This window comes from Neoarius graeffei, chromosome 15 (genome assembly GCF_027579695.1).
Source record: "Neoarius graeffei isolate fNeoGra1 chromosome 15, fNeoGra1.pri, whole genome shotgun sequence".
NCBI classification, from domain to species: Eukaryota; Metazoa; Chordata; class Actinopteri; order Siluriformes; family Ariidae; genus Neoarius; species Neoarius graeffei.
Window position 1 is genome coordinate 76,333,177 of NC_083583.1, and position 72,089 is coordinate 76,405,265.

The 72,089-nt window shown below is 42.1% G+C and overlaps 1 protein-coding gene across 1 annotated transcript; it reads right to left on the reverse strand.

Annotated features, from left to right (window-relative positions):
- Positions 1-20,242: 20,242 nt before the first annotated feature.
- On the reverse strand, positions 20,243-53,396 carry LOC132899073 (mucin-5AC-like; the record flags this gene model as incomplete). The annotated part of the gene is made up of 31 exons (XM_060940711.1): positions 53,309-53,396; positions 51,188-51,449; positions 50,933-51,047; positions 48,791-48,881; positions 47,774-47,880; positions 47,158-47,374; positions 46,876-47,004; positions 46,680-46,797; positions 39,867-40,005; positions 35,348-35,458; positions 34,997-35,066; positions 34,741-34,878; positions 34,338-34,502; positions 33,166-33,260; positions 32,960-33,086; positions 32,610-32,865; positions 32,457-32,509; positions 30,299-30,399; positions 29,951-30,102; positions 29,580-29,718; positions 28,190-28,300; positions 27,760-27,939; positions 27,419-27,658; positions 27,168-27,324; positions 26,928-27,056; positions 25,978-26,125; positions 25,860-25,903; positions 25,514-25,699; positions 23,392-23,581; positions 21,580-21,583; positions 20,243-20,818 (listed from the first exon to the last, which is right to left on the reverse strand). Coding segments are annotated over exons 1-31 (4,638 nt in total), but the record flags the coding sequence as incomplete, so codon positions are not given.
- Between the last annotated feature and the right edge of the window lie 18,693 nt (positions 53,397-72,089).

The following is a 72,089-nucleotide window of genomic DNA, read 5'->3' on the forward strand; positions in this document are numbered from 1 at the left end:
TACAATTACTATCTAAGCCAATACTCTCTATTTAACTAGATACACAGTAGATCTACAGACAGATGACAAATTAAAGGAAAAGCCAACATAATGTATCTTCATAAATTGTTGAGCCCCTATGCCATGAACCACCAGAACAGCTTCAATGCACCTTGGCATAGATTGTACAATTCAGGAACTGTGCTGAGTGGATGAACCCCACGCTTTCAAAAATGTTTCCCTCTATTGGTGTTTTGTTGATGCTAGTGAAGAGTGCTGTCTAACATTCAGATCTGGTGACCGTGATGGCCACAGTATCTGAATTGTGTTATTTTCATATTCATCAAATTATTCAGTGAGCCTTTATTTTATGTGGATGGGGCGGGGTTATCCCAGTAGAGACCACTCCCATCAGGATAGAAATTACAGTCATATAACAGAGAAAACAATACAATAGAACCAATTTTAACTTTAATGTATCACCTGTCTGGAGCTTCAACTTTAGTCATAAAATTGAAGACTTACCGATATGACATTTGTTAACACACACATTTGAATCTGGACTCAACTCTATCATGCCTTCTGGACAGTAGCAGCCTTCCCACAGCATACTTTCCAAAGCACTAAATGCACTGGGTGTACTGATAAATTTGGTATTAAATCTGTAAAGGCAAACAATAAAATATCACTGTCATATAATTTTTGTAATAATTAAAAAAAAACAATAATAAAGCATTGTTTTGTTCCTGTGTGTTAGATGGCACTTTACCTTAAATCACAAGTTGGTGGAATCTGAGGTCCACAAGCTTTGTACACTTTGGGCTTATTACACTTGAAATCTACACACAGAGGATACAAATATTTGTAACTGCTATTAGCAGATACCATATGTCATTAATTGTTATGTCACTTTAATTCCACTTACCACACACGCCATTCGTGGCTGGCCTCCAGTCGATGCAGCTTCCTGCCAGAGCACACTGTTCAGCATACGCCTGCAAACTGGAACAACCGATGGTCTGGTTGTTCATGTGGCACACATCATAGTTGCAGGCTTCCTCATAATACTTGTATGGGACAAGCTCATGGCATTCCTTAAAGAGCCTTTTAAAAAGATCCAGGTTAGAATAAAGCATGTAAATTCAGGCAATCATGTCTTTTTGTTATTAAACACTTAGGGTAGTTAGATAATGTTGAAAAGAGGCAAAATGTACTTACTTGCTAATATTTTGACAGATTGGAGCATGGGTGCATGGAACTGGTGGTGGTACAGTGTGTGGACAGACACTGTCATTACTACTGACATTCCAATATGGAGCCATTGCTTCACAGGAGGAAATAATGGTGCCATTTGGTAGGCGACAATCCTCTGTCTGGTTATTACTGCATGTTCCTAAAGATGGATAAAAAGCAGCTTTATTAGAAAAAATTACATGAATAATTCACAACAGCGCTTAACACTCTCACTTTATTTGATATCAATTTCATAACAAAGTTATCATTAGTTTTAGTTGTTACTTACTGACTTACTATTTTAACCTGTTCTTCTCTTGATCTCAGTAGTATTCCTCTGCAGCTTGAATTCTTAATTCTTAATTTGAATGCCCTTTGTGGGGATTTTATTTTTAAACACCTATTTATCCCTACATATTTGCTTGTTGCATTTTATATATATGATTATACAGTACATCTACTGTATATACCAACATATATATCAATTTAGTCTATCCACATTCACTGGATATGAGCAATTGTGCACTCTGATAGGCTAGTAGTAGAGTAGCCAATCAGCTCACCATGAGTAGAGAAAAACAAAATGGTGGAGCATGTTGCTGAACCAACTGAGGATGAAATAAAAACTCTACATGAAAACAAAACTGCAAAAATTGTTGTCAAGTATTTTAAAGAAACAGAAATAGCTAAAAGAATATAGTCCTGTCCCCCCCAATATCTCCTGTTCCACTCTCCAGCCCAGTCGGTGGCGGTAATACACCTTTAAGTTGGTTTGCCAACCACTAAAAAAACCCTAAAGAAGAAGAAAACCCCAAAAAATACAAAAAAAGCAACAAAATATGGAATTAAATGTTCTTACCATCGAATACTATCTTTTTTTATTTTTCAAGAATTATTATGATAACATTTTTTCACAAATTACTATTGTTGTTTCACCGGTTTGTTTACATTCTAAGTGGAAATGATTTTGTCAGACATTTTGTATAAAGATTTTATTTATTGAATTTGCAAAAATTAAAAATGCTCTGCTTCTCAAAATCCAGTGAATGTGGATAGAATAAAACAGTTATTCCACTCAATCTTGTCGTACATGGCTTAGAGACAACTCAGTGCTATGCGCCTCGTCGCATATCAGCTCATGTATGACTCAATTTTGTGGAATAATAGTCATCTACAGTGGTGCTTGAAAGTTTGTGAACCCTTTAGAATTTTCTATTTTTCTGCATAAATATGACCGAAAACTGTTGATCAGTCCTGCACACCGGCTTGGAGGAATTTTAGCCCATTACTCCTTACAGAACAGCTTCAACTCTGGGATGTTGGTGGGTTTCCTCACATGAACTGCTCGCTTCAGGTCCTTCCACAACATTTCCATTGGATTAAGGTCAGGACTTTGACTCGGCCATTCCAAAACATTAACTTTATTCTTCTTTAACCATTCTTTGGTAGAACGACTTGTGTGCTTAGGGTCATTGTCTTGCTGCATGACCCACCTTCTCTTGAGATGCAGTTCATGGACAGATGTCCTGACATTTTCCTTTAGAATTCGCTGGTATAATTCAGAATCAATGATGGCAAGCCATACTGGCCCAGATGCAGCAAAACAGGCCCAAACCATGAAACTACCACCACCATGTTTCACAGATGAAATAAGGTTCTTATGCTGGAATGCAGTGTTTTCCTTTCTCCAAACATAATGCTTCTCATTTAAACCAAAAAATTCTATTTTGGTCTCATCCGTCCACAAAACATTTTTCCAATAGCCTTCTGGCTTGTCCACGTGATCTTTAGCAAACTGCAGATGAGCAGCAGTGTTCTTTTTGGAGAGCAGAGGCTTTCTCCTTGCAACCCTGCCATGCACACCATTGTTGTTCAGTGTTCTCCTGATGGTGGACTCATGAACATTAACATTAGCCAATGTGAGAGAGGCCTTCAGTTGCTTAGAAGTTACCCTGGGGTCCTTTGTGACCTCGCTGACTATTACACGCCTTACTTTTGGAATGATCTTTGTTGGTCAACCACTCCTGGGGAGGGTAACAATGGTCTTGAATTTCCTCCATTTGTACACAATCTGTCTGACTGTGGATTGGTGGAATCCAAACTCTTTAGAGATGGTTTTGTAACCTTTTCCAGCCTGAGGAGCATCAAAAATGCTTTTTCTGAGGTCCTCAGAAATCTCCTTTGTTCATGCCATGATACACTTCCACAAACATGTGTTGTGAAGACCAGACTTTGATAGATCCCTGTTCATTAAATAAAACAGGGTGCCCACTCACACCTGATTGTCATCCCATTGATTGAAAATACCTGACTCTAATTTCACCTTCAAATTAACTGCTAATCCTAGAGGCTCACATACTTTTGCCACTCACAGATATGTAATATTGGATCATTTTCCTCAATAAATAAATGAGCAAGTATAATATTTTTGTCTCATTTGTTTAACTGGGTTCTCTTTATGTACTTTTAGGACTTGTGTGAAAATCTGATGATGTTTTAGGTCATATTTATGCAGAAATATAGAAAATTCTAAAGGGTTCACAAACTTTCAAGCACCACTGTATCTATCTATCATTACGTTCACTAATACATTAGTTTGACTTGTCTACTAGTACTAGAGGTTTTCCATTACTTAAATGAATTTTAAAATATAGAATATACTGTAGTTAAAGACTTTAAAATGGTTTATTCTCAAATAAAATCATAATTGTCATTTATGAATGGTCACAATGTGTGCAGAATGTTTGCTCAGAAAAGTTTCCATGTCGGACTGTATGGAAACAAAAGATCAGGCACAATTAATCTGCATATTTCACCTTTAAGCATTATATTTAGCAATTAGAATATGAACTTACCACACTGTCCTTCAGTGTTTCCATGGAACTTTTGCCATGGGAGGTTGATGAAAAACATCATGCCAGTGAAGGTGACCTGTGCATCAATTGCTGGTATAACCACAAGCGATTCAATACCATTGTCTGTAACTCGGAAGTACTCGTTCTCATATGGTAGAGAGACTCGTTTGTGGTTGATGTCAATCTGTTCAAAAATAAGATCTGTTTTTCCCAGGTTTAGCCATAGCACATTTCCATTACTAAAGACCTCTAAGCATAGCTATAATCATTAGTTTGGCATGCTGGTCCCCCACGCCACCCCCCAGTACTGTTGAGGTGCAAAGCGTGACATATTTGACAAACACAGGTACTGATGGAACTAAAGTTAGGAAAATACTGTCTGAACTGAGCTTTGCCTAGTGTTTGATTACACAGCATTAAGACGGTCTCTCCAAAATGGTCATATTGGTTGTTTCATTGTGCAATTTCTGAATATGCTTGTGGCAGCGGGGGCGTGGTCAAGCGCCGGTCTGTGACAGGAGGGCGGAGTCAGGGAAGGTAAGTGGCAGAATCGCTTCACCTGAGGGTAATTAACCTGTGTTTGTGTGTGTTTTCCCCAGTAAACCGCCCTCTACTTAAGGAGGGAGAGGGAGAGCGGAAGGGAGCTCTCTCCCCAGCCAGACGACTTGTGTGTGTGTGTGTGCGTGCGCGCGCGTGGCTGAGAGAGTGGTGCATGCGTCTGAAAAGAGCAAATAAAGTCATTGAATTTTACTCTGTCCTGCCGTCCTCTGTGCTCCACCCACACGCGATTTTCGCTACAGTGGTGCTGAAACCCGGGATAAGGTGGAGCATCAGTCCTGCAGCCCCATGGAATCCTCCCCGTTCGCGGACTTGGTCCACGCCCTCGCCACGGCTCAGCAGAGCCAGCACCAGGCACTCGTCACGCTCCGGAAGGAGCAGGAGCGCCACTTCGAAGCCCTGGTGCTGGCTCAGAAGGAAGATCGAGAGGCGTTCCGGCGTCTCCTCGCGTCGGCGGGGTCCACCAGCGCCCCGGCCGCGGGCCCGTCTCCCCTCATCTTAACCAAGATGGGCCCGCAGGACGACCCCGAGGCTTTCATCACGTTGTTTGAGCAGGTCGCCGAAGCCTCGGGGTGGCCGATGGAGCAGCGCGCGGCGCGCCTCCTCCCCCTCCTGACGGGAGAGGCGCAGCTAGCCGCACTACAGCTCCCCGCCGATCGCCGGCTGGCCTACGCCGACCTTCGCCGGGCGGTCCTCCAGCGCGTGGGGCGCACGCCGGAGCAGCAGCGCCAGCGCTTCCGCGCGCTGCGGATGGAGGAAGTCAGCAGCCCGTTCGCGTTTGGCCAGCAGCTCCGGGACGCCTGCTGGCGGTGGCTGAGGGCTGAAGATCGCGACGCCGAGGGAATCATCGACCAGGTGGCGCTGGAACAGTTCATCGCCCGCTTGCCAGCCGGAACCGCGGAGTGGGTCCAGTGCCACCGCCCGGCGTCGCTGGATCAGGCCGTAGGACTGGCGGAGGATCATCTGGCGGCTGTTCCGGCGGCAGGACAACCAACGACATCGTCTTCTCTCTCCTCTTCTCTCTCTCTTTCTCCTCCCCCTCCTCCCGTGTCCCGTCCTCGCCCCATTCCCCCACCACGGAGGCGGGAGCCGGCTCCACCCCAGCCGGCCCGCCGCACCCGTGGTGCCCTCCCGTTTCTCCCTTCTGTGTCTGTCTCTCCCCCCCCCAGGTGAGTGAGCCTCAGAACACAGCTGCAGAGGGAAGGCCCGGGCCGGTTTGCTGGCGCTGCGGGGAACCGGGCTACCTGCAGCAACAGTGTGCAGCGATGGAGGTGGGGGCGGTGGTGCGGATCCCCGACGTGCCAGAGGCTGCCCTCGATCGGGCCGGAGCGTATCGCATACCGGTAAGTGTACAAGGGGCTACATATCAGGCGTTGGTGGATTCAGGCTGCAATCAGACCTCAATCCGCCAAAGCCTGGTGCAAGACGAGGCATTGGGGGGAGCACAAGGGGTGAAGGTGTTGTGTGTGCACGGGGATATTCACAGCTACCCGTTGGTGTCGGTCCACATACATTTCAGAGGGGAAAAATCAATAGTGAAGGCGGCGGTTAATCCTCGCCTTACCCACTCTTTGATCTTGGGGACTGATTGGCCGGGATTTCGGGGTTTGATGGCACGCCTAGTGAAGAGTGGGTCCTGCCGGTTGATAGGGGAGGGTCCCGGTGTCGCTTTGGCTGGAGCTGCGGTCGCAGAGCCGTCTACGTCACCTCCGCGACAGAGTGAGGAGCCCCCGGCCCCTCCTCTTTCTATTGGGGAATCCCTCGCGGATTTCCCACTGGAACAATCGCGAGACGAGACTCTGCGACACGCGTTTGACCAAGTGAGAGTAATCGATGGCCAAACGCTCCAGCCGAACGCCACCCCGTCCTTCCCCTATTTTTCCATTTTGAAGGATAGGTTATACCGAGTGACGCAGGACACTCAGACGAAAGAGCGAGTCACCCAGTTGTTAATTCCAAAGAGCCGCCGGGAATTGGTATTCCAGGCGGCTCACTTTAATCCCATGGCTGGACACCTCGGGCAGGATAAGACACTAGCCCGGATAATGGCCCGATTCTATTGGCCGGGGATTCGCGGCGACGTCCGTAAGTGGTGTACGGCGTGCCGCGAATGCCAGTTAGTAAATCCAGCGGCCATTCCAAAAGCGCCCTTGCGCCCCCTACCATTAATCGAGACCCCGTTCGAAAGAATTGGGATGGATCTCGTCGGGCCATTAGATCGGTCAACACGAGGGTACCGCTTTATATTGGTTCTGGTGGACTATGCAACGCGATACCCGGAAGCGGTGCCTCTTCGCAATATCTCAGCACGCAGTATTGCAGAGGCCCTCTTCCACGTCATCTCCCGGGTTGGAATCCCGAAAGAGATTCTGACTGACCAAGGCACCTCGTTTATGTCACGAACACTGAGCGAACTGTATGGGCTACTGGGTATTAAGCCGATCCGCACCAGCGTTTATCACCCACAAACGGACGGTTTAGTTGAATGGTTCAATCGCACCCTCAAGAATATTATCAAAAAATTCGTAAGTGAGGACGCACGTAACTGGGATAAATGGCTCGAACCCTTGCTGTTTGCAGTGCGAGAGGTCCCCCAAGCCTCCATGGGGTTCTCCCCGTTTGAATTATTATATGGGCGTAAGCCGCGCGGCATCTTAGATGTACTGCGGGAAAATTGGGAGGAGGGACCTTCACAGAGCAAAAACGAGATTCAGTACGTTATGGATCTGCGCGCAAAACTCCACACACTCACCCACCTAACTCAGGAGAATTTGCGGCAGGCCCAGGAACGGCAAACCCGCCTGTACAACAAGGGCACGCGCCTTAGAGAGTTCACTCCGGGAGATAAGGTACTCGTCCTGTTGCCCACGTCGAGCTCCAAATTAATCGCCAAGTGGCAAGGACCCTTTGAGGTCACACGGCGAGTCGGGGACGTCGACTATGAGGTTAGGCGAACGGACAGGGAGGGGGCGCTACAGATCTACCACCTCAATCTGCTAAAACTCTGGAACGAGGAGGTCCCCGTGGCGTTGGTGTCGGTAGTTCCGGAGAAGGCGGAGCTGGGGCCGGAGGTCCAAATAGGGACATTGGCATCTCGTACCTCTCCGGTCCCCTGTGGAGACCACCTCTCCCCGACCCAACTCACGGAGGTCGCCCAGTTGCAGGCCGAGTTTTCGGATGTGTTCTCGCCCCTGCCCGGTCGCACTAACCTCATAGAACACCACATAGAGACGCCCCCGGGGGTGGTAGTGCGTAGCCGTCCTTATAGATTACCCGAACACAAAAAAAAGGTGGTTCGGGAAGAACTTCAGGCCATGCTCGAAATGGGCATCGTCGAGGAGTCCCACAGTGACTGGAGCAGCCCGGTGGTCTTGGTTCCTAAGGCCGACGGCTCGGTCCGGTTCTGTGTGGACTATAGAAAAGTCAACGCGGTGTCTAAATTCGATGCGTACCCAATGCCTCGTATTGATGAGCTGCTTGATCGACTAGGCACGGCTCGCTTTTACTCGACACTGGATTTGACGAAGGGATATTGGCAGATCCCCTTGACTCCATTATCCCGGGAAAAAACGGCCTTTTCCACACCGTTCGGTTTACACCAGTTCATCACACTTCCGTTTGGGCTGTTTGGGGCGCCCGCTACGTTTCAGCGGCTGATGGACCGGGTCCTCCGGCCCCACGCCACCTACGCGGCCGCTTACCTTGACGACATCATTATTTATAGTAATGACTGGCAGCGGCACCTGCAACACCTGAGGGCCGTCCTTAGGTCGCTGAGGCGGGCGGGGCTCACTGCCAACCCGAAGAAGTGTGCGATTGGGCGGGTGGAAGTACGGTATCTGGGCTTCCACTTGGGTAACGGGCAGGTGCGTCCCCAAATTAATAAGACAGCAGCGATTGCGGCCTGCCCGAGGCCCAAGACCAAAAAGGGGGTGAGACAGTTCCTGGGGCTGGCTGGCTACTATCGTAGGTTTATACCTAATTATTCGGATGTCACCAGCCCGCTGACTGACCTCACTAAAAAGGGGGCGCCAGATCCGGTCCAGTGGACGGAGCAGTGCCAGCGGGCTTTCTCTGAGGTAAAGGCTGCACTGTGTGGGGGGCCACTTTTACACTCCCCTGACTTCTCTCTCCCTTTTATGTTGCAGACGGATGCGTCGGACAGAGGGCTGGGGGCCGTTTTGTCCCAGCAGGTGGAGGGGGAGGATCGCCCCATCCTGTACATTAGTCGGAAGCTGTCAGTGCGTGAGGGGCGCTACAGCACCATCGAGAAAGAGTGCCTGGCGATCAAGTGGGCGGTCCTCGCCCTCCGTTACTACCTGCTGGGGCGCTCTTTCACCCTCTGTTCGGACCACGCGCCCCTCCAGTGGCTCCACCGCATGAAGGATGCCAACGCGCGGATCACCCGTTGGTATCTGGCACTCCAACCCTTCAACTTCAAGGTGGTCCACAGGCCGGGGGCGCAGATGGTCGTGGCGGACTTCCTCTCCCGTCAAGGGGGGGGGGGAGTCGGCTACGGGCCGGACGGGCGCCCGGCCTGAGTCGGGCGGTGGGGGTATGTGGCAGCGGGGGCGTGGTCAAGCGCCGGTCTGTGACAGGAGGGCGGAGTCAGGGAAGGTAAGTGGCAGAATCGCTTCACCTGAGGGTAATTAACCTGTGTTTGTGTGTGTTTTCCCCAGTAAACCGCCCTCTACTTAAGGAGGGAGAGGGAGAGCGGAAGGGAGCTCTCTCCCCAGCCAGACGACTTGTGTGTGTGTGTGTGTGTGTGCGTGCGCGTGGCTGAGAGAGTGGTGCATGCGTCTGAAAAGAGCAAATAAAGTCATTGAATTTTACTCTGTCCTGCCGTCCTCTGTGCTCCACCCACACGCGATTTTCGCTACAATGCTTTTAATCCTAAATCTACAGTGGGGCAAAAAAAATTATTTAGTCAGCCACCAATTGTGCAAGTTCTACTTAAAAAGATGAGAGAGGCCTGTAATTTTCATCATAGGTACACTTCAACTATGAGAGACAGAATGGGGGGAAGAATCCAGGAAATCACATTGTAGGATTTTTAATGAAGTAATTGGTAAATTCCTCTGTAAATTAAGTATTTGGTCACCTACAAACAAGCAAGATTTCTGGCTCTCACAGACCTGTAACAACTTCTTTAAGAGGCTCCTCTGTCCTCCACTTGTTACCTGTATTAATGGCACCTGTTTGAACTCGTTATCAGTATAAAAGACACCTGTCCACAACCTCAAACAGTCACACTCCAAACTCCACTATGGCCAAGACCAAAGAGCTGTCAGAGGACACCAGAAACAAAATTGTAGACCTGCACCAGGCTGGGAAGACTGAATCCGCAATAGGTAAGCAGCTTGGTGTGAAGAAATCAACTGTGGGAGCAATTATTAGAAAATGGAAGACATACAAGACCACTGATAATCTCCCTCGATCTGGGGCTCCATGCAAGAGCTCACCCCGTGGGGTCAAAATGATAACAAGAACGGTGAGCAAAAATCCCAGAACCACATGGGGGGACCTAGTGAATGACCTGCAGAGAACTGGGACCAAAGTAACAAAGGCTACCATCAGTAACACACTACGCTGCCAGGGACTCAAATCCTGCAGTGCCAGACGTGTCCCCCTGCTTAAGCCAGTACATGTCCAGGCCCGTCTGAAGTTTGCTAGAGAGCATTTGGATGATCCAGAAGAGGATTGGGAGAATGTCATATGGTCAGATGAAACCAAAATAGAACTTTTGGGTAAAAACTCAACTTGTCGTGTTTGGAGGAGAAAGAATGCTGAGTTGCATCCAAAGAACACCATACCTACTGTGAAGCATGGGGGTGGAAACATCATGCTTTGGGGCTGTTTTTCTGCAAAGGGACCAGGACAACTGATCTGTGTAAAGGAAAGAATGAACGGGGCCATGTATCATGAGATTTTGAGTGAAAACCTCCTTCCATTAGCAAGGGCATTGAAGATAAAACGTGGCTGGGTCTTTCAGCATGACAATGATCCCAAACACATAGCCTGGGCCCACCCATCCTAAGCGTGACGCAACACGAGGGCCTATTGCGAGCTTAGTCTGGCCAGGCAAGCTATCTACAGCTCTTCCAAGCTCCCGAAAAATCGGGAACCAATCAACTTTGAGCATCTCCAACGGCCCTGGGTAGAGGCGTGTTCAAGGCACTGACATAGTAGAACTGCAACCGGAAGCCATAGATTGTTTACAGAATCTATGCCGGAAGCGCTTCATTCACGAATGCTGTATTGAAAGCATTCAACGGGAAGTTCTCATTGAAAACGGAGCAAAGAGCAGCCCTGGAGGTATTTATTGAGAGGAAGGACGTTTTCGCCTTGCTCCCGACCGGCTTCAGTAAGAGTTTAATAATAGGATGTCTATGGTTTAATCTACCAGTTAGCCCCGTCGCGTCGCATACATCAGAGGAAAGAGTGATGTGATTGGTTTAAGCTTCGTCACAGCCTTTTCTGGCTTCGACCAGTAGCAAACTGAGGCATTTCAGGGAGGCGGGTCAACCACGCGCTTTAGGAAACGGTTGGGCTTAATATCTTGGCCAGACCAATAGCTCGTAGAGCTTTGCAGTCGCGTTAGCCAGACTACCAAACACACTGCCCAGGTAACGAAGGAGTGGCTTCGTAAGAAGCATTTCAAGGCCCTGGAGTGGCCTAGCCAGTCTCCAGATCTCAACCCCATAGAAAATCTTTGGAGGGAGTTGAAAGTCCGTGTTGCCCAGCGACAGCCCCAAAACATCACTGCTCTAGAGGAGATCTGCATGGAGGAATGGGCCAAAATACTAGCAACAGTGTGTGAAAACCTTGTGAAGACTTACAGAAAACGTTTGACCTCTGTCATTGCCAACAAAGGGTATATAACAAAGTACTGAGATGAACTTTTGTTATTGACCAAATACTTATTTTCCACCATAATTTGCAAATAAATTCTTTAAAAATCAGACAATGTGATTTTCTGGATTTTTTTTTCTCATTTTGTCTCTCATAGTTGAGGTATACCTATGATGAAAATTACAGGCCTCTCTCATCTTTTTAAGTGGGAGAACTTGCACAATTGGTGACTGACTAAATACTTTATTGCCCCACTGTATGTTTTATTTAGATGCATGTTTAGAGTTGATTTATTTAGTAAATCAATGCTATAGAACTAAAGAAATTATTATATTAGTTACCAGATTTATGACAGTTCCATTAGCAATCTTCTGTGTCATGAAAATTTCAAAGGATTTGTAGTACACTGTTAGTGATTTAGGACAGGAGAGACCATCTTCAGAGTCACAGTAGACATTGTCAATAATGACACTGAAGTTGTATTTTGGATTTATCTCTTTGACAAGGACATAGGAGCAATTTCCTTGAAATGGGTAGTATGTTCCATCAAAAGTGATGTAATGTGGGTCTCCAAAGCCACTGCATATACCTGAAGAAGGTACAACATAACTAATATATTATTAATGCTGTTGAGAAGAGTTATGATATAAAATGACGTGCAGTAAATGAAAAAGGTAAACAGCACAGTTTACTCACACTGGCATTCATATTTGGAACAACACCCAGACTCATCAGTGACTTTCCGTGGTGGGAGTTTGTTTACACAAACAGGCACAGGTGTATCCTCACATTTCATATGCTCATGTATGATTATTCCATTGTTGCATGTAATATTGGAGCATTTTCCATCTGGTATGGTCTCTCCATGCTGAAAATAAATGATGATTAGACTTGCAAATATGTTAAAGCTTGGAGACAATAAGAAGACATAAATCATAATGTTCTGAATTCATTGTCTATCCAAAGAGAAGAAATAAATTTGAGCAGAAATAGCAGGTGATGCTTGACCAATTTCACATTTTAAATACTAAATTTGCACCAATAATAATAATAATAATAATACAAAACCTATTTGGATAATTTATAAGGAAAATTAAGAGCAGTAAATAAGAATGTTTCATTATAAAATGTGTTTAAAGTGCATCATGAGAGTAGATTATTACAAGTTAGTCTTAAACGCTTTTGTGGATTACATAGTGTTAATATGACTTGAACCATTAACAATATGAAACATATGTTTTACATAGTGAAAATTGTGAGTCAAATATTTAATATAATAATGATTTAATGTTTAATATAATCTAAAAATAAATATTGGAGAAATAAGGCATTAGAAGCAAAGTTAAAGCTCTATTAGAACATTGTAAAAAGTAATTAAATGATTAGTTGAAATAAAAATGGAAAGGGAGGGAAGGAGGATAATTTCTCTGAATTACCTTGAGAGGTGGCTTGTCACAGGGTCGTATGTGGTTTGTGGTTGGTGCTTGTGTAGTTGAATGACAGGAATAATTATGTTTATGAACTTCACATTTATTGTTCTCTGTCTGATTGCAAGTTGCAACAAAGCACCATCCATCAAGGTCACTGACATTGTAAATCTGCACACCTGGATGTAGCAGGTATATGAAAAAGGTTTATGGCAAAATACAAATGAGGAAATTGAAACAGACTTTTTTTTATAATGTAGGTGAAAAATAAAATTAAAGGTTTAATGAGATACCTGGTGGGATTGGAGTTCCATTAAGAATGCAATGACACTGATGGGCTGTAACAGGTTTTGATGTGGAGGCAGTTATGACAGGAAATGTTGGAGATGCTGTTGTTGCAGTTTTAGGCGTTGTTGCTGTAGTTAGTGGTGTAGTTGATTTTGGAGTCGTTATTGGTGATGTTGCAGGTGGTGTTGAAGGTGTTGGACACCCTTTTGGAAATCCACAACAATACAGCCTAATTTCATAGTCAAAGCACTGCTGTTGAAGACCCTGATTTTGGTTGAGACAAATTAGTCCATCTTGGTGATTACATGTCACTACCTGACCCAACTGTGAAAGCAAAAGACCAGGGTAGAGCTTTGCTCTGCATTCAGCTTTTGTTGGGGTGGAACAGACATTAGGATAATTTTCACTTATCCTCTTCACTGGAACAATTTCACCACCATTAGGACCAGTTGTAGGAGGGCCAAAGTCCATCCAGTCAGACCAAGAGCACTCAAACGTGCAATGTTTGATTGTTGTTGGTGTTGCTGGTGATATTGTAGTTGGTGTTGTTGTTGGTGGTGTTGTAGTTGTTGTAGTAGTTGTCATTGGTGGTGTTGTAGTTGGTATTGTAGTTTTAGTCATTATTGTTGTTGATGTTGTCGTCAGCGTTGTTGTTGGTGTAGTTGGTGTTGTAGTTGGTGTGGTTGTTGGTGGTGGTGATGTTGGACACCCTTTTGGAAATCCACAACAATACACTCTAATTTCATAGTCAAAGCACTGCTGTTGAGGACCCTGATTTTGGTTGAGGCAAATTAGTCCATCTTGGGCATTACATGTCACTACCTGACCCAACTGTGAAAGCAAAAGACCAGGGTAGAGCTTTGCTCTGCATTCAGCTTTTGTTGGGGTGGAACAGACATTAGGATAATTTTCACTAATCCTCTTCACTGGAACAATTTCACCACCATTAGGACCAGTTGTAGGAGGGCCAAAGTCCATCCAGTCAGACCAAGAGCACTCAAACGTGCAATGTTTGATTGTTGTTGGTGTTGCTGGTGATATTGTAGTTGGTGTTGTTGTTGGTGGTGTTGTAGTTGTTGTAGTAGTTGTCATTGGTGGTGTTGTAGTTGGTATTGTAGTTTTAGTCATTATTGTTGTTGATGTTGTCGTCAGCGTTGTTGTTGGTGTAGTTGGTGTTGTAGTTGGTGATGTTGCAGGTGGTGTTGTAGGTGTTGGACACCCTTTTGGAAATCCACAACAATACAGCCTAATTTCATAGTCAAAGCACTGCTGTTGAAGACCCTGATTTTGGTTGAGGCAAATTAGTCCATCATGGGCATTACATGTCACTACCTGACCCAACTGTGAAAGCAAAAGACCAGGGTAGAGCTTTGCTCTGCATTCAGCTTTTGTTGGGGTGGAACAGACATTAGGATAATTTTCACTTATCCTCTTCACTGGAACAATTTCACCACCATTAGGACCAGTTGTAGGAGGGCCAAAGTCCATCCAGTCAGACCAAGAGCACTCAAACGTGCAATGTTTGATTGTTGTTGGTGTTGCTGGTAATATTGTAGTTGGTGTTGTTGTTGGTGGTGTTGTAGTTGTTGTAGTAGTTGTCATTGGTGGTGTTGTAGTTGGTGTGGTTGTTGGTGGTGGTGATGTTGGACACCCTTTTGGAAATCCACAACAATACACTCTAATTTCATAGTCAAAGCACTGCTGTTGAGGACCCTGATTTTGGTTGAGGCAAATTAGTCCATCTTGGGCATTACATGTCACTACCTGACCCAACTGTGAAAGCAAAAGACCAGGGTAGAGCTTTGCTCTGCATTCAGCTTTTGTTGGGGTGGAACAGACATTAGGATAATTTTCACTTATCCTCTTCACTGGAACAATTTCACCACCATTAGGACCAGTTGTAGGAGGGCCAAAGTCCATCCAGTCAGACCAAGAGCACTCAAACGTGCAATGTTTGATTGTTGTTGGTGTTGCTGGTGATATTGTAGTTGTTGTTGTTGTTGGTGGTGTTGTAGTTGTTGTAGTAGTTGTCATTGGTGGTGTTGTAGTTGGTATTGTAGTTTTAGTCATTATTGTTGTTGATGTTGTCGTCAGCGTTGTTGTTGGTGTAGTTGGTGTTGTAGTTGGTGTGGTTGTTGGTGGTGGTGATGTTGGACACCCTTTTGGAAATCCACAACAATACACTCTAATTTCATAGTCAAAGCACTGCTGTTGAGTACCCTGATTTTGGTTGAGGCAAATTAGTCCATCATGGGCATTACATGTCACTACCTGACCCAATTGTGACAGCAAAAGACCAGGGTAGAGCTTTGCTCTGCATTCAGCTTTTGTTGGGGTGGAACAGACATTAGGATAATTTTCACTTATCCTCTTCACTGGAACAATTTCACCACCATTAGGACCAGTTGTAGGAGGGCCAAAGTCCATCCAGTCAGACCAAGAGCACTCAAACGTGCAATGTTTGATTGTTGTTGGTGTTGCTGGTGATATTGTAGTTGGTGTTGTTGTTGTTGGTGGTGTTGTAGTTGTTGTAGTAGTTGTCATTGGTGGTGTTGTAGTTGGTATTGTAGTTTTAGTCTTTATTGTTGTTGATGTTGTCGTCAGCGTTGTTGTTGGTGTAGTTAGTGTTGTAGTTGGTGTGGTTGTTGGTGGTGGTGATGTTGGACACCCTTTTGGAAATCCACAACAATACACTCTAATTTCATAGTCAAAGCACTGCTGTTGAAGACCCTGATTTTGGTTGAGACAAATTAGTCCATCTTGGCGATTACATGTCACTACCTGACCCAACTGTGAAAGGGAAAGACCAGGGTAGAGCTTTGCTCTGCATTCAACTTTTGTTGGGGTGGAACAGACATTAGGATAATTTTCACTTATCCTCTTCACTGGAACAATTTCACCACCATTAGGACCAGTTGTAGGAGGGCCAAAGTCCATCCAGTCAGACCAAGAGCACTCAAACGTGCAATGTTTGATCGTTGTTGGTGTTGCTGGTGATATTGTAGTTGTTGTTGTTGTTGGTGGTGGTGTTGTAGTTGTTGTAGTAGTTGTCATTGGTCGTGTTGTAGTTGGTATTGTAGTTTTAGTTATTATTGTTGTTGATGTTGTCGTCAGCGTTGTTGTTGGTGTAGTTGGTGTTGTAGTTGGTGTGGTTGTTGGTGGTGGTGATGTTGGACACCCTTTTGGAAATCCACAACAATACACTCTAATTTCATAGTCAAAGCACTGCTGTTGAGGACCCTGATTTTGGTTGAGGCAAATTAGTCCATCTTGGGCATTACATGTCACTACCTGACCCAACTGTGAAAGCAGAAGACCAGGGTAGAGCTTTGCTCTGCATTCAGCTTTTGTTGGGGTGGAACACACATTAGGATAATTTTCACTTATCCTCTTCACTGGAACAATTTCACCACCATTAGGACCAGTTGTAGGAGGGCCAAAGTCCATCCAGTCAGACCAAGAGCACTCAAACGTGCAATGTTTGATTGTTGTTGGTGTTGCTGGTAATATTGTAGTTGGTGTTGTTCTTGGTGGTGTTGTAGTTGTTGTAGTAGTTGTCATTGGTGGTGTTGTAGTTGGTATTGTAGTTTTAGTCATTATTGTTGTTGATGTTGTCGTCAGCGTTGTTGTTGGTGTAGTTGGTGTTGTAGTTGGTGTGGTTGTTGGTGGTGGTGATGTTGGACACCCTTTTGGAAATCCACAACAATACACTCTAATTTCATAGTCAAAGCACTGCTGTTGAGGACCCTGATTTTGGTTGAGGCAAATTAGTCCATCTTGGGCATTACATGTCACTACCTGACCCAACTGTGAAAGCAACAGACCAGGGTAGAGCTTTGCTCTGCATTCAGCTTTTGTTGGGGTGGAACAGACGTTAGGATAATTTTCACTTATCCTCTTCACTGGAACAATTTCACCACCATTAGGACCAGTTGTAGGAGGGCCAAAGTCCATCCAGTCAGACCAAGAGCACTCAAACGTGCAATGTTTGATTGTTGTTGGTGTTGCTGGTGATATTGTAGTTGTTGTTGTTGTTGTTGGTGTTGTAGTTGTTGTAGTAGTTGTCATTGGTGGTGTTGTAGTTGGTATTGTAGTTTTAGTCATTATTGTTGTTGATGTTGTCGTCAGCGTTGTTGTTGGTGTAGTTGGTGTTGTAGTTGGTGTGGTTGTTGGTGGTGGTGATGTTGGACACCCTTTTGGAAACCCACAACAATACACTCTAATTTCATAGTCAAAGCACTGCTGTTGAGGACCCTGATTTTGGTTGAGGCAAATTAGTCCATCATGGGCATTACATGTCACTACCTGACCCAACTGTGAAAGGGAAAGACCAGGGTAGAGCTTTGCTCTGCATTCAACTTTTGTTGGGGTGGAACAGACATTAGGATAATTTTCACTTATCTTCTTCACTGGAACAATTTCACCACCATTAGGACCAGTTGTAGGAGGGCCAAAGTCCATCCAGTCAGACCAAGAGCACTCAAACGTGCAATGTTTGATTGTTGTTGGTGTTGCTGGTGATATTATAGTTGGTGTTGTTGTTGTTGTTGGTGGTGTTGTAGTTGTTGTAGTAGTTGTCATTGGTGGTCTTGTAGTTGGTATTGTAGTTTTAGTCATTATTGTTGTTGATGTTGTCGTTAGCGTTGTTGTTGGTGTAGTTAGTGTTGTAGTTGGTGTGGTTGTTGGTGGTGGTGATGTTGGACACCGTTTTGGAAATCCACAACAATACACTCTAATTTCATAGTCAAAGCACTGCTGTTGAAGACCCTGATTTTGGTTGAGACAAATTAGTCCATCTTGGCGATTACATGTCACTACCTGACCCAACTGTGAAAGGGAAAGACCAGGGTAGAGCTTTGCTCTGCATTCAACTTTTGTTGGGGTGGAACAGACATTAGGATAATTTTCACTTATCCTCTTCACTGGAACAATTTCACCACCATTAGGACCAGTTGTAGGAGGGCCAAAGTCCATCCAGTCAGACCAAGAGCACTCAAACGTGCAATGTTTGATTGTTGTTGGTGTTGCTGGTGATATTGTAGTTGTTGTTGTTGTTGGTGGTGTTGTAGTTGTTGTAGTAGTTGTCATTGGTGGTGTTGTAGTTGGTATTGTAGTTTTAGTCATTATTGTTGTTGATGTTGTCGTCAGCGTTGTTGTTGGTGTAGTTGGTGTTGTAGTTGGTGTGGTTGTTGGTGGTGGTGATGTTGGACACCCTTTTGGAAATCCACAACAATACACTCTAATTTCATAGTCAAAGCACTGCTGTTGAGTACCCTGATTTTGGTTGAGGCAAATTAGTCCATCATGGGCATTACATGTCACTACCTGACCCAATTGTGACAGCAAAAGACCAGGGTAGAGCTTTGCTCTGCATTCAGCTTTTGTTGGGGTGGAACAGACATTAGGATAATTTTCACTTATCCTCTTCACTGGAACAATTTCACCACCATTAGGACCAGTTGTAGGAGGGCCAAAGTCCATCCAGTCAGACCAAGAGCACTCAAACGTGCAATGTTTGATTGTTGTTGGTGTTGCTGGTGATATTGTAGTTGGTGTTGTTGTTGTTGGTGGTGTTGTAGTTGTTGTAGTAGTCGTCATTGGTGGTGTTGTAGTTGGTATTGTAGTTTTAGTCTTTATTGTTGTTGATGTTGTCGTCAGCGTTGTTGTTGGTGTAGTTAGTGTTGTAGTTGGTGTGGTTGTTGGTGGTGGTGATGTTGGACACCCTTTTGGAAATCCACAACAATACACTCTAATTTCATAGTCAAAGCACTGCTGTTGAAGACCCTGATTTTGGTTGAGACAAATTAGTCCATCTTGGCGATTACATGTCACTACCTGACCCAACTGTGAAAGGGAAAGACCAGGGTAGAGCTTTGCTCTGCATTCAACTTTTGTTGGGGTGGAACAGACATTAGGATAATTTTCACTTATCCTCTTCACTGGAACAATTTCACCACCATTAGGACCAGTTGTAGGAGGGCCAAAGTCCATCCAGTCAGACCAAGAGCACTCAAACGTGCAATGTTTGATCGTTGTTGGTGTTGCTGGTGATATTGTAGTTGTTGTTGTTGTTGGTGGTGGTGTTGTAGTTGTTGTAGTAGTTGTCATTGGTCGTGTTGTAGTTGGTATTGTAGTTTTAGTTATTATTGTTGTTGATGTTGTCGTCAGCGTTGTTGTTGGTGTAGTTGGTGTTGTAGTTGGTGTGGTTGTTGGTGGTGGTGATGTTGGACACCCTTTTGGAAATCCACAACAATACACTCTAATTTCATAGTCAAAGCACTGCTGTTGAGGACCCTGATTTTGGTTGAGGCATATTAGTCCATCTTGGGCATTACATGTCACTACCTGACCCAACTGTGAAAGCAGAAGACCAGGGTAGAGCTTTGCTCTGCATTCAGCTTTTGTTGGGGTGGAACACACATTAGGATAATTTTCACTTATCCTCTTCACTGGAACAATTTCACCACCATTAGGACCAGTTGTAGGAGGGCCAAAGTCCATCCAGTCAGACCAAGAGCACTCAAACGTGCAATGTTTGATTGTTGTTGGTGTTGCTGGTAATATTGTAGTTGGTGTTGTTGTTGGTGGTGTTGTAGTTGTTGTAGTAGTTGTCATTGGTGGTGTAGTAGTTGGTATTGTAGTTTTAGTCATTATTGTTGTTGATGTTGTCGTCAGCGTTGTTGTTGGTGTAGTTGGTGTTGTAGTTGGTGTGGTTGTTGGTGGTGGTGATGTTGGACACCCTTTTGGAAATCCACAACAATACACTCTAATTTCATAGTCAAAGCACTGCTGTTGAGGACCCTGATTTTGGTTGAGGCAAATTAGTCCATCTTGGGCATTACATGTCACTACCTGACCCAACTGTGAAAGCAACAGACCAGGGTAGAGCTTTGCTCTGCATTCAGCTTTTGTTGGGGTGGAACAGACGTTAGGATAATTTTCACTTATCCTCTTCACTGGAACAATTTCACCACCATTAGGACCAGTTGTAGGAGGGCCAAAGTCCATCCAGTCAGACCAAGAGCACTCAAACGTGCAATGTTTGATTGTTGTTGGTGTTGCTGGTGATATTGTAGTTGTTGTTGTTGTTGTTGTTGGTGTTGTAGTTGTTGTAGTAGTTGTCATTGGTGGTGTTGTAGTTGGTATTGTAGTTTTAGTCATTATTGTTGTTGATGTTGTCGTCAGCGTTGTTGTTGGTGTAGTTGGTGTTGTAGTTGGTGTGGTTGTTGGTGGTGGTGATGTTGGACACCGTTTTGGAAATCCACAACAATACACTCTAATTTCATAGTCAAAGCACTGCTGTTGAGGACCCTGATTTTGGTTGAGGCAAATTAGTCCATCATGGGCATTACATGTCACTACCTGACCCAACTGTGAAAGGGAAAGACCAGGGTAGAGCTTTGCTCTGCATTCAACTTTTGTTGGGGTGGAACAGACATTAGGATAATTTTCACTTATCCTCTTCACTGGAACAATTTCACCACCATTAGGACCAGTTGTAGGAGGGCCAAAGTCCATCCAGTCAGACCAAGAGCACTCAAACGTGCAATGTTTGATTGTTGTTGGTGTTGCTGGTGATATTGTAGTTGTTGTTGTTGTTGTTGGTGGTGTTGTAGTTGTTGTAGTAGTTGTCATTGGTGGTGTTGTAGTTGGTATTGTAGTTTTAGTCATTATTGTTGTTGATGTTGTCGTCAGCGTTGTTGTTGTTGTAGTTGGTGTTGTAGTTGGTGTGGTTGTTGGTGGTGGTGATGTTGGACACCCTTTTGGAAACCCACAACAATACACTCTAATTTCATAGTCAAAGCACTGCTGTTGAGGACCCTGATTTTGGTTGAGGCAAATTAGTCCATCATGGGCATTACATGTCACTACCTGTCCCAATTGTGACAGCAAAAGACCAGGGTAGAGCTTTGCTCTGCATTCAGCTTTTGTTGGGGTGTAACAGACATTAGGATAATTTTCACTTATCCTCTTCACTGGAACAATTTCACCACCATTAGGACCAGTTGTAGGAGGGCCAAAGTCCATCCAGTCAGACCAAGAGCACTCAAACGTGCAATGTTTGATTGTTGTTGGTGTTGCTGGTGATATTGTAGTTGGTGTTGTTGTTGTTGGTGGTGTTGTAGTTGTTGTAGTAGTTGTCATTGGTGGTGTTGTAGTTGGTATTGTAGTTTTAGTCATTATTGTTGTTGATGTTGTCGTCAGCGTTGTTGTTGGTGTAGTTAGTGTTGTAGTTGGTGTGGTTGTTGGTGGTGGTGATGTTGGACACCCTTTTGGAAATCCACAACAATACACTCTAATTTCATAGTCAAAGCACTGCTGTTGAAGACCCTGATTTTGGTTGAGACAAATTAGTCCATCTTGGCGATTACATGTCACTACCTGACCCAACTGTGAAAGGGAAAGACCAGGGTAGAGCTTTGCTCTGCATTCAACTTTTGTTGGGGTGGAACAGACATTAGGATAATTTTCACTTATCCTCTTCACTGGAACAATTTCACCACCATTAGGACCAGTTGTAGGAGGGCCAAAGTCCATCCAGTCAGACCAAGAGCACTCAAACGTGCAATGTTTGATTGTTGTTGGTGTTGCTGGTGATATTGTAGTTGTTGTTGTTGTTGTTGGTGGTGTTGTAGTTGTTGTAGTAGTTGTCATTGGTGGTGTTGTAGTTGGTATTGTTTTTTTAGTTATTATTGTTGTTGATGTTGTCGTCAGCGTTGTTGTTGGGGTAGTTGGTGTTGTAGTTGGTGTGGTTGTTGGTGGTGGTGATGTTGGACACCCTTTTGGAAATCCACAACAATACACTCTAATTTCATAGTCAAAGCACTGCTGTTGAGGACCCTGATTTTGGTTGAGGCAAATTAGTCCATCTTGGGCATTACATGTCACTACCTGACCCAATTGTGAAAGCAAAAGACCAGGGTAGAGCTTTGCTCTGCATTCAGCTTTTGTTGGGGTGGAACAGACATTAGGATAATTTTCACTTATCCTCTTCACTGGAACAATTTCACCACCATTAGGACCAGTTGTAGGAGGGCCAAAGTCCATCCAGTCAGACCAAGAGCACTCAAACGTGCAATGTTTGATTGTTGTTGGTGTTGCTGGTAATATTGTAGTTGGTGTTGTTGTTGGTGGTGTTGTAGTTGTTGTAGTAGTTGTCATTGGTGGTGTTGTAGTTGGTGTGGTTGTTGGTGGTGGTGATGTTGGACACCCTTTTGGAAATCCACAACAATACACTCTAATTTCATAGTCAAAGCACTGCTGTTGAGGACCCTGATTTTGGTTGAGGCAAATTAGTCCATCTTGGGCATTACATGTCACTACCTGACCCAACTGTGAAAGCGAAAGACCAGGGTAGAGCTTTGCTCTGCATTCAAATTTTGTTGGGGTGGAACAGACATTAGGATAATTTTCACTTATCCTCTTCACTGGAACAATTTCACCACCATTAGGACCAGTTGTAGGAGGGCCAAAGTCCATCCAGTCAGACCAAGAGCACTCAACCGTGCAATGTTTGATTGTTGTTGGTGTTGCTGTTGATATTGTAGTTGGTGTGGTTGTTGTTGTTGGTGGTGGTGGTGTTGGACACCATTTTGGAAATCCACAACAATACACTCTAATTTCATAGTCAAAGCACTGCTGTTGAGGACCCTGATTTTGGTTGAGGCAAATTAGTCCATCTTGGGCATTACATGTCACTACCTGACCCAACTGTGAAAGCGAAAGACCAGGGTAGAGCTTTGCTCTGCATTCAAATTTTGTTGGGGTGGAACAGACATTAGGATAATTTTCACTTATCCTCTTCACTGGAACAATTTCACCACCATTAGGACCAGTTGTAGGAGGGCCAAAGTCCATCCAGTCAGACCAAGAGCACTCAAACGTGCAAGGTATGGGCATTGTTGTTGTTGGTTGTGTTGTATTTGTTTTTGGTGTTGTTGTTATAGTTGGTGTGTTCGTTGTTGTTGGTGTTGTAGTTGGTGTGGTAGTTGTTGTTGAAGTTGGTGTGGTAGTTGTTTGGGGTGTTGTAGTTGCAGTAGTAGTTGTTGTGCTTGGTTTTGTAGTTGGTGTTGTAGTTGGTATTGTTGTTGGTTGTGTTGTAGTTGGTGTTGGTGTTGTTGTAGTTGGTGTGGTAGTTGTTGGAAGTGTGGTAGTTGTTGTTGTTATAGTTGGTGTGTTAGTTGTTATTGGTGTTGTACTTGGTGTGGTAGTTGTTTGGGGTGTTGTAGTTGTAGTCGTAGTTGTTGTGCTTGGTTTTGTAACTGTTGTTGTTGTAGTTGGTGTGGTAGTTGTTGTTGGTGTTGTAGTTGGTGATGTTGCAGTGGGGGTTGCCGTTGTAGCTGTTGATGGCATTGTACATTCTGTTGGCTGGCAACATTTTGCCTTTATCTCATAATCAAGACATATTAGGATTTGATATTTGTTTTCACAAAGTAGACCTGAGTTAGTGCATGTAACATTTTGGTGTAACTCTGCTAATGGCACACCTGGATAACGCACAGCTTGACACTCTACTTCAGTTGGTTTATCACATACTTTATAGCGCCCTGATGCAATAATATTTTTGATAGTTTCATTGTCTCCTCCCTTGGGTCCATATTCAGGATAATCAACATTCATCCATGGTGTCCAGGAACAGACTTCACAATGTGGTCTTGTTTGAGTGGTTTCCTTTGTTGTTTTTGGTACTGATGATGATGTAGATGTAGTTGTAGTTGGTGGTTTTGTACTTGTCTTTGGTGTTGTAGTTGTTGTTGGTGTTGTAGTTTTTGGAGTTGTTTGTGGTGTTGATGGTGTTGTAGCAGTTGTCATTGGTGGTGTAGATTCCGTTGGCGTGGTCATTGGTGGTCGTGTTGTACACCATATTGGTAATTCACAACAATACACTCTAATTTCATAGTCAAAGCACTGCTGTTGAAGACCCTGATTTTGGTTGAGACAAATTAGTCCATCTTGGGCATTACATGTCACTACCTGACCCAACTGTGAAAGCAAAATATCAGGGTAGAGCTTTGCTCTGCATTCTGCTTTTGTTGGGGTGGAACAGATCTTAGGATAAGTTTCACTTATCCTCTTCATTGGTACAATTTCACCACCATTAGGACCAGTTGTAGGAGGGCCAAAGTCCATCCAGTCAGACCAAGAGCATTCAGCCATGCAAGGTATGGTTGGTGTTGTAGCTGGCGTTGTTGTTTTTGGTTGTGTTGTTGTTGGTGTTGTCGTTGGTGTGGTAGTTGTTGTTGGTGTTGTAGTTGGTGTGATAGTTGTTGGTGGTGTTGTATTTGGTTTGGTAGTTGTTGGTGGTGTTGTATTTGTTGTTCTAGTTGTTGATGGTGTTGTAATTGTTGTTTTAGTCACTGGTATGCTGGCTGTTGTACACCCTTTTGGTAATTCACAACAATAAACCCGGATTTGGTAGTTCAAACATAATCGAAATGCACCCGATTGTTCTTCATTTTTGCATAGCAAACCTATGTTAATGTTACATTCCACATTCTGTCCAAGTTCACTTATGCTTTTATTTGGATACTTTTCTGCACGGCACTGAATTTGGGATGGATGCTCACAGATCCTGTAACCAGCAGCTCTAATATTTTTGTATGTTTCAGAGTCACCTCCGCTGGGACCAGGGGTTGGGAATGTTGTGTCAAACCATTCTGACCATTCACATGATTGCTGGCATGTAGTTGATGTTGGTCCGTTTGTAGTTGTTGGTTGTGATGACACTGGAGTAATAGATTGCATAGTTGACAATGAAATACAAATAAAGTTCATAAATTCAAAGAACAATTTTCATGACTTCAAAATGTATATTAAGGATATTGTTTCACACATCAACAAGAAATTTTGTTTTCGGTTCCTGATTTCATCCCAATTTCTTGTTTATGTTTCATGATTTAGCCATAAACATAGCCGTTTTATATTTTAATTTTGCTCTGTACTGTTTCGCACATTTATTTTGAATTCTTTCCTTCTTTGTTTTGGCTTGATTTGTTTTAAATGTGTTTTTCTGTAACATACATACCGATCACATACCATTTAAGTGAAAAGTGAAAATTATCCACTTTCTGTGAATTAAAAGTAAATCCCTTTCCAATCACTTTTACCAGTATTTAATTACTGTCTTTCAGATGAGTCACTGAATACTCTGTTTCAGAATCTCATCTCTGACCAGGCTGAAAATGTCTTGGGAATTAAATATGGTGATTAACTGTAATTTGTACAGTATTTAGTTAGAATGTAAGTAGCTCTGAACTACAAGACAAATTTCTGTATACTGACTACAGAATTAGGTATTTCACAGGTTGAACCAATACTAACCTGTTGTTGAGCTGAAGTCAAAGACACTTATTGTTGGTGGTAGGGTTGTAGAGCAACCATATGATGTCCTTTCTATTTTTCCATCCTTTCCACACTTAGCTGTGATGCAGTAGCCATATCCATCAGTAGTATTATAGATTGTGTCACCATAATGATATATTTTTCCATCATATAGGCAGGTACAAGCTGCAGAGTTCGAATTTGTAAAGTTATTCATTTCACTCAACCTTTAGTTTCATTTGATAATAGATATTTCCATCCATCCATTATCCATAACCGCTTATCCTGTGCAGGGTCGCGGTAATAGATATTTGGAGTATGCTAAATTGTAAGCATTAACTCTTACCATCATCATCTGTTTCACAGTTGATTTCTGATGAACTGCAATAGCTTTAAAAAAAGGCATATTATTTTTAATTAAAGTGAATTGGTGAAAAAATTTGCATTTATAAAGTTAAATTTACCATTTCTGACAGTTTTCTGTGCTTGGGACCTCATCTCCATTGCTGTAATGTTTTGCTTTGTAATAGCAGCCACAACTTTCCTTCTCCACGCATTTCATTGTGTCCTCATCAAAATATGGCTGATCATCAGGACATTCTGGGTAACAACCTGAAGAAGCATGTGTTAGACTCAAGTCAACAAAGTTAACTTTATAGGCCTGTAGGTATATGGTGTATTCCTGAAATATTAAACTGCCAATGGCCATTGCACACAGAATTTCAGATAAATATTGGAAAAGATTTCTTTTAACTGTTCTTTTTGACAATGATTTTTTTTTTATTAATTTGGGTTTTCTGAAATTGGCACAGGGTCAAAATTATAGAGTAAAAAAATATATATTATGTACAGCCCAATTGGATGATTAATTTAGTGGTCCTGAAAGTTTCAAAAGGTCTTTTAACCTGCCAACCCCAAGGCCTCCTAACTTCCTGTTAGTGATCATGATTGACTACAGCTAATACATCAAATCAAAGTCCTTCCCATGCCATGTGGTGCATAGGGCAGCGCCAATCTCCGTTTCTGTAGCCCTCAGCGTCTCACCTATTACATAGCTAGGGTTACAGTGGGGAGCTAGTCCTCTGGTAACTGTGAGAGTTTGACTCCCCACTCACATCTGCATTGTAGTGTGCCTTGCCAGACAGCAGTAGGTATCATTTTTATGATGGTCTTTGGTATGACCCGACCGTGAGTAGAACTCACGATCTCCTGATCGAGAGGCGGACATACTAACCACTAGGCCAACTCATGGTACAGCTGATACGTAGCTTCCCAAAATTACCCATATTCAATTAAAACTTGTGCATAAGATTCTTGCATTTTTTTCTATTAAAAATGTTGCACAATCATTCTTCTCCAGAAAAAGAACAGTTCAAACTCAAAGGGACATTTCATCTAAAACTTTTTTCTATACCTTCCAGTGGTGGGATCTGACTGGAACACTCTCCATCAGGATTCCTGCAAGTCTTCATACACGGCGCTCCACAAGGTTTGTAGTGCCACTCACACTCATCAGGAGGGTTGTAGTAATCACAGAACAGTGCTGCATGAGCATAAATTTAAACCCAAGGGTTCAGCAATTCAGTTCTGTAATAATCAATTTCTTGATTAAAGTTTGGAAAGCTTTTAGATCGTGAAATTTAGAGCAACTCACGGCAGATTTTTGGTGTCCTCCAAGCAACACACACTCCATCCTCGTTACAGGCCTCAGCGTAAGCAGCTACAGCTGTACAGAAACACTCACAATCTCCTCCAGTATCACAAGCACATGCATCACTCACGCATGCAGAATAGTATGGTGTAGGGTCAACCTTCACAGGAAAAATACATCCAGTTAACAATAGCAGTGCTCTCTCAAAATTAAGAAGTACCAATGTTATTGGACTCATTGGCAAGAAAACATACATGAGTGTGACAGGCCGCAAAGACTTCATTCATGATGATGCTGCACTGTTTCTGAGCCCAGGCTTGCCGATAGGGATTAAGGGTACATGGATTTTTGATCTGACTAGCATCAGGGCAGCTGGAAGACTCTTTCCAACTGTTTCCAAAATCCAGTGCATTGTTTACCACACCTTGATTTCTCAAGGTAAAGTCAGTGTTTGTGTTGCCGTCATAATTTCCGCACAGACCACAGACCTCACCCTGTCATGAGAGTGCAACATAGTTGTGTTCATTCTGTAACTTCATTCTGTTTAATTATTCATGACTGAATTATTCACTAATTTATATGCATTTATACTTACCTTGAAATTAGGACTAAGCTTAATGAATATACTTGTCTTCTGGTCCCACATCAGAATTAGCCCATTATTAGCTTCAATGACCATGTAAATGCCCATAATACTGAACTGGTAGGGAATTTCATCTCCTGTACCTTGTTGAATAACTTCATATCTTCCATCTGTTAGTAAGAGCTCATTACTCTGAAAAAGAAAATGAGTTTGCATTATGGATAGCTGTTGATTCTATAGCTCTATATGGGGTAGAACTAGAGTTTTATAGAAGTAATGCAAGGTGTGGTGGTTAATTAAAAAAAACCCCTTAAGTTATTGGTGAAGCTGGAGAATTGTTGATTGTGTTGTAAGATTACAACAATTCTCCTGAGACACTATTATCAGCCATTTAAAAAGGACAAAAAATACAACATCAAAAAGAGATAAGAGAAACCCTCACCCCCAGAAAGAGTTTAATGGCTTTGGAGCAGGTGGTGCCAGTTGTTCCACAGGGAATGTTTTCCGTGATGACTCTGAAAGTGCCACTGGTATTACTGTGGCCACAGTGATCCTAAAGCAATCACAAAAATATCTAAATGTCAGTGTTTGTTCATGAATTTCTCTGGCACACTTTCTGCCTTCAATCAATTTGGGTCCAAACACATTTACATTTCCACTTCAGCTTTTGGTTTTCCATTTGTCTTAAATATTCTCTTTTGTGTTGCTTGGTGAAAGTAGAAGACACTATAAACAAAAGTATAATATATTTTACCAGGCATTAACATGGCCTTTAATATATCAGCAGGGAAATGTAGTCAGACTTTGAAATCTTGTTCTAACAATGAGCATGGCCTCGAAGAAGTCATTGTGTTGACCTGTGATAATATACACAAGTTAACTGTGGGATTTTAGTACATGAATTGATAGGCTTAAATAAGCCAATTAGACATTTTAAAGCTTTCAGTTGTTATTCTTTGCAATTATTTAAGTTAACTTATTCAGTCACATTGTGTATTATTAGCTAATATAATATTAGGTTGTCTTTTTATTTACAATCCAAAATTATTTACAGTAAGCTTTTTACAATGTATTAATTCAAAAGAAGATGGTGGAAGACAAAGCTCACTCAGAATAACTCGATATAGACATAGAGAACAGATAACTGTATATTACACTGAAATATGAGGACAAAATATTAAGAAAATCTCACGAGCTGAAATTCAACCTTTGTTGTAAAAATTGTACATTTTCATTAACATTGTGAGTCAGTTAAGCTTACCTCATACTATAAGACTGAAACAGATGCTGTGCATAAATATTCTTACAGCATGACTGACAACAGTTCTGACTAAAATAAATAAATCAATAAATACACTAATACTACTTTATCATTCTTTTTGTGCACAGCTCATATACAGTGATGTGTATAGATGATGCGCTACATTACCTATGGCTAATTATAATCATGTTCAAAACTATTGCTGTTTAACAAAGAAAAATGTACTCTATCTTTTATGTGATGAAACACATCTTCTGTTTGAGATGTTTATATAACATTTATGGATGGAGTCTTCAGTGTCAGCACCTTGTAACAGAGGTGAGAGGACTTCAAGGTGCATTTTTATTTTTAGGTCTCATTAACTTAGAGGTTCCAAAGAACAGCTGTGGAATAATAAGACACTTTGGACCATGGAATCATACAGAAATGATCCATTTTGTGTGATGAGACTCTGCTAGGTGTCAGGCCATATATCATGTAATACTTTTGTTTAACAGCAGGGTCTGTTGTTCTGTTATTCCTTACTTATCATACATGAATTCTTATAATCATATCAGGGAGATGTACTTACTCTGACAAGAGTGTATTCACAGTCTCCATCAAAAGTGTATCTTTTTCCATCAAATGTGTTATAATGTCCATCGCCATACACTGTACAGGTCCCATGGCATAAATCTGTGCTGCACTGCCATTTCCTGTCCTTGCATGTGCTGTGTTCAAAGAAGATAAGAAATACAGAATTTTATCCACTTTCCCACAGTAGCTGGTCCATTTTTACATTCATGTGAAGTCACTAAAAACCTTAAACAGTACTACAGACTACTACCAAGTACATGGCTATAACACTGCAGGCAAAAGAGAAAAAAAATCAATATTCTCCACATCATTTCATGTTAAAAAAAAAAAACCTACAATGACAACTAAGTTTGTTTGTTTACTTACCAGGTATTACAATCAACTTTGATGGATTCTCCAGGTTGGTAAGTTTTACTGTTATGAACGCAAGGACAAAAAGCCTCTTCAGTGCAGCCTCCTTTCCCATCAGACACAAGTCCCGCAGGACACACACAGCCTGACACACACTCTGTGCTGATCTGTTGGATCAAATATTGAATACAAATATTAACTATTCAATAATTGTGACCTGTGGAAATTTCTATAATATGTAGCTTGATGTGATTTCATGAGAAATAAGGATATGCCTTTATGTAAACAAGTGCTTATGTGTATACGTGGTGAGATTTAATACTTTGCCAATATTTAATACTTATAATATCTTCATAAACTCACACAGGCCAAGTCTAGTGTGCTACAGCTTTTTTGACACTCTGAGCCTGTAGATCCTGCAGCATTATCAGAGCAATTGAAGAACACCATCGGTGAGGAACAAGCTGAAAGGACATGAGAAAGAAGAAAAAACTATTACCACAATACTTGTAAATGAAGTTAAAGTAATTAGCCAGTAACATCGCTAGTAACGATACTGCCTCACTGTTCATTAGCTGAAACACTTTTTTTTTTTATTTACTAAGATCCCAAGTAATGAGTACTAACTGGTGCCTGCAGTGGTGAAAAAGAATACATCACACTGTCTAGTATCTAGTTGTTAGGGTTCACCCAGTCGGAAACGGTCAATCGGTCAACTTACTTCTCGGGACCCCCGCCCTCGTACCACCCAGACGTCTGGGACGGAACACCGCAAAAAAACAGAGAACCAGAGATCGGTTTCACTGCTGTTTAATCGCAGTATTCTCGCCAAAGATGAAAGATTACAAACACCTTTTATAACAAATTATAATCTCTCTAAACGGCTATTGTGTCTGTCGAATGTGTGTGTGTGTGTGTGTGTGTGTGTGTATGTGACCTCAGAGAGGGGTGTGTGTGTGTGTGTGTCTCTATGGGAGGGTGTGAGTAAGTGACATAATTTTGATATCTGTGTCTATGTGTGTGTGAGCAGGTCACATTTTAATTACATCACTGTTCTGATGGAATGTTCAGATGTATGTGTGTGTGGTTGACTTGCGAGCAAGTGAGCAGCTTGATCTTGGGGCAGATCAAATAGATTTTAAAGGTCATTGCTTACGTACATATGGAATTTTTCAACAAAGATATGTTATAAGTAAATAAGAACAAACCTAAACAAAGAAAGTCATATGAAACATAAACAAAGAATATGTCTGGCAAAACAAAGAAATGCTACTTCACCAGAGAAAGGTCAAACAGGATTCAGGATTAAACTCATGAAGTCTTAACATTAGAATCATAAGGTCTTAACAACCCTAAATTATATTCTGTAATTATAAAACTAACTTAAAACTATAAAACTAACTTAAATCATTGAATGCATCTTAGATCTAACTTTTAATTCCCAATACACGTTGGCTATGGTTGTGTGTGATATCAAAGGCCATTGTGAGTGTGTGTGATATCATCGCAGACCCTGTCGCCATTCAGACACATCTCATATCAAAAATACACATTTCATATCAAAATAAACAAAATGTTCCCAAACAATGTCCAGCCGAGACATAAGGTCATTTTAACTGACAGAAATTAATCCTTAATTTTGTCACAAATATATTACTGCCTTCTTGGTCAAGAATAATACTTATATAAACCTAACACTAGTGTAGTGTATTTGACAGAACATTTATTTAATTGGCTATTTTCTTTATTTAATTCCAGGAAAATTGCAATAAATTGTAAAAAAACAAAACTGTGTTCAGAATTTGACTGGCAGTGTATGAGTGAATGAAAACATTTTCATGTCTCTATTTTAAATGTTGTGCAAATGTGTGGTGAATATCTAATATGAAAAAACTAAACACTGCCTTCTGCAAATGTAATATGTGCCTTTTGATTGTGAACACATTATATTCATTTGAGGCTTCACTTTTAAACAGATGTGTCCCAAACTCCATATTCTTTGGGGCAAATGTGCAAAAATGTACCATTTTGCTCATTTGAAAGAGAATCCTTCATACACTATTTTTGTTGTTTTGTTTTTTCAGATGAACATCGTAGAGGAATTTCACATACCGGTTTGTAAGCGTTAATGAATCTCTCACAGACGTTTATACTGTGTGTATATATGATGCATATATCTCAAGTCAAGTTTATTTGTATAGCACTTTTAACAATAGACATTGTCACAAAGCAGCTTTACAGAATTTTAATGACTTGAAACATGAGCTAATTTTATCCCTAATCTATCCCCAATGAGCAAGCGTGTGGCGACAGTGGCAAGGAAAAACTCCCTCATACGACATGAGGAAGAAACCTCGAGAGGAACCAGACTCAAAAGGGAACCCATCCTCATTTGCGTGACATATATCAGTATTTGTTCCAAACCAAGTTTGGATAATCTAGCTGAAATGTTTATTTATATTAGAATGAGTAAGAAATTAAGATGTGTCTATAACTAAATGATAATATGAACAGCACTTACATGGCTTACTGGTGATAGAGCCAATGCAGCTGAGTTTGCCGTTCTTACAGGTGCTGAAACAGATGTTTATTATTTAAAATCTACTTTCTATTGACATTCAGACACGATGAACATAAAAGCATGTTGTTTTGAGTCTCTGTGAATAAGGCGTACCACATGGCACCATCCTTGCTGATGACTTCTGCAGGAGGAATCACAGACCCTTTGTAGTAGCAGGAACATTTATCCAGCAGAACACATTCGCCGTTATCATTGAGATACGTTCCTTCAGCACAAACGCACCCATCCACTGGGTCAAAGGTCACAGCACAGGTGAAATCTGGGTCACTGTGACAGCGGCATGACTGCATGCTTGTGCGGATGCCATAGGTATAAACCATGGTTCTGGGGCAGCTGGTGGCGTATTTCACTGTGAACAGGTCACAACAGCATATTTATGGGACATTATAACACATTATTATATTAAGTGGGAAAATATTGAAACATTGGTCATTCCTACTCACTGCACACTTCGCTCCTCCAGCCAGTGAGAAGGATTCCTTTTGCAGCACACATGTGTACGTACGATGACAGAGCCGCACACATGCAGTTCTCACTGTTCTCACAGTTGCAGGTGTCATACATGCAGTTCTTTAGGGGGGAAAAGCAACACAGTTAAATGTTTAAATATTAAAATGTTGTGGTTAATTAACCAATGAACCACTGGTACCTTTTGGTAGATATCTGGGTTGATCTCAGAGTGACATGGAGCAAAGACGCCATTAGGGTCTGACAGCAGGGAGCACCATTTCTGAGCATATTTTTCTGGAATAACAAGAAAAAGCAAAGTGAGAACAAATATGGATTATGCATCAAAAGCTCAGACAAAGGATCCTTCTTTTGTCAGTTAATTATGGAAGGTAAATGCATTTAATCTGGCTCTTAGTTAGCAGTCACAAAAAGCAGTCAAAGATTTGTAACTGCAAAACCGTTCACAATGCTGTATACTAAATATTAATGATTGTGTCCATTTCAGGTTCTGTTTCAATAAAGTAACTGTAGTTATAAAGAGTACTAATAGGCAGTGCTTAATAGGTGGCACGGTGGTATAGTGGTTAGCACTGTCTCCACACAGCAGGAAGGTTGTGGGTTCGAGCCCAGTGGCCGATAGGGGCCTTTCTGTGTGGAGTTTGAATGTTTTCCCCGTGTCTGTGTGGGTTTCCTCTAGGTGCTCTGGTTTCCCCCACAGTCCAAAGACATGCAGGTTAAGTTAACATGGGGCAGCCCCCCAACTGCTCCCTGGATGTTGTAGTATAGCTGCCCACTGATCTGAATATGTGTGTGCTCATTGCTCATGTGTGTGTGTGTGTTCACTGCTTCAGATTGGTTAAATGCAGAGGAGGAATTTCACTGTGCTTAAGTGTACGTGTGATAAATAAATTCTTCTTGTCCTGAGTTGAGTTAGTATGGATTTTTTTGGATATTAAATGCAGATTTGTGAGGAGTACTTGGAAAGTGGGAATGAAAATGGTGGAAGTAAAAAAAAGAGTTTGTTCATGGCAATGTAATTGAGTACATTTATAACACTGAGGAAAAGTATTACTTTTCCCTAGTAATGTATTTGCATACTATTGGGTTGAACACACTTTAACAAATCCGGTTTAATCTCATGAAGGAAGTGTTTTTTCCGAGGTGTGTTTGATTACACAATACTAACGTGTGCAGAAAAATAAACCCACACCTCTAATATAAAACCAGCACTAATCCCTCTTCTGATTGTATATTGTAGAAAAGCTCATTCTCAAGTTGGTGCATGAACTTCTGAATAATTAAGTTTAGAGTCCCACCTTTCCTTTTTTAAATTTAGTTTTAAATCAGATTGTGTTTAAAATGAAGAAGTACCATTTTCCACACTGAGACTGCAGGGGTTCTCAAAAGTGTTCTTTACTTCAGGACAGTTAGCTCTTGTCTTCCAGCTGTTTGCAAAACCAACACCAGTTCCTTCGCAAGCTCCACTCATGGTCATGAAATCATCTTTTTGTATGTCATTAAAGTTTCCACACAGACCTAACCATGAGAGACCAAAAAAAATCAGGTTTTATCCACTTTCCATTCCACACGTACTAGTAGATTAACATCAATGTATTTAATTATATATAAAAAATAATATGAATCAGTTTAAAGTATTCACCATCTGCCTAATACTTTTATAATGTATGGTATACCATCATACAATACTACTGTCATAAAACGTTCATAGAACAGTTTAATAAACAGTTGTGTGCACAGTAAGGGTTTAACACACCAAGTAAATTTTGCTTGTGAGTCACATCCACGGTGATATAAACCTGCATGATGGGTACAAGCTGGATCTCCATCTGAAGCCCAAAAGATGTCTGGACAATGATGTAAAATGTGGTGGGACGAAAAATATTCACACCAGCTGCAATTGAGTAAAGCGATTGAACATAATATTAACATGACATAACATGTATTAACTGTAAATGGGAGGCATCCATCTTTTTCTCAAATAATTATACAGTTCATGCATATTTACTCACCTGTAGAAAGAGGAAGCTGAGAATAGATTCGGTTGAGGAAGACCTTTCCGTCAGGCTGGATGTTAAACACCTGAAGGGAAATATACACAATATGCATTAGCATATGTTTGTGCATCTTTTGTATGCTCGTGAGTAATCAAAGCAACTGGATTACAAGTACATTGGTGGCTAAATCCAAAGTCTCAAAATGCACCACACTCTTACATTATACACTTTGGATTTTGGTAGTACTCAGGAACTAATAGCAGACCACTAGTCACAACTTTGTCCAATGTGAACATGCTACTCACAGTAGAAGTGGACCAAAGATCATTAAAAAGTAAATAATTAAAATGTGTAAATGTTGCTCACGGTGCTTCCGCCAAACAGAGCCAGGGTCACGGCCTTCAGACATGTTTCAGTGGTCGTCAAACCACAAAGCACCAGATCGCCTACAACCACAAACTCAGCACCGTTGGTTTGCTGAGGAAAAAACAAACAAACAAAAAAAAAATCATAATGATGATGTAACTGATTTCCTTATTTTAATTGCAAATTGTAATTAAGCTTAATTTTGGTTAATTTTTAATTAAATAAGGCCTTAACATCATCATTAACAACAACAACAACAACAATAATAATGTCTGAAGGGCCCAGTAGTGGCATTCCTTAAATTATACTCACAATTTTTTAGCCTTTAGCATGAAGAATGTCAGACAGTATAAAGCTCAAGCATTACACAAATTCAGACAAATTGTTGTTATGGATTAGTGGAAGTCCAAGTCAACACAAATTAGAGGATGTTATGAGAGATGTGGGATTCTGCATACTGGTGTTTGGTACATCAACAGCACTAGACACCATCAGGATTGTCAAAGAAAAGATGGAACAGAGATATGAACGCGTCTACACTCACCAGCCACTTTATTAAGAACACCCATCCACCTGCTGTTTTATGCAGTTATCTAATCAGCCAATCCCTTGACAGCAGCACAATGCATAAAATCATGCAGATACAAATCAAGAACTTCAGTTGATTCATGTTCATTTCAAACATCAGAATGGGAGAAATTATGATCTCAAAGTGTGACTTTCACTGTGGTATGGGTCTTGGTTTGAGCCAAATGGACTGGTTTGAGTATTTCAGAAACCGCTGATCTCCTGGGGTTTTCACACACAACAGTCTCTAGAGTTTACACAGAATGGTGCGAAAGAAAAAAAAACCCATTGAGTTAGCGACAGTTCTGTGGGTGGAAACAAATGCCTTGTTGATAAGAGAGGGTCAGAGGAAAATGGCCAGAGTGGTTCAAGCTGCCAGGAAGGCTATAACACCTCATAGCAACTCTTTACAACTGTGGTGAGCAGAAAAGCATCTCAGCCTGCAACAGCAGAAGAACACATTGGGTTCCACTCCTGCAGCCAAGAACAGGAATCTTAGAATGAAGAATCAGTTCCTATTAAAGTGTCCAGTGAGTGTATGTAGATATGATACTTTTAAAACACAAGATATGACACTGAACATATCTATTAAAAAAAAGCAAAAGGTCTTGTTCTATGTTTAAAAAAATGTGAAAATTGTACACACTATCGACTTTCATAAGGATGGTAGAACTGAGGATGAGTTCACAGCAAGAGCTTAAAGAAAGAGTTTGTGGTGTAAATGGTCTTTTTAGGATATTGTAAAATATGTAAAGAAAACGGAAGTGAATGACATTAATGCAAATTTCCAAGAACAGCAAAAAGTCAATGACGAGAAAAAAAATCTGGATGACAAGGATGGTGTCGAACTGAATCCAAAACAGAGAGGAAGGTAAGCGTCCAATCAACTTACTACAAATGGTTTAAAAAAAGACTTAATAAAGGCAATTAAGGAAACAGGAAATGGTACATGAAATAGTAAAAGATGATGAAATTATTTTATAGGTCCAACACCAAAAAACACAAAAAGGGTCTTCAATGCTGGCAAAGCTCATTAAGAACAACAATTTATGTATTGCTGAGCTAAAAGCATTTTAGATATGATCTGGGAGAATTTGCAAACAGTCATAACAGTTAAAAGAAGGTGAAAATGAATTTGCAAGAGGTCAAAGAAACTGAAAAAAATCTTTGATATAAAATACATTATGGATGAGAAAAAGAAGGACCATTTCAGAAAAGAAAAGCGGTGGTGTAGTTATTTAAGGTTTTGCCCTGTCATGTCGTAGAAGATTGTGAGAAGATTGATTGTGATTGTGAGATTGTGGAAAGTCCAAGGAGAATAATTGGCTCTGAATTTATTACCATTCCAAATTGGTAGCTGATGTGCAAGTGAGAAGACCTGAATAATGCAATGACTCAATTAGGATAAAATTGAGTTAAAGAAAAAAACAGGAGAAAGTATTTAGTCATTGCTTTATGAGAAAGAAAATATGAATGTACAGTACTTTTGTGTAATGAAGAAAGAAGCATGGGATAGAGACTGGCCATGAGCATGGTGTCAAGGATTAAGCTAAACAATATGTGGAAAAAAATAAGTCAATTACCACCATCACCAAACTGTGGCTGACGAAAATCCATAGCGCAATACGGAGACATTGCCTGGACATTGAAAAAAGACGACGGTAAGCACATCCAGACTTTTGAAAGCAAGTCCTTCGGAAAGTTGATGAGAATACCGTGGACAAAGCTTATGACCAATGAGTGAGTCTACAAGCTGGATGACAAACTGCTCAGTCATATCCAATCCTGCAAGTTACGATACTTTGGTCAAGTAGTAAGACAACCACAAAACACCACTGAATGCAGTTTGATGACAGGTCTTGTGGAAGGAGACACAAGGTGTGGTAGACCAACAATATGCTGGTTTGAAAACATTGCAGCATGGACTGGATTGCCAGGAACTAGTCTACTACATACTACATGAGACAGAAGGCGTTGGCAATTACTTGCCCACTCATGCAGCCGACCACTGTGACATTACATTCAGTGTTACATGTCAAAATTTCATGGTTTTGACATGAACTTAATTTTTGATCATCTTGAAACAGTCCTGTTTCTAGGATCAAAGAAAGAGCAGTGTAAATTATTTTGAAAATTTTCAACCAGGAAGGTAGGGCTGATGACACGAACATGACTCTATGCAATTTCTTAAATAAACTATACAACATGGCAAACATGTTAGATTTCTGTTATAATTACGTAAAAAGAAGCTGTTGTTACGCGAATATCCAACTTTTAATTGCACAGTGCAAGAAAACTGGGTCCGTGGCTCGCGGCCATGCTGTGACGTCAGCGGAAGAACACGCTGCGGTTCACTGGCTGTTCTACTCTGGTTCTACTCAATGGAAATGGAGCATGAAAATGCCGGTGAACTCTCTAGTGCTAGCTCTTCCTCTTCTGGGAGTCTAGAATTGTGTTGTGAGTGGGATAGATCGGAAGAATCAAGTGATGACGAACACAGGTGCATCCAACTGTACAGGTTTGAACCTGTTACTGTGCACCAATCTGAGAGCGACTCCAACCCCGAGATGGACAGCGGACAGGCAGACAGCCCAGCATTGACGAACACCACAAGGTTGGATAACAAGGATTGGTAGGTCAACCCATATTTGTTCAAAATGTTACGGAATCAATATTTTAATATTGTGTATTGTTGTCTTGCATGTGTAAACACTGCTTATATCATGTAAGCCGTATGCTACACTGAATACATAGTTCCTAATGGAGCATGCAAACGGCTAACATAATAAGACATACAGTTCTATATAACACACAAGTGTCACGATAATCACAAAACGGATGCAAATTGTTAAAATACCTAATTTTTTAAGCAATCATGTGTTGATCTCTTCTGAATAGAATCTATGATAGCCTACCCTCTTTACCCTTTGCCTCGCGTTGCTAGGCGGCAGTTACATGAAAGCTGCAAGCTTTCACAAGCAAATACATGACTGATATCACGCCGACTTTATGATTACATTTATGATTATCATGAATGTGTACTCTATGATGTGTACTCTATGAGCACTCTGGAGCGAGTGGCTTCCAAGATGGCCGCGCAGACCACATGGTTACTATTTTTAGCATCATGTCGGAGCACTCTATAGCTCTACGTACCTCTATCTTATGTCGTTTCTCAACACATGTTCTGACAGGAGGACTGTCTTTGGAGGAGTCGCCTTGTCCCAGGTGACTGCTGGATCCGGCATAGCTACTAGTAGACCCCCTCCGGAATACTGTAGGCACTGCTGATGGTAGCAACACACGTTTGTGCTGAACACCGAAAAGATTCTTTTAAGCTGGGAAGGGTGTCAAAACAATCCAAATCGAAGTGTTCAGAGCACAGGACGGATGTTGGTGAGGGCTCCCACTTGTCACGAGTGCGCCTGACTTGCTTCACCCACTTCGCATGCAGCTCGGGATCTCTGGGAAACTTGAATAAACTTGCCCCAATCCTTGTGGGTTTTGGAGCAAAAGCCGGCAACACAACGCGAAGGCATAATAACTATATATATATATATATATATATATATATATATATATATATATATATATATATAATGTATAATAATAATACTAATAATGATAAACTGAACACCTGCCGCATCAACAACAAACTGGTAAGTTAGGAGGAGGATTCTTTCGCTGACGTCATATAGCCCCTCCTCCTCATTCGTCTCCTGGGTGCTGCAGCCCCGTCAAATTTGCCCAAATAGCCGTGTTTTTATCATAACTTGTAAAATAGGTGCCTTCGTGAATTAATATATGGATCATCGGGAATTACTTTTTATGTTATAAAACATCGCCAAAGATGTCAAAAACGTGTCATCAGCCCTTTAAAGCAAAAGTCTTTCCTGAGAGTTAGGAAGGAATAAATAATCTAAAATAATAAATATCTTGCTGTCATACTGACCTCAGCCAGAATGTATGTACAGTCACCATGGAAGTTGTAAGTTGTTCCATCAAATGTGGTGATGTGAGATCCACCCTCTACAGAGCATGTACCAGGGCAATCTTTCTCTATGCAGCTCCACTGGTTAGCGGTACATGTGCTAAACACAGAGAAAATATGAGGTAAAATGATCAAAATGTGTGAAACAAGCAAAATGTGGAAACACTTATGCTGTTCCATTACTCAAGGTCATATGTAGATTTTCTAGATATGCAATAGTAACAGTGATTTTCAAATCCTCTCAAATCCTCAATTTTATCAGTATAACTGGGGGTCTTATTCCACTGTTATTTATTATTTTGAACTCATAGTAGAATTAGGATTTTTTTTAGAAATAGGAAGGATGAAGGCTAACACATGTTTTGCTTCCTCCAAGACACGTGAAGCCAGCCAAACACATCTTTTTGAACTGCTGTTCATGCTTTGCCCTAGGGCAGTGTAACACACTTGGAGGAAAGTTCTATCTGCCCTCTTTCACATACAGAGCCTCATAATTGGCGTAATTGTCACTCATCGATAGAGACTATGTGTTAGGATGTTAGTAGTAGTTGCACTTTAGACACTACACTTTCATGAATACATCCTATCCACTAGGGGGCACTGGCTTGTCGTGACTGCGGGTTTCGGCTGGCTAGGCCTAGATAAGCCTGTGAACAGGTGTTAAGAGAGAAGGATTTTGTTTGGACTGGGTAGGCCTCTCGGTGAGAGGCTACTGAAGCAGCTACCTGTCATTTTTGCATGAATTGTGGATTAACGCCCTGCCTCTGGAATTTCGTATTATTTTTGGACTGCACGTTTTCTTTTGTTTATTTTATTTTTCAGGGTTTTTCCCCAAATGAATGTGGAGGGGAGTTGGAGAGGAGTGACTCCGAGCGCGAACTCTCCGTCCACGTGAGGCAATGTTTGGGCTGGCGGCCTGGCGCAGGTACCGGTAAGTCTGTGCCCCTTTTGGACAATCCACTTAGTATCGTACACGCTGACTATCACGTTATCGCACACATTTAGGTTAGGGGGCTTAGGTGGGTATCTAGCTTCCTAACAGTGTGGGGGCTTGTCTGGGAGCTGAATGTGTTGTGGTTAGTTGATGTTGAACTCGGTAGCTTTTGTGTGGTGTTGTAACATTAGCTGCATTCGTTTTGTGTAGCGTAACGTGAAAAGTAAGGTAGCGTTTGTGGAAACGAATCCGTTGCGTTTTGGAAGCTGCAGTGGGTAGGCTGGCACTTTGTGGCGGTGAGCAAGGCTGGGTAACTTTTGTGCAGTGTTTGCTGGTGTGTAGCACCTGATTTGTTTGGAACATTTTGTAACGCGATTATCGCGTCTGGTTGTTTTGTTGGCGCAGTTTGACTGGATTTGTTATTTGCGAAGATGTCTGACTTTAATGCAGAGGAATTCATGGGAGAGGAGGTACCTCGTGTGCGTTTAGTTCGGCTTACAAAGCCAAATCTTTTTAAGTTGGTTGAGTTCTGTGAAGTAGAGGTTTCTCATGACGCTAAGAAAAATGAAATCATAAATGCGTTGTTGTTATGTTTGGGTGTCGCTGATGTGGAGGCTGAATCCGCCAGAAAAGAACGGCTTAGTGAAAAGGAGTTGGAAATGAAAGTTAAGGAAATGGAACTGTTTAAAAAGAACAGAGAGGAGGCTAAGGAGTTAGCGCAACTTGAGCTTGAACGGGTTAAAGTCAGACAGCAAGATAATCAGCGTCAGTGTACACACGAGGCTAGATTTGATCTGAGTAAATGTTTTGCTTTAATGCCGAAATTCTCTGCAGATCAAGTGGATGTATATTTTGATACATTTGAGCACATTGCGCGAGAACGGCAGTGGCCTAGAGAAGAATGGGTGACGTTGGTACGTAGGGAGTTCACTGGGAAGGCCCAGGATGCCTATGCCGCGCTCAGTTCTGAGTATGATACAGATTATGAGGCTGTGAAGAAGTCTGTACTCAGAGCGTTTGAGCTTGTTCCAGAAGCATATCGTCAGCAATTTCGAACTGAGAAATTAAAGTCTGGGCGGAGACTTTAAAGTTACGGAGATTTGTTTAGGCAACAGGAGTTGCTTTTTGATAAGTGGCTCAGAGCTAGTGAAGTTTACACCTTTCAGGAGCTTAGACAATTGATGCTTCTCGAACAGTTTAAGTCCAGTGTTCCTCGCCAGCTTGAAGTACACCTTAATGAGCAGCTGGTGCAGTCTGCAGCTAAAGCTGCTGAATTGTCAGATAACTATGTGTTGATACATCGAAGTGTGTGGCCAAACAAGGCAGGTTGTTTCTTCACGTCATGAGGGTGAGGAAAAGAGAAGTGATAGTCGCAGCAGACTTGATTTCCAGGCACCTGCTAGAGGTCTGCCTAGTGCTGGGCAGCCCATTGCTGGCCGATCTACTGTAAGTACTGTTAGGAGGCCCTCTGATGACATTAGGTGTCATTATTGCAAAAAACTTGGACATATTAAATCATGTTGTCCCGTTCTGCAAAAGAAGGGATGGTCTGGTAACGGGAAGGATGATGTCAGAGAAGTGGCATTTGTCCTGCCTGGTGCAACGCAGGGGTTGCAACAGGGTGGGAGTAGCATAGTGACGCCAACTACAACTGACCCACTTTTTAAGGGTTTTGTCTCTGAGGGTTCTGTGTCAGTTTCTGAAGGTGGGCCTGAAGTCACTGTTACCATTTTGAGAGACACTGGGGCAGCTCAGTCATTGCTGTTAGCTGGGGTGTTAGAGTTCCCAGAGAGTTGTTCTTTGAAGAGATCTGTGCTGGTTGAAGGTGTAGGTGGGGAGTATGGGTCTGTTCCACTCTACAATGTGTGTTTGAAGTCTAATGTGGTTAATGGCTATGTTCCTATTGGGGTGATGTCATCGCTGCCTATTAAGGGTGTTAGCCTTTTATTGGGTAATGACCTGGCAGGAAATCAGGTGCACATATCACCTGTGGTTAGTACCATTCCTTGTGTGAGTCCTGAATTGGAGGCATTAGAGGCACAGTTTCCTGCAGCTTTTCCGGCTTGTGTGGTTACTCGCTCTATGTCAAAGCAAACATCCTCTGACATGGCCTCTGGTGGGCGCACTGTTAAGTCAACCATGCCATCTTTGGAAGCATTGGGAATGGTGCCCTGTAGTGGTGAATTCAGTCCCGCTGCCCTTATTGATGCACAGAAACAGGATTGTGAACTTGTAAAGCTTAGAGAATCTGCAGCTGAGTTTGAGGAAAGCCAAATGATTGCTGAGGGATTTTATCTCCAAAATGATGTCTTGATGCGCAAATGGAGGCCACCAGAGCGACCAGCCACTGAGGACTGGGCAGTGGTAGAGCAGGTGGTGCTTCCCCCCTGTTTTCGGCAGGAAGTGTTGCGTTTAGCTCATGAAGCAGCAATGGCTGGACACCTAGGAATTCGGAAAACGCAAGCTAAAGTAATGAGGCATTTTTATTGGCCATGCTTGCATAAAGATGTGGTTAATTTTGTTCGCTCATGTCATGCATGTCAGGTTTCTGGGAAACCGAACCAGAAAATTCCGTTGGCGCCTTTGAGTCTTCCACCTATTGTAACTGAACCTTTTTCTCGTGTCCTAATTGATTGTGTAGGTCCATTACCTAAGACCAAGAAGGGCCATGAGTATTTGTTTACCATTATGGATGTGACCACTCGCTTTCCAGAGGCAGTGCCTCTGCGTGATATTAAAACTCGGCCTGCAGTGGACGCTTTACTTCAGTTCTTTTCTCACTTTGGGTTGCCCAGAGAGGTTTAGTCAGATCGTGGCACCAATTTTACATCTGGTGTTTTTCAGCAAGCAATGGTTGAGTTGGGGATAAAACAGGTGTTGTCTTCTGTCTACCACCCTCAGTCACAGGGTGCTATTGAACGACATCATCAGACCTTAAAATCTATGATGCGTGCTTACTGTGTTCAGTTCCCCAGTGATTGGGATTGTGCAATGCCATTTTTACTCTTTGCCATTCGAGATTCTGTAAATGACTCAACAGGGTTTACTCCCTTTGAATTGGTCTATGGCCATGAGGTCCGGGGTCCCTTGAAGATGGTGAAGGAACAGTTTCTAAACAGCCAGGAGGAGGGCAGTTTATTGCAGTATGTTTCTCATTTCAAGGAGCGCTTAGTGGCTGCGTGTGAGGCATCACGGGACAATTTAGAGGTTGCTCGTGATCAGATGAAGCGTCAATATGACAAGAAAGCAGCGGCTCGATCTTTTTCAGTGGGAGATATGGTCTTGGTATTGAAGCCAATGCGAGGCAGCTTGAGTGCAGCATTTGCTGGGCCATACAGGGTTGCAAAGAAGGTAGGAGATCACAACTATGTGAGTAACACTCCTGAGGGTAGGAGGAAGACGAGGCTCTGTCATGTTAACCTCTTGAAGCCGTATCATGGCCGGGCAGCTCCGGTTATGATAACGTGTCTCTAGTCTTGAGGGGGAGGGGGAGGATGATATGGCAGGTGTGGAGCCTGTGACTGCTCACCTCTGTAATGTGGCGGCATTGAGTGAGTTAGAAGAAAATCTTGGTCATTTGTCTTCTGAGCAGAGGGCAGATGTGTGTAAACTGTTTAGTGAATTTGGTGCAGTTTTTAGGGATCATCCTGGTCTTACCACATTGGCTGTGCATGATGTTGAGGTCAGTGAGGCAGACCCAATAAAGCAACATCCTTATAGGTTGTCTCCTTTGAAACTGTCTCATGTTAAGGAAGAACTGGCTTATATGGAAGAGATTGGGGCAGTGGAACCAGGGCAGAGCGATTGGAGTTCGCCAGTGGTGTTAGTGCCAAAACCGGATAAGTCATGGCGACTGTGTATAGACTATCGGAAAGTGAATCAGGTGACAAGAACTGATGCCTTTCCAATCCCTCGACTTGAGGATTGCATTGACCGTATAGGCCAAGCACAGTTTGTATCTAAACTAGATTTACTTAAGGGATACTGGCAGGTCCCATTGTCTGCCCGAGCAAAAGAGATCTCTGCCTTTGCCACGCCTGATGGGTTGTATGTCTGTAATGTCCTCCCTTTTGGGATGAAGAACGTGCCCGCAACCTTCCAAAGGTTGATGGGTAAGGTGACAGCTGGCCTGAGTAATGTAGTTGTGTACATAGATGATGCGGTGGTACATAGCAATACATGGGCCAAACATCTGAAGCATTTACGACAGCTATTGCGACACTTACAACAGGCAGGGCTGGTAGCCAACCTTGTGAAATGTGAGATTGGGAAGGGTCAGGCGACCTATCTGGGCCATTTGGTGGGACGGGGGAAGGTTCTGCCAAGGCAGGCTAAGATTCAGGTCATCCTAGATCTGCCCGTACCTAAGACACGACGTGAGGTCATGCAGGTTTTGGGAATGTGTGGCTTTTATAGGCGTTTCGTTCCCAATTTTGCGACAGTGGCTGAACCTCTGACCAATCTCCTGAGGAAAGGGGTGAAGTTTCTTTGGAACAGTGGGTGTGACAGGGCGTTTAATCAGATTAAGGCCATCCTCTCTTGTGAACCCGTGTTGATAGCCCCAGATTTCGGTAAACCATTCAAGCTAGCAGTGGATGCATGTGATGTTGGCATAGGGGCAGTGCTGATACAGGCAGACGCAGCAGGCCTGGATAAGCCGGTAGCTTATTATTCAAAGAAGTTAAGTAGGCACCAAAAAACATATTCTACCATTGAGAAAGAAGCACTGGCTCTGGTGTTAGCTGTCCAACATTTTGAAATCTATTTGTCTGGGTCCAATGGTGACGTTGAGGTTTTCACTGACCACAACCCTCTCACTTTCTTGGCCAAGTTCAGGACTTCAAATCAGAGGGTGTTCAGGTGGGGCCTGGTGCTCCAACCGTATAACTTGGTGGTCAAGCATATTGCTGGCAGAAATAATGTAGTTGCTGATGCACTATTGCAATTGCAACCAATGGATGAGACCTGAAGGGTAAAGCAGAGTTGCAGTTTTGGTTACAAGGGTTGGGCTATTAGGCCTAGGTTGTCAGCATAATGCTGATTTTTAAGATGTGTGTGAAGAAAGAAGAAAAAAGAGAAAATATATAAAAGATGAAAAGAAAAAAAAATGTTTTTTTTTGTTTAAGGGGGGAGGGATGTTAGGATGTTAGTAGTAGTTGCACTTTAGACACTACACTTTCATGAATACATCCTATCCACTAGGGGGCACTGGCTTGTCGTGACTGCGGGTTTTGGCTGGCTAGGCCTAGATAAGCCTGTGAACAGGTGTTAAGAGAGAAGGATTTTGTTTGGACTGGGTAGGCCTCTCGGTGAGAGGCTACTGAAGCAGCTACCTGTTGTCTTTGCATGAATTGTGGATTAACGCCCTGCCTCTGGAATTTCGTATTATTTTTGGACTGCACGTTTTCTTTTGTTTATTTTATTTTTCAGGGTTTTTCCCCAAATGAACGTGGAGGGGAGTTGGAGAGGAGTGACTCCAAGCGCGAACTCTCCGTCCACGTGAGGCAATGTTTGGGCTGGCGGCCTGGCGCAGGTACCGGTAAGTCTGTGCCCCTTTTGGACAATCCACTTAGTATCGTACACGCTGACTATCACGTTATCGCACACATTTAGGTTAGGGGGCTTAGGTGGGTATCTAGCTTCCTAACACTATGCCACTCTTTCAACCCAGACAACATGACCAAGTTTGCTTCCTTGGAATCATCGAGATGTTAACTCATGATATCCTGATAATCGTGCAAACACTTGCACCACTCGAGAAAAGAAATAGGATTCATGTTTCATGTAAAAACACACGATTTCATAAGATTCCACAGTCAAAGACTCTGAGTTTTCCTCACCATTGTTTACAGTTGCTGGTGAAATTCTGACCAGCGTGATAGATTTTGCCGTTGTAAACGCAGGAGCACTGATCCTGAGCAATGCATCCTCGGTCTGTCAAATCATCCAGGACCAAACCTGCAGCACATTTGTTTGTTAGTTTATGTGGAAAATTTTCATTCTAGTTGAAATTGAGAAGCTGACATAATTTGAGACCTGGAGGGCAGAAACAGCCATCGATGCAGTGTTGCTCACACACTTGTTCTCGGTCAGGATTCGAGCAGGTATTAATGCACGGGTTCCCACACTCCTGATACACCATGTTTGGATAAGGGCATGTTTTGGCTGTAAAACAAAAGCATAAAAATGACATGATAAATCATTATCATTAACTTTAAAATTGTGTCCCCTCGGTTCCACTTTAAATTCTCGAGCAATATATTATTTGGGGGTATTCTGCATGTAGCACAATTGTTTAATTTAATTGTTTTGACGTACGGCAAAACTGCTCTGTCCTCCACTGGCTCGGCTTTCCTCCAGCGTGCACGCACTGGCGGGAATACTCAGAGATGGTGCTACACAGGCAGAGGTTGGTGGAGTTGCTGTTGCACTGGCACATGTCCAACTCACAGGCTTTGACAAAGTAGTTGAGAGAGACGAGGTTTTTACAGTCACTGAAAGCTGGACCTGAGAGCAATTGCTCACACACTGACGTCTGTGGAGGAAACAAAATATGTGCTCATAATTAGACAGGCAATAATCTCATCTCATTATCTCTAGCCGCTTTATCCTGTTCTACAGGGTCGCAGGCAAGCTGGAGCCTATCCCAGATGACTACGGGCGAAAGGCAGGGTACACCCTGGATAAGCCGTCAGGTCATCACAGGGCTACAGGCAATAATAATAATAATAATAATAATATTATCTCATCTCATCTCATTATCTCTAGCCGCTTTATCCTTCTACAGGGTCGCAGGCAAGCTGGAGCCTATCCCAGCTGACTACGGGCGAAAGGCGGGGTACACCCTGGATAAGCCGTCAGGTCATCACAGGGCTACAGGCAATAATATTATTATTATTATTATTATTATTATTATTATTATTACAGGTCTAACCAGTTTCATGCAGGTGTCATCTGTTGGAGGAGGTGATTCACTGCAGCTCTCAGTTGGATCGTCCATCTTTGCAAACTGGCTGTAGTCTGATGGAGAAATCTCAGCCCCTTTTATTTATGGAGGAAAAACACAACACAGTTATTTGACTGTAAATCAATGACTGCAAAACTTTGAAATCTTCCATCCAAAATTTATCATTAATCAACTAGTAATTATGTTTCATGCTCCATCATGTTTCTTTCCTTGCCTAATATGTTATACATGCATAATTTAACATCATACTCCTCTTCATTTTTGCTTGTGCTGTTGTGAGTAAATGCCAAGACAAATTTCATATAAGTTTTTGGCAGTAAACCTGATTCTGCTCATGGTTATAGTCCAGGCAGTATTTGTACATTGTAATATTTGATCATTGATGATTATTAGCACTGAAGTTCCTACAGAAAGTATTCATAATGTTTTAGATGTTATATAAGTGCCCATGGCGGCACGGTGGTGTAGTGGTTAGCGCTGTTGTCTCACAGCAAGAAGGTCCGGGTTCGAGCCCCGTGGCCGACGAGGGCCTTTCTGTGCGGAGTTTGCATGTTCTCCCCGTGTCCGCGTGGGTTTCCTCCGGGTGCTCCGGTTTCCCCCACAGTCCAAAGACATGCAGGTTAGGTTAACTGGTGACTCTAAATTGAGCGTAGGTGTGAATGTGAGTGTGAATGGTTGTCTGTGTCTATGTGTCAGCCCTGTGATGACCTGGTGACTTGTCCAGGGTGTACCCCGCCTTTCGCCCGTAGTCAGCTGGGATAGGCTCCAGCTTGCCTGCGACCCTGTAGAACAGGATAAAGCGGCTAGAGATAATGAGATGAGATAAGTGCCCATAGTGTTGCATAGGGGAATATAGGTTTGTGTGCTAAATGTCAAATAATGTATGCACATTCTGTAATAAACAAAGAAACAAACAAATAGATGCTTCTTATCATCCAAAGACGTAAAAACATAGTGATCCATTATAAAGCCATAAAAACAAACCATTTTTGATGAACTCATTGTAAAGCTGGACTCCATTAAAGTCACCACACAGTCCACAAGTCTGATTTTTATACTTGTTGTCCAATTCCACCTGTAGACCAAATTGAACCAAGCAGAAAAAAAGAGTTATGATTTTTGGAAAAAAAGATCATGAATGAAATGTCCTGCATATATAAAATGCAGCATAAAATGAACCTCCTTCATGGAAATTACATAGAAATATGGACAGATTTGGTCACCTGAAATATTGTATAAATAAATATGAATCTGATTCATGAAACATTGGAATGACAACTAAACATGCAATGATGAAGCAGCTTCAGCTGCTTGGATGCAAGCCTCTGCTCACTCATCTCTTATTGACATGTCATATGTATACAACACACCCTAATTTACCCTCCTATACATCTAAATAATGCTGTCCATTGGTGACCAATGAAGACTGCCTAATCTGTGTGGAAGAAGTCTGAAGTACAATGTCTCCATGATGAACGGTCAGCCGCTTAGTAGGACCAGGAGTCAAGATTTATTTGTAGATGCTTGAGGTTCTGTTTTACAGCATCTTTATACCATAGTATTGGTCTACCCTTGCCTTGGCTTCCCAGTAAGAGCTGGGAGTAGAGGAGTTGTCTGGGCAGACGCTCTTGGTCCATGCGGTGGACATGACCAAGCCATTGGAGGATTCTGTGAATGAGGGTTTTTTTTTTCCATAGTGGGAAGGCCGGCTCTGTCTAGGACCTCCTCATTTGTAATTTTGTCCCTCCAAGAGAGCTTCATAATCATTCGGAGGTGTTGCATCATGAAGGCAGATCATTTCTTGACTTGGTTACGATATAGTGTCCAGTATTCTGAGCCATACAGCAATGTGTTGAGCACAACAGCCCGATATACTTGACACTTGACATATATTGATACATGGTAATTATTCTATAGCCTGTCTCGAAGTCTTCTGAATGCCGAACTTGCTTTCAACACTCTTCGACTGAGCTCCTCATCCAATCTCCCATTGCTGCTAATTATGCTACCCAGATAAGTAAATTACGTGCAATGGACCAACTCCTGATTGTCCCCCAGGATTGGTGCAATATTGTTAGTTTTAACGTGAGGAACAGGTTGGTAGAGAACTTCTAGATATATACATATGCATCTAACTAACATGAAACATGCCCTAAATTATGAAGGTGCTTTGGTAGTGAGCCAATAAAACAAAATAATTCAGTGGACTATGGTTATCCAAGATCTGAGGAAAGGGGTAATTTGGAGGAAAAATTATTTCAATGGTGATGAGATAGCAATGCTTGTGTCCAAGGCTTGCAAATAAAAAAATATATATTTTTTTGGAACTCAAATAAAACTTGAAATAAAATGAACATCAACTGTTAATACAATTACAATGAGAAGAAGAATGGTTTGTCTTTTGCAATTGTTTGTTTTTACTGAAGGTAATATTGTTATATAGGCTGATGTAGACTATTATGAAAGTGTGCTTTTCTTTTCCGGTTTAAGGTCAAAATCAGGGAGAAAACCATTTTCCGGTCTCCTGCATGTAGTTACACAAACTCTTTTTATGGCCAGGCTTCCCCCCCAAATAGGTCTCAAATTGTTATAATATTAATTTCATTAATTGAAATCAGATTTAATTAAGCATTAATTTATAAATAGAGGTGAGGCAATATTTAATCCCAAACAAATAATCAGATCCTGTTTTTATCAAATGCTAACAGAAATTAAGGCAAAATGAATAAAACTGTGGTGGATGTGATAATATTTGAAGGCATCCTTGAACGGGTCAGTGCTTTGTGCTGCCTCTTGTCAGCAAATACAGCTATTACTCAGTTAAAAGAATTAAGACTTGATAAAGATCCACGTCTGATTCACAATTGACACTAAAGATCATTACCTATTTGATCAACTAATATGAGGTTCCTGTGTGTGAGCTATTAACATCATTTGCTTTTTTAATTGTTACTGCTTGCACTACTATACTATACTGTACTATATGAGGTATTATGTATTAATATAGGCATACAAGTTATCAGGCTTGTCTTACCTGTTACCTGTACATTCACCTAAATTAAAAGGGAAACAAACTTAATAAGCCCTTTTAAATTTTGAGGAACTGTATATTTAATATGGATTCACCATGAAAGCATCCTTTCCATTCCACATGGCCACGAGTCCCAGCTTAGCGACGACTTTGATGTAAGTGGGTTTTTTCTCAATGAGGACACCAGAATGGCTGAAAGGCAGAGTGACGCTATGGGAAACAAAAATTCACTATTTAGCAATGTTTTATCCCAGGATTTTATCCCATCTGCTTGGATTTCATAACAATACAATCGTCAAATTCCTTTTAAAGCACCCAGTCTATTTCTTTCAGGGCTAAAGGTCACTCACTTGTTTCCATCCACACTGATGGAGCTTTTGGAAAGTTCCACCACTGTGCCTTCCAGCTTCATGGTGATTTTGCTGATCAGGGGCTCGCCACTGACGACCTGCCGCCTCAGCTGAATATTGAAGTCCTCATAGCTGTTTGAACACTGTGACGTCAGGATGTAGTTACATGTAGACAGGAGCTGGAAAAAGTCTCCATCATAGGTTTTGAAGTTGAAATTGCCCCATGTGCTGCAGACTCGTTCGTTATGAGCTGGACTCAGTTCTGTTGATTAGAGGCAAAAGAAACATAATACAAAATGACCATTGTATGAGCTGACCTATATAAAATATAACCATCTCCTTTGTCTAGTTAAATTCTTGTGTATTTTACATTTGACAAATAAAGGAATTCTGATCTTGATGTACTTAAGTATTTAATACTGATCCAATCAGACACTCTATTAATGTACGGTATACATAATACTAAGTTATTATTGGTTAGGTGGAAGTTACCAAAGAAATGAATGTTTTACTTAACCAAATTACATAAGGACAACCTAAATCTGATTAATAATAAACAAACAAGGCATGACAGAGAGAAAATATATTACATTCATTCAGCTTTGTTAGGTTTAAGTTCAGCACTTTGATAATTAACTGAATGTTTGGTCTTGAATGATCAAGTTCGTTCATCTCACATAAACATAATGAAATAACATCAAATTTTATTTAAAATGGACACAATGAAAATATATAGTATATATAATTATAATAAAGTGTAGTTAAAATCTAATTCAGCTTTAGTAACGTACACAGACAGGCTTGCTCTGATGGGTTATAGTGACTTCTGTTCATTCACTGTGAAAAAATAGCATCTTATCAAGTGAAAATATCTTGAATATAGTTCCATTTATTTAATATTTCTTATTATAAGATTACAATAAATCAAAGATAACCACATATTATTAAACCTATAATATATCTAGACATGTTTACTAACTGCACACGTAATAGTCTTCTGCTGGCAGATAATTTTGCTAATTTTAAGTATTTATTTCTGTAAAGAAGCAAAATTATCTGCTGATAGAATAATTGAAATTTGAAGCTGAAATTAGCAAAAAAAAAAAAAATCTCGAAATAGGTCTAATAATCTTATATTTGGTATATTGTAATCATATAATAGGAAATGCTAGATAAATTAGTCAGTTCAATATATTTTCACTTGCTAAGATGTAATTTTTTTTGCAGTGTTCTTTGCCAGTGCCATGGTGTTTCTGTTATTACTGCATGCATTCTGCTCTTATCAAAGCCTACATTGTACCAATTCCCTTCTATATATTCTGTCATATATGGCCAAATTGTAAGCCCCTTGATCCTTTATACTCTGTGCTCCATTTGCTTGGCCCCTACCCCTTTCCTTATATGGTCAATATTTCCTGTTCTCATTAACCTGTTGCTATGGTACTTAATTAGTCTCAGCAATTTTTCATTACTACTGTTTTTTCCATGTGGGGTGTGTCACCACAAAATGAGTCCAGGTGGTCAAAGACTAAAAGTTGTTTGATTGGATATTCTAAATCTACAGTTAATTATCATTAAAATAAGGGTTATAGTTCTTTTATAGGTTGTTGGTCATTTGTTAAATTTGGTGCAGTCAATCCAGAGTAATTAGTGAAAATGTTGACAGTCTCATCATCTTAATAGAAAATCAAGTTTGGAGAAAATCAGCTGTAAACTTTGCAATGTGTAAATTGAAATGAAGACATAGCACAAATTTCTTTGGCCTACAAAGTCATATAAGTTGTTTTACAATATAATATCTTGGTGACAGACACCTAGATTAAGGAAAGTATTTACAGCAAAATTAGAAAAACGATATATATAGGTCTATTTTTTTGGATGTAGTCTCGTTTTTTTGGGTAGGTAGAACTCATCAGCCCAGGAAGGCAGTTCACCTAGGAGAAGGTAAACTCCGATTTCAAACCTCTGCTGTCTTGCGGCATACCTGGTCACGGGAAAGGCTTCAGGAGTAAAACCTGAGGACAAATATGGAGTGGAGCCCCATAGGTGGTAGGATGATGCACAGCATCACCTTCTGGCAACTCCTGCAGCTGCGCTGGCACCAAACCGTATTGGTCTAACCATTCCTCTGGATTCTACCAGCTATGCTGAGAGGGGGATCCTGATGTTTGGGCTGCTCAAGGTCTCCAGATACCCAGCCCAGGCTCATAGTGCCCTGGAGAGGTCACTCCAGCGTTGTCGTAAGACATCAACACAACACGGGAAGTGGTGGTTACTAGTGAAAAGCTCCATCCAGCTGGCATAGGAAGGAGCACCTGGGGTCACTTCTGATGGTAGGAGAGATCATTGCATCTCACTGGACAGCTACCATCCGCCTCAAGCTGGGCAGCCCCCAGCCAGTTAGGTGCTGTCCTGCCATGGCTTGCCTGCCCCACTGGGTGTGTGGGACTTAAAAAGTCATCCCGGTCTTGACAAGAAGCTGCACATCCTGCACCTGGCAGAAGTAACAAAAAGAATATGAAGACTCCAGCTCTTCGGTTAGCAAGCTGGAACATCCGGACCATGTGCCCTGGACTCAATGACGATCTTCACCATATCAACGATGCACCCAAGACAGCAGTTATCAAGAAGGAGCTGGCTAGACTGAATATTGCCATCACTTGTCTACAGAAGACCTGCCTGGCTGATAGCAGCTCCATCAGAGAGTCCGACTACACCTTCTTTTGGCAGGGTCTGTCACAGGACGATCTAAGGCAGTATGGTGTTGGCTTTGCTGTGAAGAACTCAGTCATTGGAGCGATTAAAACACTAAGAGGTGGGACAGAGAGAATCCTCACCCTCTGAATGTCAACATCATTTAGCATCATCAACATTCTTAGTGTCTATGTGCCAACCCTTTGCTCCACTCCAGAAGTGAAAGATCAGTTCTATGAGGCACTGGATGAGGTAATATACAGGTTCCCAGCAATGAAGGTCTGTACCTTTTGGGAGACTTCAATGCTAGAGTTGGAGCTGATTTCAAAGCCTGGCCCTCCTGCCTAGGAAACCATGGCATCAGAGGTTGAATGAAAATGGACAGAGGCTGCTAGAACTGTGTCGCCATCATGGTCTGTATGTCACCAACACATACTTCAAGTGCAAGGAACTCCACAAAGTCTCCTGGAGAAACCCCTGGTCTCACCATGGGAACCAACTAGACCTAGTCATCACCAGGCTTGCAGACCTGAGTAGTGTCCTCCACACTCAAAGTTACCACAGTGCCGACAACAACACAGACCACTCCCTTGTTGGCAACAAAGTGAGGCTGATGCCAAAGAAGATCCATCACGCCAAAACCAAAGGCCTCCCAAGCATCAGCACCTACTGTGCAAATGACCCTGTTAGATCTCAGGTGTTTGCAGAGTCCTTCAGAGAAAAAATAGAGGCCTCTATCACCAGTGATAGTGACATTGACGCTACAGTGGTGCTTAAAAGTTTGTGAACCCTTTAGAATTTTCTATATTTCTGCATAAATATGACCTAAAACATCATCAGATTTTCACACAAGTCCTAAAAGTACATAAAGAGAGCACAGTTAAACAAATGAGACAAAAATATTATACTTGGTCATTTATTTATTGAGGAAAATGATCCAATATTATATATCTGTGAGTGTCAAAAGTATGTGACCCTCGAGGATTAGCAGTTAATTTGAAGGTGAAATTAGAGTCAGGTGTTTTCAATCAATGGGATGACAATCAGGTGTGAGTGGGCACCCTGTTTTACAACCCCAATTCCCAAAAAGTTGGGACAAAGTACAAATTGTAAATAAAAATTGAATGCAATAATTTACAAATCTCAAAAACTGATATTGTATTCACAATAGAACATAGACAACATATCAAATGTCGAAAGTGAGACACTTTTAAATTTCATGCCAAATATTGGCTCATTTGAAATTTCATGACAGCAACACATCTCAAAAAAGTTGGGACAGGGGCAATAAGAGGCTGGAAAAGTTAAAAGTACAAAAAAAGGAACAGCTGGATGACCAAGTTGCAACTCATTAGGTCAATTGGCAATAGGTCATTAACATGACTGGGTATAAAAAGAGCATCTTGGAGTGGCAGCAGCTCTCAGAAGTAAAGATGGGAAGAGGATCACCAATCCCCCTAATTCTGCACTGACAAATAGTGGAGCAATATCAGAAAGGAGTTCGACAGTGTAAAATTGCAAAGAGTTTGAACATATCATCATCTACAGTGCATAATATCATCAAAAGATTCAGAGAATCTGGAAGAATCTCTGTGCGTAAGGGTCAAGGCCGGAAAACCATACTGGGTGCCCGTGATCTTCGGGCCCTTAGACGGCACTGCATCACATACAGGCATGCTTCTGTATTGGAAATCACAAAATGGGCTCCGGAATATTTCCAGAGAACATTATTTGTGAACACAATTCAGGTATGGGGTTGCATTAGTGCGTGTGGCATGGGCAGCTTACACATCTGGAAAGACACCATCAATGCTGAAAGGTATGGACCCTTTTCACGTGACGTCACGACAAACGCGGCCGCCATTTTGGACATGTACTACCAGTAGTTTACCACAGCCAACATTGAGGAACGGCAGCAAAGAAAGTTTTTACTTTCAGCAAGACTTCCATCATGCCACTATATTGTTGTGCACCTGGATGTAGTAACCATCAACAAACAAGGCAAGGTTTATCATTTTATCGGATCCTAACGGAGAAGATGGATAGCGGCCATTAACAGATTGGCAGCCCTCGGCATACCAACGCTTGTGTAGTGACCACTTTGTTGGAGGTAAGACGAATAAAATTAGCCAGAAAAGGCATTACATTGCTGTTAACATTCTGTGGCAGCGAGTGTGTAACCAAATAGGCTAAAATAACCCATTGTAACCTCTTTGTTCTTCTGTAGTAGCTATTGTTGACTAGCTAATGTCAACAAGTAGCTGGTATGTTACTGTAGCAATGTTTACGTTCAGTCATTTGGATGACTGTTAAAACCTTTCAGTCTCAAGTTTTTCCTTTACTGTATTTACTAGTTTACTGTAATTATGATCCGGCAGCTATTTACACCGGATCCAGTATAAATAGCTGCCGGAGCCAACGTCCGAGGTTCCGGAGCGCGCTCCGGCTTGCTCTCCCTCAAATTAAGCAGCGCGCGCCGGCTTGCTCCCGGAGTGCTCCGGCCGAGGTTGCCCTCAAATTAAGCAGCACGCTCCATAACCTCGGCCGGAGCACTCCTGGAGCAAGCCGGAGCGCGCTCCGGAACCTCGGACGTTGGCGTGTATGTGTATGGCGATGGGTTTTTAACAACATAGGGTATACAGATCATGTGGGCCGAAGTCAGGTAAAGACGAGGGCTTCGTGTACTTCCGTACGTCAGTGAACAATCCTGGTGGAAGCAGGTAAACGTCGTTCTCTAAGCCTGCTAACCTCAATTTTTGCAAATATCTCTCCCTCTGCTCGCCCTGTAAATGCCCTACGTCGCTGGACAGTGAAGGTGTTTTCTGCATCTCGCTCCTTTTTCTTTTATGTTTTTCGTTTGTCGCCTTCCTCGCATTCAAACTGATTCGAGCCGAAGTCCATTACATGTCCAAAATGGCGGTCGCGTTTACGAAGGTCACGTGACTGAAAAGGGTCTATATCCAGGTTCTAGAGCAACATATGCTCCCATCCAGACGACGTCTCTTTCAGGGAAGTCCTTGCATTTTCCAACATGACAATGCCAAACCACATACTGCATCAATTACAGCATCATGGCTGCGTAGAAGAAGGGTCTGGGTACTGAACTGGCCAGCCTGCAGTCCAGATCTTTCACCCATAGAAAACATTTGGCGCATCATAAAACAGAAGATACGACAAAAAAGACCTAAGACAGTTGAGCAACTAGAATCCTACATTAGACAAGAATGGGTTAACATTCCTATCCCTAAGCTTGAGCAACTTGTCTCCTCAGTCCCCAGACATTTACAGACTGTTGTAAAGAGAAAAGGGGATGTCTCACAGTGGTAAACATGGCCTTGTCCCAACTTTTTTGAGATGTGTTGTTGTCATGAAATATAAAATCACCTAATTTTTCTCTTTAAATGATACATTTTCTCAGTTTAAACATGTGATATGTCATCTATGTTCTGTTCTGAATAAAATATGGAATTTTGAAACTTCCACATCATTGCATTGCATTTTTATTTACAATGTGTACTTTGTCCCAACTTTTTTGGAATCGGGGTTGTATTTAAAGAACAGGGATCTATCAAAGTCTGACCTTCACAACACATGTTTGTGGAAGTGTATAATGGCACGAACAAAGGAGATTTCTGGGAACTTCAGAAAAAGCATTGTTGATGCTCATCAGGCTGGAAAAGGTTACAAAACCATCTCAAAAGAGTGTGGACTCCACCAATCCACAGTCAGACAGACTGTGTACAAATGGAGGAAATTCAAGACCATTGTTACCCTCCCCAGGAGTGGTCGACCAACAAAGATCACTCCAAGAGCAAGGCGTGTAATAGTCGGCGAGGTCACAAAGGACCTACTTCAATGCAACTGAAGGCTTCTCTCACATTGGCTAATGTTAATGTTCATGAGTCCACCATCAGGAGAACACTGAACAACAATGGTGTGCATGGCAGGGTTGCATGGAGAAAGCCACTGCTCTCCAAAAAGAACACTGCTGCTCGTCTGAAGTTTGCTAAACATTGCATGGACAAACCAGAAAGCTATTGGAAAAATGTTTTGTGGACAGATGAGACCAAAATAGAACTTTTTGGTTTAAATGTTATGTTTGGAGAAAGGAAAACACTGTGCCAACCTATTTTGTGTGTGACAAGTGTGCAAAGGACTGCCATTCCAGAGTGGGACTCTATAGCCACGCTAGGAAATGCACATCATCCCACTAGTGCTACACCATTGTCTCTCGAGATGAAAGGATGCCAAACGAACTCTTGTTTTACATCACTACATTTTCAAAATGATCTTTTGCGACACTGGACTAATTTTGTAGTGCCATGCCCCATATGTGTTTGAATTGTACAACCCCAATTCCAAAAAAGTTGGGACAAAGTACAAATTGTAAATAAAAACAGAATGCAATAATTTACAAATCTCAAAAACTGTTATTGTATTCACAATAGAACATAGACAACATATCAAATGTCGAAAGTGAGACATTTTGAAATTGCATGCCAAATATTGGCTCATTTGAAATTTCATGACAGCAACACATCTCAAAAAAGTTGGGACAGGGGCAATAAGAGGCTGGAAAAGTTAAAGGTACAAAAAAGGAACAGCTGGAGGACCAAATTGCAACTCATTAGGTCAATTGGCAATAGGTCATTAACATGACTGGGTATAAAAAGAGCATCTTGGAGTGGCAGCGGCTCTCAGAAGTAAAGATGGGAAGAGGATCACCAATTCCCCTAATTCTGCACCGACAAATAGTGGAGCAATATCAGAAAGGAGTTCAACAGTGTAAAATTGCAAAGAGTTTGAACATATCATCATCTACAGTACATAATATCATCAAAAGATTCAGAGAATCTGGAAGAATCTCTGTGCGTAAGGGTCAAGACCGGAAAACCATACTGGGTGCCCGTGATCTTCGGGCCCTTAGACGGCACTGCATCACATACAGGCATGCTTCTGTATTGGAAACCACAAAATGGGCTCAGGAATATTTCCAGAGAACATTATCTGTGAACACAATTCACCGTGCCATCCGCCGTTACCAGCTAAAACTCTATGGTTCAAAGAAGAAGCCATATCTAAACATGATCCAGAAGCGCAGATGTCTTCTCTGGGCCAAGGCTCATTTAAAATGGACGGTGGCAAAGTGGAAAACTGTTCTGTGGTCAGACGAATCAAAATTTGAAGTTCTTTATGGAAATCAGGGACGCCGTGTCATTCGGACTAAAGAGGAGAAGGACGACCCAAGTTGTTATCAGTGCTCAGTTCAGAAGCCTGCATCTCTGATGGTATGGGGTTGCATTAGTGCGTGTGGCATGGGCAGCTTACACATCTGGAAAGACACCATCAATGCTGAAAGGTATATCGAGGTTCTAGAGCAACATATGCTCCCATCCAGACGACGTCTCTGTGGGTGCAATCAGTTAATTATTGATATTAAGTGATCAATCTCGTTAAATCAGTCTCATTAAATTTTGAAGGTTAATAATTAAAATGAATCAATCCCATTGAATCGTTTACTTTGACTCATTTGAATTGAATCATACCATAGAATCACTCATTTGAAGTGAATCGTTCAATGAATCGTTTAGTGAATCATTCAATGAATCGTTTAGTGAATCGTTCAGTGAATCATTTAGGGAATCGTTCAATGAATCATTTAGGGAATCATACCATTAACCCTGGTGCTTAATAATAAATTACCAAACAGCTAAATTATGGTATATTTCCAAATTATTACGATCACTTACCATATTACATAACTTGTATATGCACCCTTTTGAATTCGAGGGAGACTGGGGACTTCATATTGTTCACACAAATAAACACAGCTTGTTTAATAAATGAATTTATTATACAAAGATAAAAAGATAAAATAAATCAATATATACACAAGCAGTGAGGTGTGTGTGTGTGTGTGTGTGTGTGTGTGTGTGTGTGTGTGTGTAGGACTTGACCATGTGTTTAGCCTCGTGTAGCTAACTACACGTGGTGGAGGCCTAGCTTGTTGGTAGCTAAACAAAAGAATGTTATCTAAACAGAACAAAGGATTAGCTCTGTGTTTAGCCTTGTGTTGCTAGTGTGAGTTTGCTAAAGGCCCTATGGCCTAGCTAAAGTGTGTTTGTTAGGCCTGGTGAGGCCTACTGAGCACGTGTTGCTAAAGACAAGGGTGTTAGCCGTAGCTAACTAAAAGCTAACTTGTGGATTTCTAGCTGAGGTGTGGTTTATCAGGCCTGCTGGCCTGCTGAGCACATGGTAGGCCTTGATTAGCTTTGTGTTGCTAAGCAGACAAAAGGGAAGCTGTAGCTAACCCACTAGCTCATAACCATACTGAATCCACTGAAATCTTAATGAGATCAAGATGTATAATAATGAAATTATATTGTTAGTAAGAATAAAAGAGAGAAGCATGCGCAGCCTATCTATTAAACAATTGAGAGAACATAGAACCAAAATAAATCAACACGCTGCGTGTCTAACAGTGTAACAGATAAACCTGGGTTTAAATTCACACTATTTCAAATAAAAGCAAATTCCTAAGACTATCCTAATTATGCCCAAATGCCAAAATCTTACTTAATCCTGCCTTTAGCAAGATATGAAGAACTATTCGCCGGTGTAGTTTCAGGCCTCGCCGTGGGAGCACGTGAGCTGCTCGGGATGGAGGTGTAGAAAACTTTCGGGTCCAGCGGAGCACTTGGGTGGTTCCCGTGGAAAGCAGAGGATTCTTGGTCCGAACCTCAGCGTTCGTGAGGAAAAGTCTCTGATCAGAATCAGATGCACAGTGCTTTTGAGTTAAAAAGGATTCAATCGCTTCTTAACTTTTAACTGCCTGGGCTGCAGTCGTGACGTCACTTCTAATGCACGTAAACCGGTTGTAACTCAGGTTGAGTTTAAAGATCGCGCGACTCTAGAGTTTACCTTTGCCAAGGGTAAGAAGGAAAATCGCGCTGAGTGATGGATCTTGCAAGAAAGAAGACGTCTTTTTGGGGTGGAGAGCGCGCCTCTTTATACGTCCAGATCCATCGGAAGCCAGCCGTGAGAGACCAAGATGGAAGCGTTGTCCCATTGTTTTATGTTTCCTTGTATGATGACGTAGATGATCCCGCCCACGCGTGACGTAGGTCACACGGAAGTGGACTGGGAATTGTAGTTCTGACACAAGATGGCGGCATGATACCTACAGTCTCTTTCAGGGAAGACCTCGCATTTTCCAACATGACAATGCCAAACCACATACTGCATCAATTACAGCATCATGGCTGCGTAGAAGAAGGGTCTGGGTACTTAACTGGCCAGCCTGCAGTCCAGATCTTTCACCCATAGAAAACATTTGGCGCATCATAAAATGGAAGATACGACAAAAAAGACCTAAGACAGTTGAGCAACTAGAATCCTACATTAGACAAGAATGGGTTAACATTCCTATCCCTAAACTTGAGCAACTTGTCTCCTCAGTCCCCAGATGTTTACAGACTGTTGTAAAGAGAAAAGGGGATGTCTCACAGTGGGAAACATGGCCTTGTCCCAACTTTTTTGAGATGTGTTGTTGTCATGAAATTTAAAATCACCTAATTTTTCTCTTTAAATGATACATTTTCTCAGTTTAAACATTTGATATGTCATCTATGTTCTATTCTGAATAAAATATGGAATTTTGAAACTTCCACATCATTGCATTCCGTTTTTATTTACAATTTGTACTTTGTCCCAACTTTTTTGGAATCGGGGTTGTATGTGTAAAGAGGCCTGTATTTTTCATCCTGTGTATGCACCTTTACCCAAGGAAAGGAAATGTAGTGTATCCATAAAACCTATTAGAAGTGCATAATTACAGATTAGAAACCTATTTTACTTGAAATTATGGGTTTCCTGGCTCGAATTTGGGGAAAGCACTGGCTAGAAGACTTTTCACATTTTCTCTCTTCCTGAGTTGGATCAGAACCTTTATTTTCAGATCATTTTAAAAGGAAAACTACTTAATTTTCTCAAGTAAAAGATCTATGCTAAAGGCGCTGAGCACATATCCTTAAGGGTATGTTTCAACAATACATACCATTTTAAACAATATCTACAGCTAACACTTATTTTTATTTCTCTGAACATGCATTTGTTAGTTACACATCTGCTTAAATCCCATAATTTACCACTGGATGTAGACGTGCAACTCACCAGAGATGGTCTTGGTCAGTGGTGGGATGTTGACTGGTCCATCTGCTGTTGATGAGAAGGGAGAGTCAGTGTGTTGGTCTCAGGTACATACTTTTAATTAACCTTCATTTAAAATATAACCACAAGTGACAATTAAGGGTCCTCTCACCTCCAGTGCTCTCACCAGATTAAATAAAAGAGTTCTGATGTTGCCTCCTGACATCAGTGAATTAATAACACCGCTAACGTGTTCTACCCACATAACCCAACATGGCGACCTTTATGTGTGTGTGCAAAAAAGTCAAGAGTTTAAAACAGTGGAAGTATCATCTTTTGTTTATCAACTACAAGGACACAGTTTAAGTATAAAAAGGTGGAAAGTTAAGTGGGAAGCCATGGCCTGAAGGTTGCCGGTTCAATTCCCTGGGCCAGCAAGAATGGCTGAAGTGCCCTTGAGCAAGGCAACTAACCCCCAACTGCTCCCCACACTGGGTATGTTGGGTATGCTCCCCATCGCTCTGGATAAGAGCATCTGCTAAATGTCATTAAAGTAATGTCAATCATGTTGTTCAAATTCTAAACATTTTGTGCAATTTAACATTCATGAATGTGTAATGAACTTACACCCCTCTTTCTGAAACATAATATTACATTAATTACATTATTTTGCCTAACAAAGACTTAGATTCTCAACCATACTCCCATCATGCAGATTAAATTCTGTATGCATGTGATAAATTATTTAGTTTTGCATGGATGGTTACTTTAGATGAGTGTGGTAAAAGTAATGAGTTTTTAAACATTAAAAGTATCAGTTTTTGTGTCTAGAGGACAGTGTTATATAGGCAGAACTCAGTTTTGGTATGTAAGCCATAATGCTCCCTGTCTAAATATTTTGGGCAGCTTAAACTTCATGAGCTGACTTGTGATGCACGACTATCCTACTTGTTAAGAATATTGCTGATTTCATATATAAACTGTTACAGATGCACGACGCTGTTCAACATATCAAAGGTCCCTTCACAATATAAAATCAGGAGACCCGTCTAGGGGTGTACACTTATAGAGTTGGGTGAAAAAGCCACTCTTTCTGTTGTCACAATGGTGGCGCTATACCAGGGTGTCACTCTGGGGTGTGGATATCATCATAACCATCAGAATCAATAACCTGTGAAGTCTGAGTCATATCAAGCTCAAATGGAGAATCATGGAAAATTTATAAGGCACTTCCTGTTTGCCTGGTAAAACATATAAATTCATTGTGTTGACATTTCAACACCTTGCAAGATATCAGAAATCTCTTCAGAATTTAACATCAGCAAGCTCTTGACATCATGTATAGCAAATCTGACATGAATCCAGTGAACCACCCAGGAGGACTCTTTCAAAATGTAACAAGTGTCAAAATGCACAAAATCCAACTAACTTCCTGTTGGGCGTGGCTAAAGCAATGTATATTACAAATGTGTTTGTCTTAGGGAGACTCGCATATGTACCAAATTTGGTGTGTGTACTGTATGTGAAACTATATGCCAGACACAAGACTCAATTACAAATGGTAACACGATAGAGTTACTGGGCCACTCTCAGGGCCAAAGATTTGTCCCTTAGTAACTGCAACAAGCAATGATATGTGTGACAAATTTTATGAGTTTTTGCCCATGGGAACCACCTTAAAAATTATCAAGCCTTGAATTAAAAAAAAAACAAAACCTTATGGATTCTTTACGGGGTCTCAGGCCCTAAATATGTTTTAATTATATTCTGCTTCAGATGTTTGCTATAAAAGCAGCAGAAATGGCTTTCCATAGCCACATTGTGTCACAGTGGGGGATGCCGCTTCAGGTTTTAGAACAACATTAATGAACTTTTATTTTTAAAAATCCCAAATAAAGTAAAATATCTTCATCTGATGAAAATCATGAATGATAATTAATGTTGATGGAAATAGTGTTCATTCTAGCTTGTAAGGCATTCTGGGTGAACCCCTCCCTTCAGTGCTGCCCCAGCACCCTCTTCACACACACACACACACACACAACAAACAAACATTGTGTCTATCCACTCCAATTCCCCCAGCCAAAAAAGCACAATTCTGCACTAATTGTAATTTTTATTCATACATTTGAAACAACACGAGTGACAAATAAATCAAAATATTTAAAACTACATTTGGCCACTTTATTGGGTACACCCATACACCTGCTGTTTTATGCAGTTGTCCAATCAGCCAATCATTTGACAGCAGCACAATGCATAAAATCATGCAGATACAAATCAAGAGCTTCAGTTAATGTTCACTTCAAGCATCAAAATGAGAAAAACTGTGATCTCAAAGCGTGACTTTCACTGTGGCATGGGTGTTGGTGCTAGATGGACTGGTTCGAGTATTTCAGAAACTGCTGATCTCCTGGGGTTTTCACACACGACAGTCTCTAGAATTTACACAGAATGGTGTGAAAAACAAAAAACATTGAGTGAGCGACAGTTCTGTGGTTGGAAACAAATGCCTTGTTGATAAGAGAAGTCAGAGGAAAATGGCCAGATTGGTTCAAGCCACGGGCGATTGCTCTAAGACAACGAGGGAGGCTCAGCCTCCTCTAAAAATGACGAACATCGTATAGGATGAATTGCGCTAGGCTTATGTTATAGCCGACCATATAACATTGCTATTTCAGATCCAGAATCATAGAAATATATGTGCTCAACCCAACTACAGTGCGAAATCATTCTGTTATAACTTTCCCCAGTTTGCCTAATGTGTGCGTGAGTTTTTCCCCCTCGTGACAGCGCGATGCAGCCCAGCCTCAGTGGACTTCAATGGCATTTGGGAGCTATGCGCTTGTCAATCTCAAAATGCAAGACGGTTATTGGACAAATACTGCGAAAATGCCCGCCCACGGAGTCTCACGGACTCCCAGCCTCAGTGGACTTCAATGGCATTTGGGAGTTATGCGCTTGTCAATCTCAAAATGCAAGACGGTTATTGGACAAATATTGCAAAAATGCCCGCCCACGGACTCCGAGCCTCACAGTGGGAGGGACATGGCAGTTTCCGCGAGGAGACTGGTGATTGGTGAAAGCAGCCAGATATTTTCTTTGATTGACAGCTCGTTTCAAATATAGACAGGCAGCGGTGAATCTCAGTTCAGTCCCATGCGGATTCCCAAGTGCTGTGGTGTATTGTAAGAGATCAGCTTACATTTCGATTTCATTCATTACATACGGTTTCTACCAGCTTTTTTAGTTTGTATATATTTTCATTGTAAATAAAGTGTAAATATAGTGTTGTCAAGTTTGCTATCTTAGTTCCAGAAATTTCGTTTATTTGAGTGACTGAACTTGAACTTGAGGGGGCTAGTCAGCTAGCAAGAAAGCTGCGCACGGATGCCAAGCATTGCTGATTTAATTTTGGTGAAGCCATTTGCCAGTCTTCCTTTCAAGGAAAAAATTAAAATTAAAGAGCAGGGTAGACCAACGCCTCAAATTGACTTGGTGAAAAAGGTAGGGAATAATACTCGTTCCTTTCAGCTCTCCTGGTACGAGAAAGTGAATTGGCTAACAGCAAGTGACCCACATCAACAACAGTAAATAGGCTACTTTAGTAATATGTCATGGATGGACCAAAAATATAGAATCTATTTAAAATATTTATGCTGAGTATATTATATTGGAATATATATTTCTCTGGATATGAATTAAACACCGCTACAATTTGGAAAACATTTTTAAACAAAAACACAGCCAAGAACATTTCACACTACAGACCTGGATTAAAAGTGAAGGGTTATCAAAATTGTCAATAAAACATTTCTCAGTCAAAATAAGTAAAATATAGGGAAAGTGTCATTGAATGAAATGTTTGGCTCCCCAAGGTCAGTGCTTGTGCCTATTCCAGAACACACTGCTGTTACTGCTGAGGTTCCTGACAAAGAGCTGCTTTCAATAATGATCAATTTTTAAACAACATGCCACAATTTTAAAATATAAAATGTTAAAATATACCCCCCCCCCCCAACACCACCATCATGTATATTGGACAGTAGGCTAATGGGCCAAAATAACCTGTTATTTCACAGTTTGTGACCCTGCCAACAATCAGCCAGATCAGAGGCAAGAGTATGGGCAAAATTGATGTGTTTTTTCTTTTTTCTTTTAAAATCTGGAAATATCGTAACTGACCAGCCTCCCCTGTTTGAAAGACTACCAGCCGCCACTGGTTCAAGCTGCAGGAAATCTGTGGTTGGGTGAAGAGAGCTACTGGACTTGCTTGAAGATTCTTGAAAACGTTTCGCCTCTCATCCTAAAGGCATCCTCAGTTCTGTCTGACTAAAACTGAGGATGACAGAACTGAGGATGCCTTTAGGATGAGAGGCGAAACATTTTCAAGAAACTTCAAGCAAGTCCAGTTGCTCTCTTCAACCAACCACAGATTACTATGTACCTGGATGACTGAGATTCATCACAGATAAGCTGCAGGAAGGATATAGCAAGATATAGCAACTCTTTACAACCGTGGTGAGCAGAAAAGCATCTCAGCCTGTAACATCAGTAGACCACATTGGGTTCCACTCCTGCAGCCAAGAACAGGAATCTTAGAATCAAGTACAAGTTCCTATTAAATTGTCTGGTGTGTGTGTGTATATGCCATATATTCATAGTGTGCCTGAATTTGCATTGAAATACAGTATATGAGTCTGACAACCTAAATATATTTGTTGCACAATTAAATATAGATGTCGTTATGCACAATTTATTAACTTTAAATACAGTCACAGAAAACCTTTATGATGTCACGTCAATGAAAAGTTTCCAATGCTCAAACCTCATTCCGATGCTTAAGGATTCCTTTGTGTGTGTGTGTGTGTGTGTGTGTGTGTGTGTGTGTGTGTGTGTGTGTTGTACCTGATTGAGTGGAGCTTATTCCAATTATAAGGATGATCCAGCTGAGAGTCCAGTATTTTGGATTGTCTTTGTACTTCCCCATGGCTGTACTGTGGAAACCGTGATGGCCCACAGATGTTTGTGAGAGAAGTTTTTACCTTACCATTAGCTTTTATACTACCTGCTACTGTATGTCAGCCAAGGAGGGGCCAAGGCCTGGTCCTTTATCAACATTATTCTGTTTAGCCAGGCTTTTATTTAATAATAATTTCAGTGGCATTCAGGCTTATGATTTATGGTTGCTTTTTACCCAAGTATGCATATATTCATTTACTTATAAAAAAAAAGAAGCAATGCTTTAATTAATATAACACCTTTCTAAAGCATTCATGCATGCATAAAAGTCAATCCTTCAACATGTTTTTGATTTGATTGTGTCTCTGACATCATCATCATCATTTTCATCTCATCTCATTATCTCTAGCCGCTTTATCCTGTTCTACGGGGTCGCAGGCAAGCTGGAGCCTATCCCAGCTGACTACGGGCGAAAGGCGAGGTACACCCTGGACAAGTCGCCAGGTCATCGCAGGGCTGACACATAGACACAGACAACCACTCACACCTATTGTCAATTTATAGTCACCAGTTAACCTAACCTGCATGTCTTTGGACTGTGGGGGAAACCGGAGCACCCGGAGGAAACCCACGCAGACACGGGGAGAACATGCAAACTCCGCACAGAAAGGCCCTCGTCGGCCACGGGGCTCGAACCCGGACCTTCTTGCTGTGAGTCAACAGCGCTAACCACTACACCACCATGCCACCCAACATCATTTTGCATTTCTTATATTCTTCTACTGAATTCTATGAATATTTAAATATTCACATTCACATATTCATTGGTTTCCATGACAATTTTGCTGTATTTGACTAATATACCTTGACTCATATGCCACACACCCATGCCTCTGCAGGCGTGGACCAGTGTACCAAAGATTAAATATCGATCATGCTCCTTCACCTCCCAATCACGCTTTTGTGTTCCTTATCTATCTTATCTATAACAAGCAAAACTACACAAATGGAAAGTGAACTAAAAGCAACATTGCTCTGTCACAAAGTATGTTTCTTATCAGCATTCTGTCACTGGCATAATATACAAGCTTTCAATTTGACGACTCCACCAACAAATGATAACAACAAGAGTTCTGTCAGTGACATTAGCAGCATCACTTACAGTTAAACTTCTGATATGCATTCTACTTTGGTGTGATTATACTGCTTTTTTTTAAAAATCACATTCAACATCTGCCTTTTATTTATTTACTTACTTATTTGTAATACAAGTTGATTTACAGAATCATTAAAATAAATTGCAAGGATTCATTATTCCAGAGTGATTTAACCAAGATCCAGCACAAGCACAGAATAGTACAGCTGAGGGTTTAAGGCCCGAAAAATTGAAAGGTCATAATCTTTACAATGAGCCACTGAATCACCACTGCCCATATTACATTACAAAAATAATGACAAGGGAATGACAAATGACAAAGGGAAAGACGAACAGAAAGTGTTTAGCTGATGTTGGATCACTATAAAAGCTTCAATGCACCTTTGTAGACATTATACAAGTGTCTGGAACTCTCCTGGATGGATGAACAACATTCTTTCCAAATTATCATTCCCTCAGTTGATGTTTTGATTATGGTGGTGCTGTCGAACACATCTTTCAAAAATCTCTCATTAGTGTCCAGTGGTGTTGAGTTCTGGTGCATGTGAAAGCCACAGCATAAAATTTACATCATTTTTCTACTCATCAAATAATTCAGTATGCCCTCATACCCTGTGGATAGGGGTTTTGCCATTTTGGATGAAACCACTCCAATCAGTATTGAAATGTTTCATCATGGGATAAAGGAGAGAATAACTTTGACTGGGTTTGCAGTGATGCTTCACTCAAAGTGGGCAGGACATCAAAAATGTCTCCCACTAATTTTATTTCTTTTTCAGAGGAGTTCAGCATATATGGTGCCTGTGAAAGCTATTTTCAAGACAGTATGCAGTCCAAGAAATTAGAATATGATAGTTTAGTGTTTCCTTCAAGAGAAATGCATGGCACATTGTACACTCATTGGCCACTTTAATAGGGACTTGTTCTTGATTCTAAGATTCCTGTTCTTGGCTGCAGGAGTGGAACCCAAAGTTGTCTTCTGCTGTTGCATGGTTAGATATTTTTCTGCTCACCATGGTTGAAAAGAATGATTATATGAGTTAATATGGGCGGCATGGTGGCATAGTGGTTAGCGCTGTCACCTCACAGCAAGAAGATCTGGGTTCGAGCCCCGTGGCTGGCGAGGGCCTTTCTGTGCGAAGTTTGCATATTCTCCCTGTGTTCGCGTGGGTTTCCTCCAGGTGCTCCAGTTTCCCCCACAGTCCAAAGACATGCAGGTTAGGTTAACTGGTGACTCTAAATTGACCATAGGTGTGAATGTGAGTGTGAATGGTTGTCTGTGTCTATGTGTCAGCTGTGTGATGACCTGGAGACTTGTTCAGGGTGTACCCCGCCTTTCACCCGTAGTCAGCTGGGATAGGCTCCAGCTTCCCTGTGACCCTGCAGAACAGGATAAAGCGGCTTGAGGTAATGAGATGAGATGAGTTAATATATCCTTCCTGGCAGCTCGAACTGATCTAGCAATTTTCTTCTGACCTCTCTTATCGACAAGGCGTTTCTAACCACAGAACTGTTGCTCACTCAGTGTTTTCTGTTTTTGGCACCATTCTGTGTAAACTCTAGAGACTATTGTGTCTGAAAACCCCAGGAGATCAGCAGTTTCTGAAATACTCAAACCAGTGCATCTGGCACCAACACCCATGCCACAGTGAAAGTCATACTTTGAGATCACAATTTTTCCCATTCTGATGTTTGAAGTGAACATTAACTGAAGCTTTTGATTTGTATCTGCGTGAGTTTATGCATTGTGCTGCTGTCAAAGGATTGGCTGATTAGATAACGGCATAAAACAGCAGGTGGATGGGTGTACCTAATCAAGTGGCCAGTAAGTGTATATAAAAGAACTCCTCCTGGGACCAGGTGTTGAATAACATCGAACCACCCTTCAGTGATACCATCCCCACCCAATATCTATCCTTGGCAAGTATTTGAACTGAAACTAAATAAAAGCTAAATATACATATGGTGAATATGATGGTTGTATCAAGGTTACAGCTTGGGCAATTTAAAAGGAGAGAGGGATGTTTTCATTTCCTGTCTTATTCTATTCTGCAATATGTGGACATTATCCACTGGATAAACTCCATTTCCCTCTACCAATCTTTGCAGTGTATCTTAAAACAGAACCTCTTCTGTCCCCAGTAGAGACACTTTCTGTATCTATATAATTCCCCTTTTTAAACCCCTAAACAATGACTGTAAGAGACCCTACGTGTGGGTGGAGCACAGAGGACGGCAGGACAGAGATCAGGGTTTTATAAATGGCTTTATTGCCACACTTTTCAGTACAACAATAACTTTCCCAGACACACACAGCCGGCATCTGGTTCAGGGCTGAGCTCCTTCTGCTCTCCCTCTCGCTCCTGATATAGGGCGCAGTCACTGGGAAGACACACAAACAGGTTAATTGCTCTCAGGTGACGTGATTCTGCCACTTACCTTCCCTGACTCCGCCCTCCTGTCACAGACCGGCGCTTGACCACGCCCCCGCTGCCACATACCCCCACCGCCCGACTCAGGCCGGGCAGCCGTCCGGCCTGCAGCCGACTCCCCCCCCCCTTGACGGGAGAGGAAGTCCGCCACGACCATCTGCGCCCCCGGCCTGTGGACCACCTTGAAATTAAAGGGTTGGAGCGCCAGATACCAACGGGTGATCCGCGCGTTGGCATCTTTCATGCGGTGGAGCCACTGGAGGGGCGCGTGGTCCGAACAGAGGGTGAAAGGGCGCCCCAGCAGGTAGTACCGGAGGGCAAGAACCGCCCACTTGATGGCCAGACACTCTTTCTCTATGGTGCTGTAGCGCCCCTCACGCACCGACAGCTTCCTGCTGATATACAGGACAGGGCGGTCCTCCCCCTCCACCTCCTGGGACAAAACCGCCCCCAGCCCTCTGTCCGACGCATCGGTCTGCAACATAAAAGGGAGAGAAAAGTCAGGGGAGTGTAGAAGTGGCCCCCCACACAGTGCAGCCTTTACCTCTGAGAAAGCCCGCTGGCACTGCTCCGTCCACTGGACCGGATCTGGTGCCCCCTTTTTAGTGAGATCAGTCAGCGGGCTGGTGACGTCCGAATAATTAGGTATAAACCTGCGATAATAGCCAGCCAGCCCCAGGAACTGTCTCACCCCCTTTTTGGTCTTGGGCCTCGGGCAGGCCGCAATTGCTGCCGTCTTATTAATTTGGGGACGCACCTGCCCGTTGCCCAAGTGGAAGCCCAGATACCGTACTTCCACCCGCCCAATCGCACACTTCTTTGGGTTGGCTGTGAGCCCCGCTCGCCTCAGCGACCTAAGGACGGCCCTCAGATGTTCGAGGTGCCGCTGCCAGTCATTGCTATAGATGATTATGTCATCTAAATATGCTGCCGCATATGTGGCGTGAGGGCGGAGGACTCTGTCCATCAGCCGCTGAAACGTTGCGGGGGCCCCAAACAGCCCAAACGGAAGGGTGACGAATTGGTGTAAACCAAACGGTGTGGAAAAGGCCGTTTTTTCTCGGGATAGTGGAGTCAAGGGGATCTGCCAATATCCCTTCGTTAAATCCAGTGTCGAATAAAAGCGAGCAGTGCCGAGTCGATCGAGCAACTCATCAATACGAGGCATTGGGTACGCGTCGAATTTAGACACCGCGTTGACTTTTCTATAGTCCACACAGAACCGGACCGACCCGTCGGCCTTGGGTACCAAGACCACTGGGCTGCTCCAGTCACTGTAGGACTCCTCGACGATGCCCATTTCGAGCATGGTCTGAAGTTCTTCCCGAACCACCTTTTTTTTGTGTTCAGGTAGCCTGTAAGGGCGGCTACGCACTACCACCCCCGGGGGCGTCTCTATGTGGTGCTCTATGAGGTTAGTGCGACCGGGCAGGGGCGAGAACACATCCGAAAACTCGGTCTGCAACTGGGCGACCTCCGTGAGTTGGGTCGGGGAGAGGTGGTCTCCACA